Genomic DNA, 64,547 nt, shown 5'->3' with positions numbered 1-64,547 from the left:
TTCTGTATCAGGTTGCCTTTAGGGGTCTTTTGGTCCTGGTATATCAAAAGAAAACGCAGCACAAAGGTGTTTCTGTCATCAAAATCTGAAGATGTTTGATTTTTAGGGTCTGCTTCTGATCATTGGAAATGTTATTTATTAATGATTCATTTTTAGGTTAAGCTTCTTTTTCATCTGTAGGTTTATCGTTTGGTTAAATTACTTCCTTTTATGTTTGGATCAATTCAGTTATTTTCTAATCTCGACCTCCATGTAATCGAGCTCATGTTGCTCACCTGTTGCAGACTCATGTCATCCACCTGTTAGCCTCCTGTGTAATCTTGCAATTTCTCTATGCTAACCACCAAAATACTCTTTTTGTTCATGCCAAACCAGCCTTATTCCATTCTTGCCCTGACAGCCTCTATTCTGGCCTGTATTTTTCTGTCCCTCCAGTATTTTTTAGCTTTAATTTAAACAATTTTTTACTCCCTACTCATCCTCTCCCTGTGTGTCACGCTTTCCTTTGATCCTGCTTGTGGGGGTTTATGCTGTCATAGGATAATCACTGAGAGAAGATCATTTGGTTCAGGAATCTTAGAGTTTCATCTCTATCTTTTGAAGATGATTTAATTATTTTTTTGCATTCACAGCTTTCATGCATCAGTGAGAAGAGGCTTGGTGAGATTCAATTCCTCCATTTCTGAGACGATCCTTCTCAGCTGGAAAATGGACTGCTTCCTTCAGGGGAGGAGCCTCTTTAAGTCCAGTTCTTGGGTGACAGCTGGTAGGAAGAAGCAGTAAATGGGTAGACAATATAGGATTTTTGTCTGCAGTGAAACATGCTTCCTCCATAGGATGGTTGGACTAAAGGGAGAAAGTTAGAGCTCAGATTCTAGAGCTGCTCTTTATTTTATTCAATAACATTCAGTCATGTAAACAAGATGCATCATCAGATTCCTTTATTTTTGAGTTTTTCTTTTTTTTTTTTTTTCTCCCAGACATAAGTTTCCTAAGCTGTAGCCTTGCAGAGGGATGTCACCCATCCCCTGGTGGACTTCCAGTCTTAGATGGCCGATGCCGAGTTTTTGTGTCCAGACCTCTGTGACTTGGAAAAAAAAAGGCCCTCAGTGATGAAAAAAAAAAAACAGTTGGAAACTGTTAGTTTTGCTTTCTCTTCACAAATTCTTATTGCATTTGTTTTTTTTAGAGATGATGTTTCTGTTGGTTACCATGGCAAACAGAGAAGCTTAAGTTTCCCTGCTTTTTGATCCGAGGATAGAATGAAGGATGAGTAAAGGGAGCAGAGCTCGGTCCACAATAATGAGGAATCTGCTCTGGGTCACTGGAGTTGAAAGTTGAAGAAGGAGTCGTCCCGAGTATTAAAGCTTATGATTTATAGCTCTGTTTCCATTCCAACCCAGCTGAAGGTCGTGCAATATAGACCCAGACTGAAGGAATGAGATCACTGATGGAGGAAGCTGTATCCTCCAGTAGTAAATAGGTTTCTCTGCAATGATAGTATAGCAAGGTTGCTACAGCGCTGTAACTTCTTTACATAAAAAAACTGCTGAGTTATTTAAGGATTCTCTGATAATGGTGTCCAAATCAATTCTAATGGACGGTTGGATGCTGGTTTTAGTCTTTGATGTTAAGCTCAGCTTTGCCCTCCATACTAAGTAGCTCCATGGTGCCTCCCTCAGCTCTCCTTTAAGCCCAGCTATGCTCATCAATTGGAGCTGACGTGCAGCAGCTTCATTCAATGGTGCATGGAGATGCACCTGCATCAGCATCTGAGTCTGTTCTTCTGAAAAGGAGACACTAGTGCAAAAGTGCTTTAAAATAGGAAAGGTTACTAAAGGTAAGGAAAGAGGGATAATACCACTAAAGGGAACTGGGGATTAAAAAAGGAAAGAACATTGGGGGGGGAAAGGGTGAGACTGAGAGAAATAAACGAGGTCGAAGCTTTGAACAGACGCTGCAGGGCTCTGAGTCACGGAGCTACCATCCCCCCATCCTCCCTCCGTAATCCTCCGTGCTTTAACTGGGAACAAACTGTAACACTGACCTGGAACACCGGGCCTTAGAGTGTGTTAATGTCTGCACATGTTAATAAAACATGTAATAACATCTCCGTACCCTTCCCCCACTCCCACTGACAGAAAAACGAAGCTTCAGAGTGAGAGTGGGAATCACACAGAGAGAATCGGTGTAAATAATTTAATCAGCTTCCATGTGAACATGAATCAGCCTCTGTGTCTCCCAGTAAATAACCCTGGTTAGGAACAAACAGGGGAACCAGGTGGCTTCACAAAGCTTTAGCACCTGTTCAGTCTGCAAATCAAACATGTAACTCTATTCATGAAATTATAACCAAACCAATCCTCTGGTTTCTAGGAGTAGGAGATACTGTTGCATCACTGGTTCGTCACAGCTAACGAAGTTCATGGTTTACAGGGAGGGGTGTGGCACTTTTAAGGGTATAATCTCTAACTCGGACTCCATAGATTCTGTATAAGAGAACCAGAAATTTTTGTTGTTGTTGCAAAAACCTAATTCAAACTGAACACCAATCAAAATCCAAACCATGTGCCCTTTAAAAAGTTTGAAGAGTCTTTTAAATTTCAGCATGTTATTGCATCAAAATAACAAACATCAATGTTTTTTTATTAGATATAGAAATGAAATAAATTAACAACTTTGCAAGGAAAAATTATTTATGTCTGTTATTTTAAAAGACTGACAATATCTACTCGGTTTTAGATTGTTGTTTGTGAAAGTCATCTACGATGAAAAGTTTGAAGCAAAGTTAATTATAAAACAATTTTCCAGATATTTTGCTGTGTGATGGAGCTATAAACCAACCAAGACATGGCAGGAGTTCCATAGCAGCTCTGGGGGAGCTGCAGACTGTTCGGATTCCAGTTTGTGTGGGTTGTTTTTTGTGTTTTCCTCTCTCCTCCACCAGGCGGTGCCCTGTCCTCGTTGGGCCTCCCTGCACACCTGCGGCTCATTGGGTAATTACCAGAGGAGTACTTGAGCAGCGGGCTGTCACCACCTCGATTCCAGAGTGTTTGCCAGTATAGGGTACTCTAGCCAAACTGAGATTAGCAGAGTCTAACCTTAGCATTTGTTTCTCTGAGTCTGAACTTGTTTTTGTCTTTGTTTTTCGGCAGGAAGACTTCCTGTGTTACTGGATTAGCTTGGACCTTCTACCCCTGGAAGGATTTACTGAGTCTCACTGAGCAAGGGGAAAACCTCCACGATACGTTCACTCCTGGAAAATCAAGTGACAGTCTGCTCCTTTACTCCTCTGGGTCCAACGTATGTCTGCCTGTCCGCTCCCCAACGAGTTCCCTCATTTCTGGATTAAATCCCCCCACACTGGATCCAAGGATAAACCAAGAGTCCCCCAAAAGTGATTGCCTCTCCAGCAACGTTCAAGCCTCAGTCTATTTTCCCATTGTCCCTGAACTGAGTTTCTGGTTCTGGTTCACTAGTCCGCTGAGTTCCAGCATTGTTTCCCCACAGAGTTTCAATCTCCGTCAGTGTTTGCTAACCTACAATATACCTGTTTTACTTTTACCCTTGGTCTCTCAGTGGTTCTCTGCATGTGGGTCAGATCTTTATAGCCCATTATGACACAGACAATCACAGCTCGGGTGCCATAATCTGTCCAAAGGGAAAGTTTTATTCATGCGATTTATAATCCTTAAGAGGTTTTGTTTTCAATTTACCTGTAGGTAAAACACTGAGCCAACATTTGGAAGAAAGTGAAGCAAATGGCTGACTTAACTTCTCAGTATGCAGCCAGTTCCTCCAAAGACACAACCAAAGGCACATCTAAAAGTTGCAGGATACCGACCCTCATAAACTGGAATTACCCATGCCTGCTCTAAATCCAAAGGCTTAAAGAAAACAACACCAACACCATTTAAAAAGTATGCATCCCTTTGCTTCCACTTCCCAACGGTGCCCTTTATTGTCTAAATAAATCACAGAAAATCCCTCCAAGACACTAAAGCAGAGTTTCTACTTTAGTACTGCTCTGCAGACTCTGTAATAATTTCTCAGTTAATCTTTGTTTCCATTAGCCCTTAGATCAAAATCCTAATAAAGGATAAACTCAAATCATATTGTCTACTTTTAAAGTTTCCTCATTCTGCACAGAGCTCTATAAAAAGTTGAAAGCCATTATAAATATTTATAACCTCTGAGAGCTTTATGTACCCTGGTAACTGCAGCTTGTTGGCACGCTAGAGAAGGATAAATGGCAAACCAGTCTATATACTTTGGGCAGGCTCCTCACATGGGAGCAAAATGGCTTTAGCAAGCAGACGAAGTCTTGGTGTGTTTGCAGGGGTATCAGGTTGATAATCTCAGTCTCTGTTTTCGTGATTTTTGAGTTGCTCCTAGTGTCCTTCAAGAAGCAGCTATTGAAGGGGGTCCTGTTTGCGCAACTGTTATTGATTTTCAGGATCGATTCGGTGCCTACCTACCACTACCTACCTCTAAAAGAACCAGCTATGTGAATGTCAGGTCAAACATCCTTCTTGAAGAAAAAAAAAAAAATTTCCTCTAATATCATTTAAATATGATCTGAAAAGTAAAAGCAGGCTTTAATTAATGGGAGAGACCCTCTTGCTGCTGCAGAACTGTGTTAAATCCCCATGAAGTGCTGTGAATCTGCTTAAAAAGCTCACTAAGCACTTTATTCACAGTTCATTGATCCTGTAAAATGTTGTCCCATGCAGATGAGCAGTGGCACAGAGAAGGAGGATGTTTCCTGAGAGCTGGCAGACTGTTTCTTTAAGGTGGGTCTGCTTTTCTTGTTCTCTGTGTTTCCTGCGGCGACACACAAGTACGGCACGCATAATGGAAGCAGATTAGTCATCAAGAAATGCTCACACATGCATACATGATCAACCCCTCTCACACACACACTGATGCATCAGAGGGGAGCGTTGTTGTGTGTTGTAGATCGAGGTGAATCTGCGTAATGGAGCGTTGCTCTTTGTCCTGCCCTACATCTGCTCATCTCTTCAGCAAAACCATTCTGGGTCTCGCTGTGAGCGTTTGTGTTGATGACGAGAAGTCATATAATGAGGATTCAACAAGCTAATGGGTACAGAAAGTTCCCAAAAAAGATGACTTTTTAAAAAAAAAGCACTATCAGTGTTTTTTTTTTTTTATGCTAAACTTTTCTTTTGCAATTAGTTACCCTTAAGCTTTGAAATAATTATTAAAATCTGATTCCAGGTGTTGGTAACCTTGGTTGCATGCTGTGTCTGCACACATGACATGCTTTAATGCTTTTCAGTTACTAATTGTTTGGGTTGTAGAGAAATAATGTTCTGCATGTATCGTGTATGTTTGGATTAGCATCTCTGTATTTTCTTGTAGTTGAGCTGCAGTAAGATTTATTAAGCAACAATACCAAAGACTTTTAACACAAATTTGGGTTTCCTTGCTGCAGGAAGTTGCTCATTTGCAGAATCGTGTCTTTGCTGCGACTTTATGACACCATCTGGAGTTAAATTATGTGATAATGAGGAGAGAATAGCGCCTTTCATCAGGGTTTTTGCCGTGTCGTGCTATCAGTGCATGCCTGTGAAGCACATAAAGTGATTCTTCCTGCATCTGCCATCCATTGTTAATGTCTTATATGATTTGTTATGTTGTTGTTTTTTTTTATCAAGCAAATACGGAAGAAAGAAATAACAATATTGGCTTTAAAAACTGGCCTAAAAAAATCAGCAGCACATATCAGGGATCTGACTGGTATTGGTCCATCCCTACCTAACCTCACTGCTCATTGCTAAAGGGTCAGATGTTGAAAATGAATCTTTGCATTCAATTAGAATTAGATATTTGGGAATGTGAAAACATCCTTGGTCATAATCATGTGGACATTTTTGGCACTTAGAGCTTTATAATAATCAAAATAGATGTTTCAGAACAAAATACAGAAAACCAAGTCCATTAATTAGTGAATCAATCTAAATTGTCCTTAGGTACGATCAGGTGTGTATTTGACCCCATATCCTTAAATGATAGGTGTATAAAACATATACTTAAATGTAATACAACTTCTTTTTAACACAATAAAAACATAACATGACTTTTCAAAGTCTGGAGTTAAATTTGACACAATTTAAATAAATGTCAGTCTTTTTTTTTTATTTCATTCAGCAACTTCTGTAGCCTTTGGGGATCGGGATTTGTGTAAATGAATACAAATTAATGGGAAGATACACACTTACACCAACATCCACATCTAGTATCAGTCTAATGTCTTTTATCCAAAAAAATAAAAATAAAAATCATCTGATAAGGTGAGACATATCAACTTGCTTTGAGTCTCCAGCAGTTAAGCTTATTAGCATTTGCATTAAATGTGGGTTGCAGTATGGAAGACCTAGAGAGTCACTGAAAAAGAAAACCAGCCATTTCAAATTTAATATTTAGATCATGTAGTTTGATCCATTATTGAATACTGCAATTTGAAATGTATTTTCAAACCCAATTTCCAAAAGGCATTCGAACTGAGCCATCAGTTCCGGTGCTGGTCCGGAGCCAGGCTCCCTCCCCCTGTCCGCCGGGGTTCCCGGACCAGCCCCGGAGCTGACAACTCGGTTCTACTTCACTGTAGTCGACCAAAATCCCGGACAATTTTGGTCGACATGTCTGGGAAAAAGAGGACGTCTGGCCACCCAGTGCTTGAGTGAGTGCTTGTTGCTATGATGCATCTTTGCTCAGCAGCTTCTCTTGTTGTAAACCAACCAATCAGCGCACAGCTCATCTAAATATTCATGAGCATACCATAAAAGGAAGACAACCTGTCGTTTTATTCTAGGGCTTTTAATCAGGCTTGCTTTTGGGCTCATAGAAAAGCAAATATGCCATTTTCAGCCCAACCAATGTGACCCACATGCAGACCTTAAGGACCAAATACCCTATAGAATCATTCTATGTCCCCTTTATTTTTAGTTTTTAAATCTCTATTTAGAAATAGTATTTGAAAAAAACATGTATAAACTCTTTAATAATTTAATTTAAACTGTTCAATTAGAAAACTCTTGATATTGGATTTCAAATTGCATGTTTTAAATAATATTTGAAATGGCTGGTTTTATTTTTTTTAGTGACTCTTTAGTTCCTCCATATTGTAAAGGATTCACATAGAAAACCTGCAGTGTTTTGTTTTGGTTTCCCCAACGATGCACAAAAAAAACAACAACAATACATCTAAAGTCAAGTAAAGTCAGCAAACAAAATGCAATAACTCATAATTTTTACAGAAACGGTTATCACAGCATTGGATTCTGACTAGAAATGCTTTTTTTTTTTCAAAATGTGCTTAAACAGATAGATCATTTACAAATTAATATATTTGCATCACATCCTCTCGACATTATCACTCACAGTACAAACAAACCATAATGTGATTTAGCTCTGTCAGCGCCGGTGCTCTTATTCATGCTCTCAGTATTTATGACAAATGTGCAAAAACCCACAAACTGGAGAGTAAAAACTTATCAAACATTGCAACACTGGCAAACTAAAATAAGAAAGTTTATATTACAAAATGTGACTTTTTACAAAGGTATTAAACCTTAACAGAACATTAGCAGCTCTCAACATCCTTTATGTCCCCACAGTGAAAACTGACATTTTCAAGTACTAAATATGTAAGTAATGGTAAATAGTTGTATTCTCTGCTTCTGGTGAAATCCCTTTAGCCTATAAGCTGAATATGAAGCAGTTCTTTTTATACTTTTGGGTCTGTGAGATGCACTTTAAAGCAATATTTTTCAGAAACAGATTAAAATATGAAGCATCTGAGATCTTCTATGGATTATAACAAAGATATAACTAATGTAGTTTTGTTTATTATGATGTCATAGCCGTACTTTTAGCCTCAGGGCTACGTCTTCTCTGTTTTGGGGGGTTCCTGTGGCGTATCACAGCTCCCCACGCAGGCCTGGAGTAGCTACTACAGTATTTTTGGTTCTATTAAGAGTTTTCATGTAGATTTAAAAAAAAAAAGATTAAAAAAAGCAGTATGGACCAAAGATTTTTCAGAAAAAAACTGAAATATAATTATAATTATCAAATTGCAAAGGCCTCTATTTCTTTAAAAGTTTATAAAAATTGCACAAAATGAACGTAATTGGGTCTTTAAATGCAATAGAAATATTTAGACAAAAGGTGAAAACCATCACCACAGTTTTACCTCTGATGCAAAAAAAAAGTACTCGAAGATCCACTGTGAAACATTTAAAAAACCTTTCAAGCCCATATGCAAAATAATAGCTAAGAATAGTTTGTTTTTGTAGTTTAGAATTGCATAATCAGAGGATCCTGATACAGTTTAATGTGTCTATATGTATATGGTAAAGCTTAGCATCTTGTTAGCATTTTAATGCTATTTAACAGCTCAGTAGGAACCAAATAGGTGTTGCATATGTTGCAATAACCCGTTATAGCCAATAGATGGCACTATGTCTAACTTAAGGGACCTTTATGGGTTATTATTCTTTCTTTGTCAAACAAGAACAAGCAAGCTACAATGTTAGTACGTCTTACAAGAGTGATGAAAACATTAGCTGTTAAAAGGCAAATACAATCATAGTTTAGAGCACAAGAAATAAATTAAAAAATCTATTTAAAACATGAATGAATTGCATCATTTTTTAAAACAGGATTTTAAATGAGTGTTTTTAATCACACCCACTTAAGCAGGAAGCACCTCATTATATGGATGATATCAGTGCCGATAAAAGAAAAAACAGGATGAGTTTTATTAGAAGCTTATCTTTGTATATTTCAACTTTCTGTTAATTCGGTAATTTAATAGGTCATATGTGAAGCACGTTTATCCAGCCATGAATGTCAGATTTGTCCCAGCCCTCCTCAGCTGCAACACCGTTCATTTTGTCATACGTTTCAATGAAGGATGTATCTCACCAGCTGCAACAAATTACCGCTGTCTAAGATGTAATCATGCATGTTTAAACACAGTATCCATCATACTTGGAACACAGCAATGCTTTGAATGTTTTGTGTATTTAAATCAGTAGGGTCAGATGTATGGTGATGTGAAAATGCCGCTTTTTTCTGTCTTTGTTTCACTTAATTTTTTCAGATCCTTAAACAAATTTCGAAAGGATTATTTCTATATATTAAGGGGAAAATGTTAGCCAAAGCTACCTAGGACTGTTAGGACAATGTACCTTCTCCTTTGTTAAGTTCAGTTACAAGATACATAAAGACGTCTGTACAATCAAGACTGATCGAACAGAACCAGTGTGATGACATGAAGAAGGCTGAAAGATATATGATGAGAGAAAAAAGTTGCAGACATTAGCTTGGAATGGGATCTACAGAGCCTGTCTGAGGGTCTGGGATTGCAGTGAACCACAGGAAAACTGGCCCCTAAACACTAACCAGAGGGTCTGCCGCGTTAAGGATGGTCCCAAACCACGTAGTGGGTAGCGCAAGTGGGCAGTTCAGTCCTTAAATAGCGAGTACATCAGTGCAGGCTCGCAGGAATTTGGCAGTGGGCGAAATGGCGAACTAGTGGCGGAGGAAAAACGTGAATTCAAATGTAAGATTCACTCATTTGCTGCATCTTCACATTGTTTTACTGGACAGATTTATTCTTAAAAAACCGGCAAATCTCTGATGTTACAGTATGTTAACCTGCGCCACAGAGCTACAGCCACGCACATGCGGCATCACTGTGTTGCCATAGGAACGACTGCTTACCCTTTCCATTGGAGGGAAGAGGCCGACCCATTCATGTTTATACCCCCCACGTACAATCCATGCGCCTTCCACAGCTGTGTGATTTTATTGCGAGTGACACTAATAATTAATAGTTAAGGGGTAGTGCTTAGGGGGTGGTTTGGGATTCAGCCTATTCAAGTATTCAAAAATAACAATAGTGAACATCCCCCAGGGTGACAGGCAAAATGACACCAAAAGGTCATTGATGACTCCTCCAGGATGTAACGGCTAAAGCGTTCCAGATCTAACTCGTTTCAGATCATTTTATAGTTTAATAAAAAACTAGAACCACTGCTAACCAAACAGAACACAAGGGCCTACCCCATATTTACCATGAAACATCTCTGTCATCCGAGATTATAGAAACAATTAATGTTGATGTATAAACAAAAGCAACATAAACTGCCTCATCATAAAAAAAAATAATAAACTGTCTATGATGGTGTGGGGCTTTTTTTTAGTTCTTAGGGACCAATTTGCTGTAATTAATGGAAGCTCTAAACCAGTGAATCCTTAAGGAAAAAGTCCAGCCATTAGTTTGTGACCTCAAACAGTGAGAAACACCAGAAAGCCTGCCTCTGAACGGCACGAGGGTTCCAAAATTAGTTTAAGCCTAAATCTGACTAAGATTTTGTGAAATGAAACAAAAACAGTCATTTATGCTGGACTGTCTTTCAATGGGCCTGAATTAAAGCAATTTATCAAAATAGAAATGTCAAGATTTCCACCGCAATGGTGGAGCAGATACGTTTTCACACACAGCCAGATTAGCTTGGATATTTTGTCCCCTTAATAAATTAAATCAGTGTTTAAAAAAAAAAACATTTTGACTCAATTAGTTTATCTTTCATATTCAAATCTGATGATCTTTTATATGATGGATCATATCTTTGAAGCATATTTTGATGGGTTTAAAGATACAAATCAATCCTTTAGAATATATAAAAGTTTCTATGAGGTCTTTGATGAAAACTTGACCTTAAAGTATTCAGCATCTGTGTAAAAAAACAAATCTGATTTCAGTTTTTAACCAAACAAATAAACAGCTTTAACCAAACAAATTGGATGCAGTGATGTTGTTGTAAAAAGTTCAGTTCATAGTGCAGAGTTTGTCATATCTGAGCTGGTGTGAGGCTTTGTTTCCGCCTACAATTACATACAACAAAATAATAAATTATTGCTTCCATTTTTATTTATTTTTTGCTCATCTTTTTAACTTAAACTCCCTGATTTTGGCGTTAGCTTGAAAAGACTGCGATTGTATAAAAAAAACTGATACAAATTTGGAAGGAAAGTGAAGCAGATTAATTCTTCATGAAGCTACAAACTAAACCGTGTCCAGCAGTTTACCAGACATGCTACAAGCTAAACTCAGAGATGTTTCAGCAAACAAGCTGGTTAATTCAGTGCAGAAATCTGAAGTCAATATTTTGTTTCTTTTTAAAAAAAAAATGTCATTTTGTGCTCTTCATTGACTTTTTCACAAAAAGTTTTGACATCTTGGTTGGAAGATTTTTCCTTGTTTTCTGCACAAAGAATCAAAGGAAAAGCGTACAGCATCGCTAGAGAAGGTGAAGGGGAGCTCCTCTCCATTAAAGCTGCGTTGATTGAAGTTAAATGTGAAGCTCCTGCCACAGACGGTGAACCCCTGACAGCAGAGTGGGTTTCTGCCTGGTGGCAGCGTGGAGCGCTCAGCAATATGGAAGTCCTGAAATCTCCGGGAATTAAATATATCCCTGGTTTTTGAAGTTATCCAAATGTGTCATCACATGTATCCCATTGCCCTGATTAATAAAAATTAGCAAATCTTACCAGAAATAGGATCAAAAATGTAGAAATTGTGTAAACGTTGGTTTTTGTGCATAAGCATGCAGAGTAACGCTGCCTTGAAAAAAGAAGAAAATATATGCCAGCGTGAGGACCTGTTCGTGCTCTTCAGGGTGTCTCAGATTCATCGTCGTCCTCCGGTGATGTCGGGGAGGCAGGAGTATCGTCCTCGTCCGCAGCTGCGGTTGCTGCAGGCTGTGAAGCTGCTGCACCTGATGTTGTCATCTTCTCATAGGTCCTCCTTCTCTGCCGCCTCAGCGTCTGGCTCTGCAGCTCCTTCACTTCCTGCAGGACCTCCTGCGCCTCCTTCCAGGACGACACAGCTTCCTCCAGGAGCCGCTCGGCCTCAGCGCGCCGTCGCTCCACCTCCATGTCCTCCTCGAGAGGTACGAGAGGAGGAGGAGGAGACAGGCGATGCTTGTCTGGGGTTTTGGGCAGCGAGGAATCGAAGGATCTGGACAGAGCTGGGGAGTTTTGAGTTTGGCGAGTCTCCTTGATGCTGTCTAGGGGGGAGTCAGTTTCGCTGCCCTGCAGCGAATCGCTTCCTTTCACCTGACAGGAGTTGGATCTATTCAAGCACGGAGGAGTTTCAGGAGTCTTCTGTGGAGGAGAACCGTCTTTTCTGGTGGAGCTGGCCCCCAATGGACCTTTGAGCTTTGTTGTGTCAGAGCTCTTTGTTTGAGGAGAGCGGCTCAGATGAGGAGAATCTTTCAGGCGAGGAGAGTCGCCAGCTTTAGCTGCAGGAGACTGAGATCCTCTGGAGCGAGGCGAGTCAGTGGCTTTGGAGCGGTTCTTCTTAGCTTTGGATCGGGGAGACTCTCTTCCCCTCAGACGAGGTGAATCTTTTCCCCGGAGACGAGGCGAGTCGCTGCTCCTGCTCCTCGGAGACCCCGATGACCTGCTGTGGACGAGAAAGAGACATCAAACACTGATCTTTGCAGAGCATTCTCCTTCCACCCTGTCAGAGATCTCAAAGCTCCTGCAAAAACTTCAACTTTATGTTAATAAAATCTGATGAAACCAACCTGGAATGGGGGGAATCTGAACCCCTGAGGTGGTGAAGTCGAGGGGAGTTGATGCCCTTCATGTGAGTTGAGCTGCTTCCTCGTTCTCGCTCAGCTTTGGCCTTCTGTAGCTCCTATAAGCAGCAACATTCCCAGTCACCATTTCACAATTTACAATCCGAGTTATCTAGTTTACAGATGTTTCTGAGGACGTCAGACCTGCAGCCTCATTTCCTCCAGCAGCTCCTGGGCTCTCTGCATCCTCTGAGCGATGAGGCTCTGCAGCTGGCCGACGGGCTGGATGGAGGTCCCGCTGCCTGCCTCCTCTTCGGTTGGACAGCGACGAAGAGCCGAACGAAACTCTGACCGAATCATCGCCGGTCTGGAAAGAAAGTTTACCGGAGTATTAGTGTGTTTCTTTCATTTTCAAAGCTCTGAGAGCTCAATAGTATCAGTGAAAATTTATTAAATCAAAAACATATCAGAGGCTGTGAGCTCAGAGGTCAATCAGTTTCCTTTTTTGTTTATTTTATCAGAATTTTATTCGATGATAATGCAGAGGTATGAAGAAAGAAAAAAAGGGTCTATTTCTATGTTTCACATTTAGGCTGATAAAGAAAGGCAGCATTACTCAGATAGAGGAGCTACAGCTAAAAGGGGGAAGAATCTTCTCAAAAATAAATCTGAACTTTAAGCCACAATCAAAAAAAGTCAGGATGTTTTTTCCACAAGGAGCAAGGACAGAAAATATGTGAAACACCAAATATTGTTTCGATCAATGCTCATCCACGCTTCAAAATGGACAAATCCAAAATCCATTTTTGAGAAGCTCTTTGAACCAATCAGACTGAGTCTGAGCTATTTAGCAAGAAAATGGACAGAAATGTAGGCGTCTACATGTATAAAGAAGGTAGAAACATGACAAAAGACTTACAACTTAAAGCAGAAAATGCTACAAAAGTTGCTTCTTGAATGTTTTAATATTTTATCAAGGATTAATATATTTTTGTACTATTTTTCTCCTGTGTTCTTATTTTGCCAGAGATTTCTCCAGTAATCTGAAGAATAACAGACTTAAATCAATAGTAAGTATAATGTATAATATGCATCTTTATCTGGAAGAGAAAAAAGAAAACATGCAGGGTAAGCCAAAGCACAAGCTCACCTACAAAGACTTTATAGTCTCTAACTAATCAAACGTTTGGTGCTGGACTCTCAAAAGTAAACTGGAATAACTGCTGACAATCCTAACAAATGCAAACTATAATATGCAAACTCCAAACAGAAGGGACTCAGTTAGGATTCAAATAAGGAAGGAGGGGAAAGCAGTTCCCTTTCTATTTACAAACAAAACGAGGCCAAAGTCAACAGCAGGAACAAGGATCGTATTAGAAATCAATGGCAGGCTTTGATGCTCCATGATGTAAAGCTTTCTACTCTGGTGAACTACCAGTTCCAGATTAGATTCTCATATTTTCTCATATATTTGCTTCAAATTTTGAAAATCTGAAAAACTCTTAAATTGTGCTTGTTTAAAAATCCTTAAATTTGATTTACAATCACTAATTTCCTCTATGACAGATTAAATATTCATCATTAGTGCAGATAAGGCTGATTTAGAAAACCTCCAGACCAGGGGTTCCCAGAGTGGGGGATGCGGACGCTCCCCAGGGGGTCCGGAGACACCAGGTGGGGAATTGATGCTTTTTTTTTTTTTTAGGAATCATTGTGATGTGACCCCAAAGGGGTATCGAGGGTAAAAAGGGACAAAATTAAATTAATAACATGCTATAAATAATAAAATGTACCGTTTACTTATTTAATAGGTTAGTAAATAATTAAGTTTCCTATTAAATTATTAAATATACCTTTTAAACGATGAAATAAAATAAATAAATGTTTCTGAAATAAATTAAATTGAATATAACTTTAAGTTTCACTTTATGCTGATTTAAAGTAAAATGATTATATGTATTTTAAAGGGGTTATGAGTCACTCAAGCCGTTATCATAGGCTAAAACGTTTGGGAAGTTCTGCTCTGGAGGACCATAAAGGTGGACCAAATGGAAATGCAAGGATGGGTGTTCCAGTACACTTCCACATTCAGATAGCAGAGTAAAGATGATAAATCATCATTTTCCAGTCAGATTATATGGATTTCTCGTCTGTGTCGATGCACCTGGAGGAGAGGACTTCATCCATGGAGGCGCAACGACTCCGACCCTGCATGCTGAACCTTTTCCCTGGCTGGGGCGTTCGAGACTGCGCCTGAAGGACCTAAAAGGGGGGAAATGACAAACGTTTCTGTTTAAAGATGCTACAGTGTCTGGTTTAGAAGATGAATGAAACACAGTTTTAATGTTGCACACGAGGATTGGAGAAGGACATGAATTTTGGTTACAGAGAAAATGACATAAAAGCACAATATTACTTTTTACACTTTATAAACCAACAAATGGAGCAACTCAGGATGAATCAGCTCTGGTTCTGATTCAGAATTAGAAAAAAGTTTCCAGGTTGCCTAAAAGGCTTTCCAACATTCAGTGCACAAAGCCCTAAAACAAATCTCTAATTTACTGCAGCTGCATCATAAACGTACTGAACAGCTATTTCTAACCGTTGAGGAAATCAATTCATAGAGAAAATGCTAAAATACTGTTTTTAACAGAACCATCGAAGGCACAGTTATTGGTCCCCCTAACCTCTCGTAATGAATAAATCAATTTAGTTTATTTAGGTCAATCAAATTTCTTTTACTCATCCTTTCAAAATGGGACAGACAAGAGAACAAGATATCTAAGCCAACCAGAGAAGGAAATATCTATTAGCTACTGATTTAAACTACTCTACATTCCAACTGTTTGTTCATAAGGCACAGAGGAAAAAAACAAAAAACAAATAAAAGAATGAACATAATAAATTTGAAGATGTTAATTTTGTTAAATCCTACTGGGATTTTAGCTGGATGCTTTAGTCACTGATCTAGATAGCAGCAACCTCTGCAGGTGAATTTGACAAGAAACAAAGGATGAATATTTGGAAAAGACTCTCCAGCCCACTGTTAGGCACGTTGGAGGATCTGTGATGTTGGAAGCCTCATTGATTTTTATAAATGCTGTGATTCAGTAACTTTTTTTATTTAAAAGAAGATTAAGAGAAAAAAAATCTGTTGGCTAGAAACTGACCAGAGCAGGTTTTTTTAATTATTTTTTTTAAAGTCAATGAATATTTTGGCATTAACCACCCTGGACAGGTCACTTCAAGGCACAAAACATTAACAATGGATAGAAAAAGGATGTTGTCAAATCATGTCATCTCAAGAATATTAGATAAAATCTAATAGAAGCTAACAGAAACTAGGGCTGGGTATTTTGGCCAAAGTCCTGAATCAATTCGATTTTGATTAATACATTTCCAAATCGATTAATTTCGATTTGATCCGTTTTTACAATAATGAAATTGTTTCAAATGTGTTTTAAAATACTCATGTATTTTATTTTTTCCTGTCACAATAAACACAAAGTGCAAACTTGTAAATCAGATAGTTTAAACCTGAGATGTGAACAAAACTGTCTCAAAAATGCAAACTTGTTTGTGAAAAGTGAAAAAGTTAAACCTCACTCGCATGAGCTGCATAATCTTCGCTACACAAACCATATTTGCAGTGTTTTCTGTACAACTACAGGGTGTTTGCTGGTCAGCCCCCATTCGTTAATGTCTTCAGTCCACCTATTGGCTATAGTTGCAGCTGTCTAGCTAGAAGTCATCTTGGTGGTCTGTAGCACGAGATGTGAGGTGCCACTCATTATCAATGCAGTGGGAAGTCACTATAATGTCACATATCCAGCACATTATCTTTAGTTGTTTTAAATCCAAAATGGTTCCAGACATCAGAATTCAGTTGGGACAGCTTGCTGAGCGGTGTGTTACTAGGGTCGGCATTTGCACACGTCTGCTTATGTCACTATAAAACGAATCGATCTCATTCCCTACACATCGATTTTGCAAAAATGTAAAGGAATCGATCCAAAATCGATTAAATCCATTTTTTTACCCAGCCCTAATAGAAACTGTTTCTGTTAAAGGTTGATTTGTCCCATTAGTTAATAATACATGGGTCACTTGTTCTCAGATCTTTTGTTTATAAAGCCTTTTTAATAGTCCACACTAAGTGATAAAGGTGCGTATGATTCGTGCTGATATGGTATCAGGTCAATACAGCGACGGTATTGAAAATGGACATCCCTAGCATATCTATGTATCTGTATCTACTGGTGGCTTTATTTATAATTACAAAATTTGGTCATCAGATGGTAACTTTACAGGAAAACAATCTAAAACATACGGCCGGATGTGGAGGCTGCTGCAAACAGAAAAGTATCAGGAAATATTATTTGTTTTTTATATCAGATTTCAAGCAACACTATCTTAGAAGTGTCTCACCTGGAGTTGCTGGTTCTTGTGGACTTTGGAGGCCTCCATGTGGGCGTGTTTACCCCAGGAGCGCTCGCTGCCTCTAGGTAGGCTTCCTGTTTTCACCTTGGGCTCTTTGGAAGTCACCCGCAGCTTTGAAACATCAGTCCCCGCCCGTTGACGGCCCCCCAGCCCTCCTCCAGAGCCCTCTTTCTGCAGGTCGACCCGGAAGCTGTCCTCCCAGGATTCGTCGTCGTCGTAGTCGAGACAGAACCCGTCCTCCTCTGCGACGAGGTCGAGGGTCAGCATGCCGTGGGAGGAGGTGGAGGCCTGCGGTGAAGTATGAGAGAAAACCCCATGAAGCCAGCTCTTAATTCAGAAGAACAGGAAGGAGGAAAACAGGATCCTTTATACCACGGCCATGAGGTGTCCTCTGGTGGGCAGACGGCGGCTGTGAGGAATCTTCGCTCGGTCTCTGGTGAGATGATCCAGAGCGCTGTCCTCCTCAATCGTCACCTGAAGGCACATTAGAAATGACTTACATTTTTCTCAAACCTCAAACCTTTATTAACCTGCAAACGAACCAAATCACACCTCATCTAAAACTCTGTTCTTGGCCTTGATTATGGCCACATTGAAGGTGTTGATCCAGGACTCCTTCTCCTCCGGACTCACAGCCAAAAACACCAGATTAGGAACCTGCAAAAAGAAAACAAGCCATTAAATTGGATCTGAAATACATTTACAGGCTGTATTCACAATTGTTTTTCCCAATTAAATATAAGAGAAATATGGTTGTTTAACTAAAAGTGAATTCAGAATGATCTGAGTGGTACAAAAGTTTAAATACATTCAAAATATGGATTTTCTTAAACATCTGGACACTAAAAATCATAGAAGACACATTCAGGGTTAATTACGTGGATATCGCTATTTGTAGAAAACTGCACTAGCAGATGTTTGCTATCGTCTTTCAAAGCAATTTACATTTCCCACCACTGAGGTCAACACAATGATGCTTAGACGTAATGATTGAGTTGGTAGATGTAATCTGGATATAAAAAAAGAAATAAATCACAGAGGGGTAATACTGTTTTTTTGTTGTTTTAGTTTTTCTAAGATCTTGGTTTTGATTCTGTTAATATTTGACGCATGCCTTATCCTAAATAAAAATCATTATTTTGCACTTATTTTTTTTTTCTGGAAACTAAAAGAATGAGTAAAAGTTGGCTTTATATTATTCTATGTTCAGCTTGAAAGCATACGCATAATTCTATCTTGGGTAAACACATGTTTATTATTTAAGTTTAAAAAAAGACGACATGCCTTGAAAAAGTTGTATAACAAGACAAATGTTAAGCCTGTAAAGTATAGTTTTGTCAAAAGGAATTTCAAAACCATTTCCCATTGAATACATTGTTTTTCTTAATCGGTACAAAAATCGAAATATTAATTTTATTTAATATGCTTCCATTCATGTCATAATTTAGAGGTAATCTCTAAGATTTTTCACCAAAACCAACTTCAGAATCCAAACAAACAATTGTCCTAATTTCTGAGAGCATTATTAAATCAGCAGTACAAACTACAGCGTTCGACTGCAATATTTAAAGAAGAATCTGTTGTTCTTGTCTTATACTGCCTGTATAAGTTAGATTTAAATTAAGCACAAATATAAGCAGATCACACAGCTGATTTAAAGTGTTGAAGGACTGGCGTTTAAATAGCTGCCTAAACAGAAAGGTGGACACTTCATCTGCTTTATGTGGAGCCCCTAAACACCTGTAGTTTTTTCTTTGTTCATCATTAATCCCAATAATCTGTTTCTAAACATTTACAACTCTATATGTTCATGTTATTTCTGTTATGATAAACAATCTAAAACTGGATATTTTACATTTTTTGTCATTGTGACAAAAAACTTGCCCCACATCAGATAGAAAACCTACGAAAATAATCATCTGTGAGGCGAAGTGGATATAATCCACATGAGAAAGCCGTTTCAGTCACGTTTTCTCTGCTTCAGTTCAGATTTGCTCGACTGTAAGAAAGAGTAAGCAGGAAGACTGGCATGGGAAAGTGTTTCAGGGATTATTCTGCCGTAACTCTAATGGGATTCTGCAGATTAAATCCTTATAGAGGGTAAAGAAAACACCAGAGCTTGGCCAATCAGAGCTGTTCAGGCCATGTGGGAGGGCTCTTTTCATTCAGAGCCACCAATCCTAACTCGGAAGTCAGGGGGAAATCCACCAATGATCAGGCCACGTTGGACAGCAGGGGCGGAATAATCTCCAGGAGCAGCGGACAGAGGGACATGAACAAGGACACACGGAAAGGACGCACTGTAGGAAGAGTTCAGAGTATTCACATCTGGACCAACGACTTAGAAAAGATAAATGGGCTCTCGCCAGAAGGCAACAACCATGGTTCCCTTTTACTGTAAAGCAAACATGTTGGAGAAACAAGCTATTTTTTCTTCTAAATAGTTGATTTAATTTTATAAAATATGTCTCTATGTGCAGAGGGCTGTTCTGTTTAGAATAGATAATATGAAACTCTAGTGAAAATAGTAGACAGAGATAGAAAAAATATATTTACAGCAACAAGATCAGCCTTAAAATACAAAAAAAAAAAAATTGAGAAGGCAAACCTGAAAACATTTAGTTTAACAACATCAATATTCAAGCAGGATATTGGGAATCCTTGTAAACAGTAAAATACTATTTGTTTGCTTATTTATATTATTATATTATTTGCTTATTTAAGACATGTATATACAGAATTTCCTGTAACAGTTTCAGATTTCCCAGTTCTTCTTGTAAGTAGGTTGTATGGATGGATGGATGGATGGATGGATGGATGGATGGATGGATGGATGGATGGATGGATAAAAAATAATCCCCATCCATCCTGAGTCAGAAAGGATCCTCTGCTCACTAAATAACACTAAAATCAGAAGCACTGATGTGTTTTATTTATTCATCAGCTGGAACTTTAAAAAATCGTGACAGTGTCTCCTCAGGGGGTAGAAGCCAAAGACCAAGTAAACCCTTGGATTTCTCTCATAAGCCTTTTCAATAGATAATCTGAGCGGAAGAAACGGCTCAGCTAAAACAGATTGATTAAAGCACTGCTGCTTGTACATGGCGACCAGTAAGCCTCCTCCCCGGTCTGAATCACGCTCGGCTGGATTTGGGTTTTACCTAACTCTTAGAGCATCATCAAGCTGGGAAAAGGAAAAAGCTTCTTTAATCAGTTTAAAACCTGTAAATGCTGTAACTTTTAATAACTAATGTCAGAACATTCAAAGATTTGATGTAAAAATGGAAACCATAAAAACCTAAAGAATAAGAGTCCAACATATTTAGCATAACAAACATCTTAAAGGTTCCTTGAAAAAAACTTAATTATTTTAGTAGATTCAGTCAAACTCATAGATTCACACACCAGTATAACATGAAGTCTCAAACCATCAATATCCCACTAAACATCAACTATCCTTTCTTTTCACAGACCTTTGATTTTCAAATATTATTCAAAAGTTACGGTAATAAAATTTAAAAACTGGATTTTAAACCACAGCACTTTCTCTCTGTAGCCTCAATAAGAGGCTTCTGACAATTCAGTTAGGAGTGAATTAATGCAGCATCAAGGACTGCAGCATTTTTAGCTCATATATTGAACACAGCTGTGTGTGCTGGTTTCTGATGCCATGATAATTAATGATAATTCATAATTAGTTATAGTCAGTCTAGTAGCATAAGTGACTCTCATCCAAAAATTAGTAATGGAGAGGAGAGCAGGGATCTGTTCGACACGCTGAATCCAAGGAGGACATAAAGCTTTACGGCAGTTAGGGATGTTTATTGTACCCTTTTTCTGGGAAGCACTGTACAAGACAGACTTGCAGATTTAATAGTAGTGATGTTATGAGATGAGCAGAGGCTTAGAGATGTGTAAAACTAAGTAGTGGAGGGGGCGTTTCCGCGAGGCGCGTGACATGTTCACATGAAGCTTCAAGCACTGTGGGGATCGTTGAAGCAATTAGCCCAAACGGTTCAATGCCTCATGAGGCTTCATCGCACCATCACTTAGGCTTGTCCCGATCCGATCCACGTATCGGATCGGGACGCCGATATTGGCAAAAAAATGCGTATCGGCAAAGCATGTCATGCCAATCCAGTTTTTAAAAAAAAATCCGGCCCGTATTTTCCAGTTTCGCCGATTGAAACGATCCATTCCACTATTTTTCGCCAGTGTTCCCCTGTTTTGCATTTTTATTAAAACTTACAGTAATACTTGCACCTTTAACTGTTTACGGTTTTACTGTTCACTGTGCAATTTCAGATTGCTATTCGTAATTTTGTCCAGTTTGTGTTTATCTCTTAATAAACAGGTAAGTTTGTTGTTACCAAGCATTGTGTTTTATTCAATCTCACCTAATTTAGCTGGCTAGATGTTATCAAGAGTACTAAAACCCTTTTCATCATGAGTCTTACAACTAAGGCTAAATACTTTAACTTGAACTTAAATACATGCTCGGATAGGCTGGTATCGGCCAGTATCGGTATCGGATCGGAAGTCCAAAAACAATATCGGTATCGGATCGGAAGTGCAAAAACCTGGATCGGGACATCTCTACCATCACTACTTAATTGGCTTTAAACTCTATCAAACAAAGGAAAATTACCCCGAGCAGATCCAGGTGAGATTCACTAGACAATCATTCAGCTTCAGACACATGCCAACACCCACTTACAGCTCCACCAACAAACATCCATGCATACCTCTACTGGGCTGGTTATACTCCCCGCATCAGCGTGTCGCAGTGAGCTTGTCGCAGATATTTTTGATTAATGCCCAATATCGGAGCGTGGTCTGCGCTATGCTATTCCACGCCACAACACAAGAGGGACAATCAGGAACTAGCTGTGGGTCTAGATACAGCTGAGGCGATGAGGAAGTGGGGGCAAATTTTATGCGACAACGCAGGGACATGAGGGTGAAAAAGAGCGGGGATCCAGGTGGAAAAAGGGTTCCAGCTTTTTCGTCCACCTCGCTCTTCTAGCTGTTCCATCTTCACGAGTTGTTTTCCACAATGGCGGTCATACAAACAAGCCGGTAAAGTAACAAACAGGAAATACGCATAGTGTAGAGCGGATGTAGATTTGACCAATCAGAGCCACCCTGTCAGCGGCACTGTGTGTCATGATAAAACATGCAGACGACCTGGTTTTTTGAGTTTAACTCAGCCTAACACATGCACCCTACCCCGAGTGAAAAGAGAAAAAAATGCATCATTGCCTCTACAAGTATTTTTTTTTTCCTTCCACTCAACTTCCCCTTATTGTTCTTGGAGACAGCGCCCATTTAAGTTAAAACTTCTTTTTGAGGCTACCAGTGATGGTCTGAGCAGTATTTCCAATTATTGTTTAGGCAATAATAATAATAATTTTTTAATGGTCATATGAGCTCGCTTTAGTTTCATAAAAACTTAAATATCTGTAATCCTTACAATTAATAATCAAACTGAAAAGAAATATCAGTTTTGCTTTTAAAATGAGTCCCATACATTTCTTAATTATACAGCTGACTGACTTTTCTCATTAACAACTGCAGTAGAGGAAGTGCCACGTTACACTGTACAGCAAATAAATGTCATATTTCACTGGTCTCTTCTGGGGGCAAAGGTGGCTTTAAACTGGCAACAGGCGGGGGTGGGGGAGGCAGGGGGACTCACTGTATTTCCTCGCTGCTTGCAGCGCAGCAATGTGAAGCGACTGTGGTTTTTCTTGCTCCGACTCTTCGCCTTCCTCAGCTCCTCTGAGCGTTCGTAATCAGCCAGGTCAAACACTTCCTGGGCTTTGCGCTCATCTTTAACCTGCAAAAAAATTTAAAATGATTAGGATACATTACAACTACATAAAATTCAATGGTTTAGTCAAGGCTCTCTGCTTGCATATGAGAAACACAGCATCAATAAAGCACAGTGTGGAAAACAGACAAATATTAAAAATATAAATAAATCCACCGGAACTCGCAACAATGCCCATGTTCAAAAAGATCAAAGTGTGAGATATACTATGAAGGAGTGATAACTGCAGAACAGGAAGAAGACATAAATGGTTTCAGAATAAAACAAGCAAAATTATGTTATACATCCGAGAAAAAAACAGAAATAAAACAAGAAATTTATTATAGCTTAAACAAAACACTCTTTGCATAAATGGAGGTAAATCCAGATAAGAAAAAAAGTCTGATTTGGACACAATAAGCACATTATGTCTAATCATATTAAAATCTCAACTTTTAATACGTGTCTCAATAAAACCTAATAAGTCAGACCAGCACAAGGTAGTTAATGATTTTAAAGTGAAAATGATGAGTAGAGAAGCTGATGAGAGGCAGATAGTAACTCTGGAGGAGCTGCAGCTCAGGTGGGAGAATTTATTGACAGCTAATATTAATTGTGCCCTCCTCTAATCTAAACTGAATAGAAAACTGTAAAGAAATGTTTTTGAAACAAATTAACCAGAAGTTTACCTTGTATTTAGCCGCAAGTCAGAAAAAAACACAGAAAAAGGTGTTTGGATCAGAAAAGGCTAAAATAGAACAACTTTTTTTTCAAATATCAGATACATTTTCTTTACTGTTCCTCATTCACTTTGTAACAGGGTAGAAGAATTAAAAGAGCAGTGAAAAATAGTAAAACCCACTAACTAAATAAAGAAAAATATAAGTCTAAAATAATCATAAATAAAAAAACTAACATTACAGAGTATTATGCAACATTTAGCTATATGCTCAACTCCCCTATCCCCAGAAATTCAACCAGCTGCTTTGTTTCCTGTCTGTCATTACTTGACAGATTAATTAATCCAGGAGCGTCTGACCTCAGTAACCTGACGACTACGGCCAGACACACCTGGATCAGTCTGCCCGGTAATCAAAGACCGGAAATAAAGGAACTGGCTGAAATCCAGGTGGAGTTGGGCATGAAGCCTATTTGCTTGCCCTAGTATTCAAGTGTAATTTATAGGACAGAAGCGCCAAAAAGCCATAGGCAGGAACTATCTGCTGTGTTGCTGTCGTGCTGCGTGGAAATCATAGCCTGTAGCTGAAACAACTGCTGAGACTGTGCAGCACATTATGGAAAGGATGCTAAAAAAAATCCAGAACAGCTTTTATTTTGGAGAACATCTTTCTTTCTCACACCACTGTCAGAGAGTCCAGCAGTTCTCCAAGGATGTGACTCAACTAGGGCTGCACCTATAGATTATTTTAGTAAACTATTAATCTATGAATTACTTTTTTAATTAATCTAAAAAGAAACACTTTTAGTAAATCCATTCATCCATGGATAGAGAGACTGGTGCCTGTCTACAGGTGAGAGGCAGTGACACCCTGGACAGGTCACCAGTCCATCGCAGGGCAGCACAGAGAGACAAACAACTATTCACACCTAAGGATAATTTAGAGAAGCCAATTAACCTAACAGTCATGTTTTTGGACTGTGGGAGGAAACTGGAGTACCCAGAGAGAACCCACACATGCACAGGGAGAACATGCAAAAGCCATGCAGAAAGACCCCAGGCCGGGAATCGAACCTATAAACATCTTGCTGCAAGGCAGCAATGCTACCCACTTCTAAATATGCTAACATTTGGAATAAAGACAAAAAAAAATCTTTAATAGAAACAAAATTATCCCATCTTCATAAATGTTTAGAGTTTCTATCAGAGTTCTGTCTTAATTATAGTTGTAAGTAATTTATTCTTTTAGCAAATGTTTTAGAGTCTGTGTACCATGACTCTAGGTAAAAATTTGATTTGATCACCAGATTAGTTGAGGATTATTTCAGTAATCAAATAATTTGGTTAAATGTTTTAGCCCTAGACTCGACTTCCTAATGATCCATAAAGTCTATGCGTGTGCTGAACTGTCTGGCTGCTGCCTAACAGAGCAGATAAAAGGGAACATGTCTGCTCACCTCTCATTATCATCCTACAGTCTATTTTCTACAATAAATAGAGACATATTTAACCCTTTTTATAGACTGCCTCAACATCTTTAGTCCAGTTCAGCTTGTGTTTAAGGTATAATCCCAACCACCAGCTTTTAGGACTTCATCTCATTTTGCTTCTCTCTCTATTTGAAACAGTTGTAGACCATTGTCCTTTACTCCTTATATCTTGTCCCGTAGCTACAACCACTGCAGAGTCATCAGAGTATTTCTGCATGTGGCAGGTCTCTGTGCAGCATTTAAAATATAAAATGAAAGTAAGGGGGAGAGGACATTCCCCTGAGGCGCTCCAGTGCTTCTGACCACTCTTTCCAACATACAGGACTGCAGATGCACACACTAAGGTCTGCCTCAGCTGCAGCTGATCTAAAACGCTGCTGCTCATGTTCTCACTAGAACTAAGAAAGAAGAGAACATCAGCCTGGTTCTGAAGTCCTTCCACTGGCTCCATGTAGCTCAGATAATAGACTTTAAGTCTTCTAGTTCACGCATACTCTAGAACCAAACATAGAGAAGAAGCATTTAGTTCCTATGCTCCACTTATCTGGAAGAAACTCCCAGAAGGTTTTAAAATGCTGAAAGCCTGATTATTCTTTTAAGTAAAAGTTAAAAACCCATTTGTTTACAGCTGCCTTTGACTGTTGACGTTAAACTGTTAACTGAGGCATTAAGTTATATGAGGATATTTAAGGTTATGGTCCAATTGTTATACTTGTTTTACATTTTTTTTAATCTTTATGTGCTTTTATTTTTCTTCTATTTTGTTATTTAATTAATGTAAAGCACTTTGAATTGTCCATGTACTGAATATTGCTTTACAAATAAACTTGCCTTGCCTTGCCTTAGTAGATGCCTCACCTTTCCAAGACAGAGCTTAGAAGAAGTTTGAAGGTCTGGCAAAGTCAGATAAAGCTTTAAAAGCCAAACATTATTTAATTAGTTTGAAGCACACTAACAATAACAATAACAAGAACTAAAAAAAAAAAAAACAACTTTATTTCAGTAAGGGTTTAAACAATGGTATGGCTGTTAATATTTATGTTTACCCGATACTACATTTGATTGCCAGAATATGACCAAAAGAGACCCTTTAACCAAGTTTGCTAGCTACCAGATCCCCTGTTTTATAAGCCAAGTTTAAAGAAACTAGGTGAACCTTAACTTTTAAATATTCCCTAAGAAATAAGCATTGAAGGTTAAGAATCGTTTAACTAAGAGGTTATTGATTTCTGATTAAGCAAACATCCATCAATCCATTTTCTGTCTTGCTTATCCCTGCTGGGGTCGTGAGGGGTGCTGGTGCCCATCACCAGCTGCCAATGGGCAAGAGGCGGGGTCTATCGCAGTGCAACACATACTGTAGAAAAACAGGACAAACAATCATTCACACACACACTCACACCTAAAGAGCATTTTAGAGAAGCCAATTAACCTAACAGTTTTTTTTGGACTGTGGGAGGAAGCCGGAGTACCCGGAGAGAACCCATGCATGCTCAGGGAGAACATGCAAGCTCCATGCAGAACGACCCCGAACCTTCTTGCTGCACGGCAGCAGTGGAGCCCCAATTAAGCAAATATTATAATAAAATATTAATTTACCACATGTTGTTTTTACCTCTTGGATTTGCATTATGAATGGTTTGAACACATTAAAATGGCTCTAAATAGGATAAAAATTAATGTGACCACATTTTAAATTCTTCAAGAAAAACTTTGCTTCTCAAACATTAAATCAATGCTGAACCGTGATATCGCTGCAGCATTTTAACGATTATGGTTTTCAACCATGTTTCATTCTTTCATAATAGCTGAGTTAAGTTGGCCATTTTTAACTGAAATATATGTTCTACTTGCAGTTAAATAATTTTTGTTCGGAAATTCTGATATTTTCAGTGGAAGGTTTTGTGAATTTATTCATATATGTGCAGACTTTACCGTTTGATCAGGATTTAAACTCGATTCACAATTTAATCTGTTGTCCTGCAGCCATTTGGGCGAGTGTTCAGAGAACAATATTTTATGAAAGTCAGAAAGTTACTTGAATAAATAACATATTTGCAATCCTCAGTGTTATAAAATAAGGTATTACAGTCTTCTGCAGAGGCATTAAATATAACAGTGGAACTGCTCAAACTCAAACAAATCCTCCATCTTTACGTTATCTCTTTTCCATATATTTAAACAAAAAACGAAAAGCAAAGATCAGCTATAAGTACTGTTTTAAAGCTTTTCCCCTTGCTTTAAGCAAACTTGTCCACATCTGTCTGTGCTGCGCTGAGTCAATGACACAGAAATAAGCATGTGTTTGTAACACAGATTGTACCATCTGGTTCGATCCAGATGCTCACTCATCTAATGAAGAAACCTGAACCTAAAAGTCCAATTCCAGCTTTAATGTTTATGAGATAATTTAGCTGCTGAGTTAAGGTCTAATATTCTTATCTAATTCCTCCAGCAGAATATTGGGTGGCTGCATTGTCTATAAATCCAACAAATATTTATAGACATTTAATCTTATTAATGAGCATTGGAAACAGCTTTTTTTTTCAGAATCGTTTACAGTTTTATACAAATAAACCACAGCATTTAGATTTCTACTACCAGCTTTTTTTCATTTCAGTACACAATTCCCACATTCAGGTCAAACATCTGGCTCATTAGTTGGAAGGTTTTGATTTGCCTGATTCAGATAAATAAACATGATGTAAACTATTCATAAGGTCCAGATGTGAAACATTTGGAAAGAAAAACCTTGAATGCATTCAGTCAATGTTAGATTTCAGTCTTTACTGGAATAAATACAAATATGCTGTGGCATTATTTTTATCAGTTTGAATGTGTTTCATGTGCGCAGGGATAAAGCTGTCCCTTTAAAGAGCAACGAGGAGGGAGGCGCAGTGAGGAGAGGATTCAGTGTGGGTTAAATAAGTCGATTTGCTCTCTGTCTGATTACCATGTTTCATTCATCACGGACATTTTCACTTCCTTCAGCTTTAAAAAGTTCATTTGACGAAAGCTTTTCAGCAAAAAGGGGAAAGCAGCTCTAACCAATGGAGCGATTCAGGAGGGGTTTAACTGAGATGAAGAGACATTTATTCATTTTTAACAAAACCTAACTCACTCAGAACAGAACTTTTAAATAAATTAAATCAGAGGAAGTAGCTCACTTTATATAACCAAACCGCAGTCCTGGATAAAAATACTTTTTTTCTTTTATACGTTTTAAAAGCTGCTCAGAGACAACTAAATTGGGAAATTTGTGTGTTTTTTTTTATTTTTTATTTTTTTTATTATCCTTGTTATATATATATATATATATATATATATATATATATATATATATATATATATATATATAATGCTGGATCCAGACCAGATTAATATGAAATAAAAAAATCCAAAAGAAATTCTAAATAAAAAAGAAGACATATAAAGTAAGTTCTAGAGATGAATACTTTTCATATTTAACTTTGTCATTCTTTTAAAATATGAAGTGAAGCCTATTTCGACTTGTTGAGGCTCTTAGCTGAGAAACATAAAAATGCTCTCCTACTGAGGCATCCTTTTTAGACATTTAAATCTACAGAGCAATATTTGTGCATTTCTCTTATAATGCAGCAGTAATGTTTGTTATATCTGCAAGAACCAGTGTTACTCTTTAACAAAGATGCTTGATATTAATTTAGATTTGATTTAGTGACTTTGCAAGTTTTGGATTAACTTAAACATTGTTTTTGACCTGGATTCTATTAAATTAAATACTTAAATAATGTGACCAAAGGAACATGCTAAATCTAGATGTGTCCACTAATTAGCATCACAGGTTTCTAAAATCAGGTAATAGCTCAGTGGGACAATATATAGGGCTACAGGTAGTCACTGTGCTGTTTGGTGTCATGGTGTGTACCACACTACAAGAATGCTAAATGTAAAGGCTGTGAGACCATCTCCAAACAGTTTGATGTTCCTGTGCCTACAGTTGCACATATAATTCAGAAATATAAGATCCATTGGACTATAGCCAATAGATGCAATACCTGGATCGGATATTGGGGATTAGATATCAGAAATTGGGGATCCAATCCATTTTACGTAGAACTGTTATTTCTTTCTTTTAGGTGCTTATTTGTTAATAAATAATATGAAGTACATTTATATCTGTAAATGTGTTACCCTTGTCTAACAATGCTTATATTAAGGCTAAATCCTTCATTACATGGCAAGATATATGGTTAATACATTCAACAGTCAGATTGGCAATGGATGTCGGGCCGATATGCTCAGCCCTTGTATTGGTATCAGATTAGATCAGAAAAAACAGGATTGGTGCATCTCCAGTAGCCAACCTACCTGGACGTGGCCGCAGGAGAAAAATTGATAACAAAGAGATGGATAATAGGAACTGTAGGTGAATGGCATGTACTTATATAGCACCTTTTTTCAAGTCAGGAGATTTGACCAAAGCGCTTTACACTACATTCATTCACCCATTCACGCAAACACTCACAAACTACATTGTAGCCACAGCTGCCCTGGGTCTGACTGACAGATGACTGGCTGCCGTACACTGGTGCCACCAGGCCCTCTGACCACCATAAGAAGACAATGCAGGTGAAGTGTCTTGCCCAAGGACACAACGACAATGAAAGTCAGAGCCGGGGCTTGAACCGTCAAGCCTTCGATTTCAGGGCAAACTCCAACATCCAACGCCACTGTCGCCCCAGGGAATTCACTGAGCTTGGAATCCAGAGATTCTGAGTTCAAGCCCTACTCCCACGGACTGACACTCTGGGTCCCTGAGTAAGACCCTTAACCCCCACACTGCTCCCTGGGCACCGCACAACAGCAGAGACTTTAATTCATTGCTCTGTACTTGTGACAGTTTAATGGAACAAAAAGAGTCCGGACAAACTAGAGATTAAAGGTAGATCAGTGTAAAATCGCACCAACTGTTGTTATATGAGCCAAAGTTAACTTAATGGGAGACGACTGAGGATTTTGAACTACATGTTGACAAACAACAATGTTCTGGGAGAATGTCATATGGAGATATGAGACAAAAATGTAACCTTTTTCCAAGGTACATCGGCTCTATGTTTGCAGATAGAAAAATGAGGCATATCAAGAAAAGAGCACTGTCCCTGCTTGGAAACATGGAGGAGGCTCTGTTATGTTCTGGATGCTGTTCTGTTTCATCTGACACAGGGTGTCTTGAATCTCTGTAGGGTCCATGAAATCTCAAGATTCTAGAGAGAAATGACCCGCTCTGGTTCAGAAAGCTTGGTCTCAGTCACAAGTCAGACAATGACCCTAAACAAACAGCTAAATGCACCCAAAGATGACTAAGAGGAAAACTTTGGACCTTTCCGATTGGGCCTTCTGTAAGCCCTGTCCTAAATTCTATCGAGGATCTTTGGAAGGAAACATGCCATCTGGAAAAGGCTTCCTTCAATCCTGAGACGAAAGGAGCAGTTTGCTCATGACCTGCTAAGAGAAGCATGTCTCATTTACTGTTAGGAATAGCAATGATTGTCTAAAAAGGCGGTGCAACAAAATATAAAGTTAATGGTACCTTTATTTTTATGAAGGTGTGTGTCATAAGTCCATTTTTTTTTTATTCTGTTGAAGCGGGGTTAAAATGTCGGACATTTGTTCATTTTTATAAAATCTTTATTTATAATTACCCTTTTTCCAATTCAAGTTATTTCTGTGACCTCTTATAAATATCTATTTTCTGAACTCTTAGAAACCTTTACATGCATAAAACAGTTAATCTTTTTATGGATACTAATCATAGTTTAACATATGGGTTTCCTCTGGGTGCATTTAAAATCAAATGGTGTATTCACTGCTGCAGGGTCCATGAAAGACCGGCGGTCACATGTTGGTGGAGCTGAACAGCCATCGATACCATCATCAATACCTGCCTTTGCTATTTATATGAAGCCTGGGCTCCATTACTGCCCACATGAAGACATTTTAAATATGTATCTGCACCATATCTTCACCACAGAGCGTTTCCAAATGAGAACCATATAATGGGGGAATGTTACTTCTGCTTAGTTTCGAAGCAAATCTGCAGTCTTTAAAAATAGAAATCTCCCCACAGCCTCTGGCTGCAGCAGTTAGACGTCCTGGGTCATTTTAAGCCACAGAAACAAATCAGTGAGACTCACGATGAATGAGCTATAGAATCACAGGAAGAGCACACAAACAGGCTTTTTTTTTTATAACTTCAGAGCGCATTACAGCGATTTACAACGATTCACTCCAGGCTCCAACTTAACTTGTTCTCTTCCTTCCTTCAAGCACGACTTTACTCAAAAATGTAATAGTTTATGATATAAATAATAAAATCCAACTCCCTGCAGCAGGAGTTAACCAAACTAATTGGGTTACAATGAGTCAGTATGACGCTGCTCGGTTCATTCGGTCGAGCTCTGCAGGAATAACAATAACAGGAACACGAGTTTCTGCAACTAAAATAGAACCCAGCACACACAACCTGTGAGGAGAAACCTACAGGACAGGTTACTGGTGAATCTGCATCCTCATTTTAACTGGAACTTAACTGGAGAAGACTGTTAGTGTAACACAGCTAAACCTTTTCTAGGAGTGATGCAGTAACATTTGATGCTTGAAGAGAGCAAAACAAACATATCTTATAAGTAGCTTCATTATCTTATAACCTACTGCATTGTCATTTTTGCCTGAATTTACAACCCTTTTGGTATTTATTTTTAGATTTTCCATCTTAATTTTATTCTCTGTAATTTTACTCTGAATTGCACTATTTATGCTTTTGGTATACAATACTGATTTCCCATTTTATTTCAGCTCTGAATGGCTTCACTTGAACAAACAAGAAAATTATGACATCCTTTTTTGACATAGGTGATCATTTTTAATAAAGGTTATCCACATTTATGCATGAAAGCATGTGGGCTTGAACTGTTATCTGTTTTTTTAATAAACTCTAACAAAGTTAATCAAAGTACATGCCTTTGGGTGATAGAACTGTAGATTAAAAATAGTGAGAATTTGCTGTTTTTTAACATTTAATGACAAAAATACATATTTTTTTAAAGGGCCCTCAGTATTTGATCTAGGTGATCACTGTTGGAGCTAAACTATTTTTTAAAGGAAGAATCAAAGATCACTTAGGAGAGTCATTGTGAATGTGATTTGAATTTGTTTCCAGGTATTTTTCTGTGAAATATGTTGCATAAAATATTTTGGGTCTATTTTATTTCATCCTAGTGCTGTTTGTGTAGTGTAATTGTTTGTGTAGCTTATTGCATTTTAGTGTAATATATATATATATATATATTCTAATGTGTTTTATTGTATTTTGATGTGATTTACAGTCTAATTTTAATTGTTTCCTGTTTCCCTGGAAGACTAACTTTGTGTGAGCTAATGGGGATCCGAATAAAGAATAAATACAGAAAATAAAGACAATTTTTTTATTCATTGGGTTATGTGTCGTCTTTTTCAGATCATTTTAAGTCCATCTGTTTTTATTTTGTTGCTTTTTATTTAAGGTTTTTTACTTAAGATTAGTTCAGATAATGAGGATATGATAATTTTAACATTCACACTGTAGAAAATGATCTAAATCCTTATTTGTTAAAGCAAGTATGAAAAATCCTCATCTAAACCTAAACCAATGAAAGGTCGATGCAAACATCTCTCTTGTAAAAAAATTTTAAAAACTGTAAGAGAACAAAATAGCAAAGAAGTCAAATTCTAATATTGAATAAACAGGGACTATTTATAAAAACAGTGCAGGCACCTCCTCATCCTCCAACTTCATATCTCTCTGTCTGCAGATCTAAAATCAGGCAGCTGAGATGAAAAACTGAGGAAAAGGTGTTTGAGAAAGTCTGACTCAGCGTCCTTCAGCTTTTATGAGGAGTTGCATAATGTTGGAGAAAAACCAGAATCAGCGCCAACACTCAGCACTTTGGATCCAAACTAATTCCCCAACTGTGAGGCACAGAACACCTGCCCTCTGCAAACCTCACCATTGCCAGCAGAGCCTGCTGATTCACCTGCTTGTTCCTAATTAATCCACACAAACCATTTGTTTGAGTAGAGAAGTGAATTTAAAAACAATCCAACTGATGTATTATGTGAAGTGGCCTTCACATAATACATCAGGAAACAGGAACTAGATAAGGTCTGAGCATCATCTGAGCTGGAAGTAAACACAGATTACAGCACATGGTTCCTCCTTTCACTCAATTAGATATCCATTACAGGTCGACTTCATAAAACAGCCAAATAAATGAAGCCACACCCCAGTTTTTTACTGTAAATCTGGAGATTTCTGCATCTCGTCGTGATTTAATTCACCACAAATACAATGTTTAATGTATTCACCACGAATATATTGAAAATTAACTGCTTATATATATATATATTTTTGGACTGATTTATTAGTGGTTTTGACATAATTCAAACTGTTTATCACATCTGTGCTTCTGATTTTAGTTTTTTTGGTCATTTTTCCTGTCTTAAAGGTGGCTTTTGTTCATATTTGAAGTCATTTTTTCATTTTTCTATTTCTGTTGTGGAAATTTGTTAAGGATAACTTTACTTCTCTTTGTGATTGTGTTCATTTTAAGTTCTTTATTTCATTTCTTTTTTTCTTCTTCTTTTTTTAATCCCGATGACTGTATTCTGGCTCAGGCTTTGATATTTTCAGTAAAAGATCAAAGTGACTCAGATAAAAGTGATGAACTAGAGTTCCTCTGAATGAACGGTATAAAAAACCTGCCTGACTAGTTTTCATTTCTCACACAACAGGAAAACAGAATAAGCTGTTTAAATTAAACGATCCAGTTAATTTTCGCATCATTTTGAATGATAGCATCCTTATTTGAAGTCTTTTTAAGGCACCTTTGTGCCACATTTTACTCGTTAGCTGTCTGCTTTCTTCAGTTTCTGTATTTTGTTCCTATTGTGAATCTTCTTCTTGGAGTCTCTGAGCTGGTTTGAGTCAAGCAGTTTTCCAGCATTTTGGATTTTAAAGGGTGTAATGAAACTCTGATTGTTTTGCAGTTGTTTTGAATCTTTTGCACCTTTTATTTGCTATTTTTTTGGCCATTTTCAGTCCAGTTTAGCTGTTTTAAGTCAGAACAGACTTCCTTACAGATCAAAGTTTAGTCAAACTTAATCTTTTATCAGTCTCTTTGCAAGTATCTTAAATATCTTTATATTTGAGTGTATTTTCTGGTGTGTTAAACCCTACAGGGATTAATTGTTTAGTCTCTCTGTGTTTTAAATCTCCTTATTGTCAACATGATTTTCTTTAAGTTCAGGATAAGTACTTGTAGGGACTTTTTCTTCTACTGGTGTTTTGAAATTGTTTTCTGTCTCTTTAAGCCACTTTCCCACTGAAAACCCCTGTTTTTTAAAAACTGGGTTGACCCGCTAACAATCGACTTTTGGCTCTTTTCCCATTTTAACAAAAAGCAGAGTGTGAACCCCTGCTGGCACGCTGCATGGCCACTGCCCACACCACTGCGTCTCTGATGGCGGCATCACGCTGGGTGAGCGTTAATGATGTCAACAGTGTGACGGAAATCAGGGAAGTAAATAATGGATAACAACATGGATCGGAGCCAGAAGGTAGTCAGTATTCTTTATTAATTCGCTCTTATATCCGTCCGAATCCCTCTTACCAGTGCTGCGCCATGTTTAACAAATGTAAACAGAGTTGTTTCAGCTTCTTAGATCAGAAGCGGCTGCTGTGTGTTGATATCGGTACGTTGAATTTGAGTTGAATTTAGCGGGACAACCCCGGTCTGGTGTTCACACTGCATGCAGATCAGAACCGAGGGGATTTTGATGCGGGTCGCTCGCCAAGTCGTTTGACCCGGGTAGACACGGCCAGTGTGAAAGGGGTAGAGTGTGTCTGGTGGATCTGAATCTGATTTAGGCATTCTAAGCATGTTTCTAGGGGTTTGTGGTTGTTTTCAGGATTTAATCATTGTACTGTTTGTGTTTTGTATATGTTTTCTCATTCTTTTAACATTTCTTATCTGATTCTTTTGCTGGTTGTTGGTAGTCTTATTTCTGGTGAACTGTGGTTGGATGCAGACAATCTTTTTTGACCGTCTTCTTTTTCAATCACTCACTGATCGTTTAGTGTTTTTTTTTAGTGTTTGTACATGTTTTCTTTCGTGACTGATTTTCCTTTCTTATAATCACTTTGAGTTTGTTGGTTTTTAATTTTCTCTTTCTAATTTGCCAGCATGTCTTTACCACTTTATTAGTAAGAAGCTCTCTGACTCTTTAAGTGACTTTTTTGCAAAATTATTTCAAATTGCACAGGTAAAATAGCATCTTTATTGACTCTAAGTTTAGTGCAGAAACATGCATTAAAGGGAAGATAAACTCTGAGGGGGAGGATTTCATTTTCACTCTCCAACATCACAAGTCTGATTCATGAATCAGTTGCTGCTCTTAATCTCTGTTGCAGCTTTAGGACATAAACTGTCTCTGTCTGTTTCTAACACTGAACTAAAGTGATGTTTCTGACGCATAACAGCTGCTGAAGCTCTCAGCTCTTGCTCGATCTGGCAAAACAACTCCAAATCTTCCCCAAAACCGCACACGTTCAAGCTGCTTAGCCCTCACCTCCTTGTCTGAGATGTAGAGGTGATCTCCCTTCAGCACCACATACCGGCTCCGCCAGAGCTCCCTGAAAATCCCCCGGCCACAGAACTTCCGGATCCAACCCGCCTTCTCTGGCTGCTGCACAGCGAGCGGACCGCAGTCCTGGATGCCCTGAAAATTGAACAAAAAGAAAAGTCAAGGCATTGTTCCACGATGGGGAAACTCGTTCTCTGCATTTCAACCCATCCCCTTGGGGAGCAGTGGGCTGCCATTGTGTGGCGTCTGGGGAGCAATCAGGGGTTAAGGGTTTTGCTCAGGGACCCAGAGTGCAGGCTGTGAGAATCAAGCCGGTTACTTGCAACCTTCTCAGAGCACAAGTGCACTGCTCTAACCACTAGACCAACACTCCCCTAGTGTGAGTGTCTGGAAAGACATAAAGTTGCTGCAAAATCAGTGAGGAGCAGGAAAAAACAAAAAAAGAAAATAAGGATGGAAACTTTAATTGATTTTTTGAGGGTAAGAATGAGGGATGAATAAAACCAAAAACAGAAGAACTGATATAGATAAATATTTGGTCAAACATAAAAAGAAAGGCTTAGGAGGAGTGAGGAGGAGGAGAAATAACGTGTTAGTGATGGAGGAGTGCAAATCTTCACGATGATCATGTTTGTCATTATCTCACTGCTCTCCGTCAGTTTGACCTACTTTAATTACATAACAGCCCGACTCTGACAGAAGTAAGAGGAAGGAGAAAACTGGGAGAAGTGTCGGCGAGTGAAACAGATGCAATAAAATCAACTAGCAGCAAAGAGATGGGAAGCAACAAGGAGTAACTTCAGAGAAAAGAAATCCAAAGGAGGCTCAGTCAAATTTCAAAGAGACATAAAAAAAAAGACATGAAAGTTGACCTCGAAGGGGTTTGGGATGTTACTTTATGCTGTGATCTGACAATAACAGGTTTCAGTAAGAAAAGTTATTTATCTGAGTTCTGGAGGGGAAAGCATTCATTCAAAGAATGAATAAAACATATTTCTACAAAGATGTGTGCCCTTTTCCTTATAATGGTGATTACTTCAATAAGAAAACATATTTTCTGCTCAGAAAATGGAGAAGATGGAAGGTGTAAATCATTAATCTGGTTCTGGGGTCCCAGAACAGCAGGAGCTTCTGAGAAGAGAGACTGGGAAACTTAATAATAGTGAAAGGAGATAAAATATTAAATCTTTGCCAGTTACTGTGAGTTAGATTTAAATGTTTAACCATCTAATAAACACAAATAAACAGAAAAAAACTATATTTATTTATTTAGACACAGGATGAGTAATACTTATGTTATTAAAGCCTGTTTTTTTCAACTAATTAGACATATTGATTAAGGCATTAATTGGAAATGCGTTACTGAAGAAGAATTTCAGCTTTTTTTCCTCTACATGGAGCAGCATGAATATTAATGAATAATGATCCTTAAATCAGAAATGTGTGGGCTTTTTGTTTCAGTTATAACACTAATTAACTCAGCGTTCTCTATCAAATTAAAGATGTGAGTTATAACCAAACGAATGTTATAAATGGACCTCTTTGTTTAAAAGAAAAAATAAGGAAAAAGGGTGTCTGACTGACCCGCCTGCTTTGGTTGCTTTTCTTCATCCTCCCTCCTCTCTACTCCCGGGGATAACCGCTCAGCTGGAGCGCTGGGGAAGGAGGAGGTTCCACCCGACCCGGTGAGACACCGGTAGCTCTGGTCCCTGGAAGATGCTGGTGTCGCCGTGTCCGCTCGGGTCCACGCCGGTTGTGTCTCCTCCTCAGAGCTGCTGCTGTTGTCTGAACACAGCCTGCATCCTTACCCTGCGCGTGCGCGCTGCGCTTTGGAGCAGATGCGCACTGGCTTCGATACGCGCGCTCCCCTCACAAGGACGCGCTCTGGGGGCTTTATTTCCAGCAATTAAGCTCAAAAGCGACACCTAGCGGCAAAGAATATAAAAAAGAAAAGAAAAAGAAAATACACGTTTGAAACGTTGGAGTCACCAGCAGTTGAGGCATTAAAAAATAAAAAATAAAAATTTTAAATGACCCAACCGCCCCCTCCCCGCCCCCACCACAAAAAAATAATAATAATAATTTCCCTTAACTTCAAGCTTGCTTGACTTTACTTGACTTCACCTGTATTCACAGAATATTGCAAAAAACAAAAAACATAATAATAATTCCTGAATGCAGATGGATGATCCAGATCATCACCTAATTTTAATGGATTGCCCATTGGACTGAAGCGCCCCTTTCTTTAACATTTCATTAAGATCCATTCATAACTTTTCAGGTTATCCTGTGCACAGACAGACAGACACTCACAAACTCTTAAAACCATAGCCTCCTTTGCCGAGGTGACTATATTTATAGACATGTTATGACACTTTGTCTTAATTAATTGCCCTGTAATGGCTAACAAAAGTTGATTTTTTTTTTTAAGATTTAGTTACTTTGGGCATCATCAATTTAGTTAAGATCTTATGTCATTGACAAAGGTTAGTTCAAAATTGCAGGTTAAAAGCATAAAAAGTTTTTTAAAGTTTGTTCTCTTAAACCGTCTTGATACTCTGATTGTCATTGAGTGCAGAACACGTTTGAAATGTTGGATTCACCAGCAGATGAAGCATTATGGCTGGAAAAAAATAATTTTAGATGACCCCCCCCAAACAAGTTTCTAACTATAGACAACAAACTCAGAGAACACAGACCTCCTCCAAGTAGACAAACTCATTTCCCCTAACTTCAAGCTTACTTGACTTCACCTGTATTTAAAGAATACTGCAAAACTAAAAAATAAATCCTGGAAGCAGATAGCTGATCCAGATCATCACCTAATTTTAATGGATGGTCCATTGGACTGAAGTGCCCCTTTCTTTAAAATTTCATTAAAATCAATTCATAACTTTTCAGGTTATCTTGTGCACAGACAGACAGACACTCACAAACTTTTAAAACCATAGCCTCCTTTGCCGAGGTAACTATATTTATAGAAATATTATGACACTTTGTCTTAATTAATTGCCCTGTAATGGCTAACAAAAGTTGATTTTTTTTAAAGATTTAGTTACTTTGGGCATCATCAATTTAGTTAAGATCTTATATCATTGACAAAGGTTAGTTCAAAATTGCAGGTTAAAAGCATAAAAAGTTTTTTAAAGTTTGTTCTCTTAAACCGTCTTAATACTCTGATTGACATTGAGTGCAGAACTACTTGTCCTGTGAAAGAAACTCTCCACCTATTGAGCTCTGCAGGGACTCCATAATCAGACTGCTGGAGATAGGCATGATCATGAATGGGCAGGTGGACTCTAGCAACTTGATGCTAATTTTAGGCAATTGTTTCACTAAATTTTGTTTAGAAATATCAGTGTAATGGGGACTGAAAATAAATGCAAAAAACTTTCCATATTTTCATTTTAAATAAAGAAAGGGAAACCATGAGGACCATTATTTTATTTTCCCTTCTGAACAATGCTTTATTTTGTGTAGATCTTATAAATGTTTCAAGGGGTGTTAATACTTTTCAATTAAATTTTGATTCAGTTTATTTCTATAGGGCCAATTCACAACACATGTCATTTCAAGGCACTTTACAGTTCACCAGATCATACAGTCAATTGATTCAAAGTTTTCTATCTAAGGAAAACAAGTTGATTGCATTGACTCATTGACTCGGATGCAATCCCGCACACAAAGCATGCTTTTGAACACCTAAGTCAGGAAAAGGAACTTTCTTTCATGTTCCAAAGTGACAGCTTTTAGGTTTTGTCTGACCTTGACTTAGTATATCTTTTAAAATAAATGTGGTATCATTGTGGTATTTTTAAGAAGTTTTGACAGAATTATGGCCGTTTAAAAAAATTGATTTTATTTTAAAAGCCGATTTTTTTATTGGAAAACTGCAGCTCATTTAAAATGTTGCTGCTAGAGTCCTGACTGACACCAGAAGAAAGAATCATATCAATATAGATCTTAAAGCATTGTGTGCTTCTTTGTTAAAAGACATATATTAGAATCTGAATTTGGTCCACAAACCATTAAATGAAAAAAACAATACGAGTAGAAAGTACTGACACTCCTCTGCTCTTTGTAACTTCAATTTTTGTTTTATATTCTGTATTTTATATGTTTTTCCTGTACGGGGCTGCCTGCTGGATGTTTCTTCCTCTTAAAAGGGAGTTTTTTCTCTCCACTGTCGCTACAAGCATGCTTGGTGTGAGGGATTGCATTCAAGTCAGTGAGTCATGCAATCAGCTGGTTTTTCTTAGAAAACTTTAAACCATGTATGATTTGGTTGCATAGTCTCTGTAAAGTGCCTTTAGATTACATTTGTTGTGAATTGGCTCAAAATATGAATAAACTGAACTGAATTTCTAATTTACTAAATTTGTTAAAAAATACATGTTTTCATAACCTATGTTTCAATACTTTGTCCAGGCTTCCGTGTGTCTGTAAAATATATAAATCTTTGTAAAAATGAGCAATTGATTTAAACAGAAATAACATTTTACAAAAATAAATACTTTAATCTTTTTAAGTTTCTTGATTACGTAAAGAAAAATAAAATCATTCTATCATAAACTCTAGCAATATGCTATTTTGAATGTAAATTAAGAGTTTAATTTACAGCCGTATCTTTCAGTCCTAAAATAAGGGTAACCTTTGGGTGATTTTCAACAGCAGAAATCAAGACAAGTGAGTCTGAGAGAAAGAAATGTAATCATATAGTTATTGATTAATATAGATTTATTTGCATTAACTCTACATGTTGTATCAAGCTTCGTTTTCTTCCTTCTTTTCCAGGCAAAAATCTGCAGGGAGACAAAAAACAAATAAACATTAAACTTGGCAGGTTATTCAATTTTTTTTTAAGATCATCCACTTCCTGATACTAATAATGTCTGAAATTTAGGTTAATTTTATAATGAGGTTCTTGAAGCATTTATATTCTGTTTGTCATACAGGCTCAAAACGTTGCTGGAAAAAACAGCTGACTTTACATTAACCTGTTTTTTTTTGTGTTTAGAGTTTATATATATATATATATATATATATATATATATATATATATACATCATATTTGGGTTTTATCATGTCTCTGACCTGCCTTCCCGTCATAGTGGAAACCACCGTCAAAATTGAATTTCAGACACTCCGCGATCCTTCTTTGTTCACTCTCAGCAGCTTTTAGCTCTTCAGCATCCAGGTGTTTCCCCTCACTTCCTGTGTCAGAGAAAAGGACAGGAAGTCAGCGACCACAGAGACAGAAACCAGTGAGGCCATTACAGCTCTAATAAACACTTTGAAAACTGAACAAAAAAACAACACTTCATACCTTGTAGGACAAGTCTTCCTATTCTATGCAGATTTATTTTTACATCAGATTAACTGGGACTTAAATTGACATCAGAATGGGCTCTATGCACAACTCCAAGACACAAACCGGCCCCTAACGTGTTTCCTGCCGAGGTCTGAGCAGTAATTGTATCAATAAATTTCTCCTAATTGTCTTTTCTCTTCATGTGAGTTTTTCAGATTGAACAGGCTTTTTTTTATGGTCTTCTGATGACATTTGTGCTAAAATGTTAGAATAATTTAAGGATAATGATAATCACAAAATGACTCATTGATTAGTATCCCGTTCCCCAAAAGAACATCTGAAAGTGTGATGAAAGAGACAAATCTCTTTTTCCATTTTCACTCCGTGGTAGATGAAAAATGATGGACATTGCAGGTACATAACTTCGATTTGGTGTCATGTCTGTAGCAGGGGAAGCATCATTGAGTTCAAGGAGTGGAACAGCATCATGGCTTCATTACCACAGATAACATCCCCTTGGTTTATTCTCCAATGGAGGCTTTTGGAGATCATAAAACGATCTTAATCCTCTGCCAATGTGTTACAAATTCTTATTAACATGTTCGCCATTATTAAAGTGCTTTCCTTACTGTAGAAAAGCAGTATCCTTCCTGGTGTTCCTTCAAACACTCCATGGTAGACAATTAGTAGGCAGTTTGGACAGCCCTGATGGATATCTACTCGACCCTTGTCATCATATGGAGTCACCGCACCACCAAACACCTGCACTCCTTGAGGGCACAAAATTAGGAACAGTAATTTATGAACATCAAAATCTATCATGCATTCACTTTTCCAAAGACTTTATCTTCTCTTTTTTTTCATTTTCCTGCTGATCACTTTAAAAACAGAATATTTCTTTGTGATGTGGGGAAGAAAAACACACTGCCTCGCCAATCCTCTGTAATTAGGACCGTAACTCATGAGCAGAATCTCTTGAGGCAAACAGCCCTGAACTCATTATGCTTCCTGCAGGCCAATTATTTTAAATGTCTTGACTGCGACAGTCCAAAGTACCAAATACAGTACCAAACAGCGAAAAAACTTATGCAGCATTAAATTCTGGAGAAAAAAACGTACTTATTTATTCTGTGAACAACGATAAAGTCTTACAAATTCATCAGTTCTTTTGTCTAACACTCAGATTTGTGCATACACCCAATTTGCTACAACCAACTAGCATCAATTTGCTAGACTTTAAATGTGTTTTATATTATATTTGTCTTTTAGATCATTACTTGTTTGGTTAAATCAGTCCTGTACTCACCTGGACCATCCAGGATGAGAGTATGGTTGGATTTCTCAGGGTCTTGAATTGTCATGTTCACATGGAAGACTAGACAATTTCCTGCTCTGAAAGGATAGAATAGAGAACAAGACTAATTATCAAACATCATTGAAATCTGGCTTTAGTTAACAGGTAACGGGCACCTAAATTATTCTCACACAATGTTTCGTTCGGTAAGTAGCAAACTCTCGTTGTCGTCTTTGATTTTGAACTGCACAATGGAGCTATTAGCGTTTCTCATAAGCTCCAAACCAGCTGGATAGTCTGCAAAAGACTTGACCACAACCCAACGCACCTCACCTAACTGTAAATAGAATAAAGAGGAGATAAATCAAGAGCACTGTTGTCCTGAAGAAACATGTGTGAGGTACCGAGCAGGTCAAGCTTGAGGACACAGCTGTGATTTCCAAGAAAAAAGAGTTTTATTTCACCAAAGTAACAAAAATCGAAACAATAATTGAAGCGCCATAAAAAGAAGTGAAAATAAGAGACTAACTCAAGGCAAAAAATATGAAGGTTAAACTAACAAAACCTCAAACTAACGGCACAAACAAACTGACCTGACACATAGATAACAAAGGGGACTTAAATACAGGTTGATCATACCAGACTGACAGGCTGAGGAAGAGGGAACAAGAACATCTACACAAAAAAAATAAAAATAACTAAACAATCAGATTAAGAATTAAACTTAAATTACTAATAACTAAAGAAAATTAATAAAATGTGCAAATCACAAAATATTAAAGTCAGGACTCCATAGTAGAACTCCAGATGGTACCACCCAATCTCTTAATCTAGGATTGAGTGTGCCAGCAAGTCCTTCACCTAGTTGAAGGTACTCTCCACAACACCAGAAAAGGAAGCACAAAACTTAAATATGCAAAAGTTAACCAAATGAGTGAGAAAACATAAAGTGAAAAAGTGGTAGTGAGTGGGGTTACCAACCGTGTGGCCATCACACCACGTAAAACATATGTTCTTCTATGTCATCTCACCTTCCGCACATCCTGTTGTTGCACCTTCGGTGGCAGGTTGCATTCTTCGGAGGCAGACTGAGCGCTGCAGCTTAGCAGCATCATAAGCAGCAGAGCTCCCGTGGCCTGAGGCTTCATCGTGGATCAGGAGAAGACAGAAGGCTGGGGAAGTGGATACAACTCAGATAGACTCAGTAAAGTCGTTCATCTGTTTATAAAGACTGACCTGACGCAACGGATTGCTGACCTCAGCAAGGCCAAAGAATCTGTTTGCTCTTTAGCTGTCCAGACAATTCCAGCTTCTAATGATACCTTGACCCTGGCCACTACAGAGCAAACTCACTCACTCCCCCTGACAACAAAAGAGATCAATATTTTTTTCCAGGGCTGATATAGGTGGAAGGATTAACTAAACATTTTGGGAAATTCAGCCAAAACTAGTAGTAAATATTAGAAAAAAGCACGCTGATTGAATAAAAATCAGGATTATAATCTGGACTCAGATCACTGATTGTGATCTGTGGAGAAAAGAAGCAGGTTGGCAACATTGCGGCAGGCGAAGAACTAGCTGCTACTGCGACATCAGGGAGGACAGGGAGCTTGATGCTCACAAGAACATCCTGATCTGATCACAACACCCAAGGACAACGTACAACGGACATAATCAACAACAATTAAGGACACTTAAAGCTATAGGGGAGGAGGTTATGTTTCTGGGTGGATCATCAATATAAGTGTTCCTCCTAATTGTCAATCATTCTCATGATATGTTTACGTAAGGCCGTCCTAAGTGCTCGTCCCTATTTTTTTACCTACCAGTGGTGAGTCTGACATAGGGGAAAAATTACACATCTTCTTTTGAAAAGTAAGCATGTATGAGCGATGCGAACAGCAACATTTAAACAGAGCGTCTGTTGCACAGGGGAAAATATCATTGTGTTTTCCTTTATTTAGACTTTTAGATTTGCTTTGCACGTTTGGATTGTTTTGGATTTGGTTTTCCCCCTGTGACAACCCAAGCGCACTTGACTGAAGTTGGTTGACTGGGGAGGTGGATGCATTAATTGCTGCACTGCAGCCAACATAAAAGGAGTCTGGATGGAAGGTTGGTTGCTCGGGGAACACATTGGAGTCAGATGTGCATGGAGCGTGTTTCTAAGTCGCTTGTGGAGAAATGTCCTGGGTCGTGCGTAGCGAGGAAATAGGAAGCTATTCTTGTGGGATGGAAGAGGGAAATAGTGAAAACGAAGAAAATTGGGAGAGAGTAGAGTCAAAAAAATGAGAAAAAGCGGAGAAAACAGAGATCAATTGAAGGAGAGTCCAGTTCAGAACAGTCAAGTGATGAACAATCTATAAATTCCACAGGAAAACAAAATTATTACAAATTCATATTCAAACTAGTTAATCAGGGAGACTCTTTTGCAACTTGGAATCCGGTGCAGTTAACAAAAACGATAAATAGACTTGTAGGAGAAGTCTGAAGCGCCAGAATACTCTATAGCTGAGACCTATTAATCAACTGCAGAGACAGCGCTCAACAAGGCAAAGACATTTGGATTAATAATATTGAGGGGAAAAGAGCAGTGTTGTATAGTAACAAAGTAAAAATACTTCACTACTGTACTTAAGTATATTTTGGAGTACTTTATACTTTCCAAGAGTATACACTTTTTTGAGAACTTTCACTTTTACTTCTCTACATTTACGAACTAAATTGCATACTTTTACTCCGATACATTTTCAATGTTTGGTTTAGTTACTAAGTAAAAAAAAAAAAAAAACGAGCGAGAGAAAGTGTTTTGACGCCACCTACTGACTACAAAGTCGGGTCTTGCCTGGGCTTGTTCATCAACACCAATAGGATACGCCTGTTTCGCAAAGCCAGTATAAATTTATTCTACACTTGGTTGTTTATATTATTTTAAGTGAATTTAACCCTTCAAAGTTTACCAATATGTAAAAATAAAATGTCATTCAAACTGCACTACTTTCTTCTTATACTTTTTACTACATTACTTGAGTACATCTATTTTTACAGTAATTCTTATACTTAAGTACAAGCCATTTCAGATACTTTAAGACTTTTACTCAAGTAGCATTTCAGTCAGTGACTTGGACTTTTACCAAAGTCATATTTTGGAGAGGTACTTATACTTTTACTTGACTCTGAGATTTCAGTACTTTATACAGCACTGGAAAAGAGTTCAGTGCAGCTTAATGGAGAACAGAAGGATTGGCAGGAGAGTCCTTGGAGGAGTTCATTTTAAAAGTAACTGACAAAGAGATTCTAGAAAACATAAGTGGTGCAAAAGTAAAAGAAGTGAAACAGTTAAAAACTACAAGAAATGGAGAAAGGTGTGACAGCTTATCTTTCTTAATCAAATTTGAAGAAAAGCATTTAAGGCTTTCATTCGTTACATGATCTACCCTGTAAAAATGTACAATCCTCCAGCTCTAAGATGCTTCAAATGCCAAAAACTTGGACATATAGCAGCAGAATGTAAAGGGAAACAGCGCTGTGGAAGGTGTAACCAGGGCTGGAGTCCTTTTGCTGTTTATTGTTCAAGGGGAGATGCTGCTTATTTACAGTAAGACTAATATTTTAATATTTGTAACACATTTTAGGAACAATCTGTTGTGGTGCATAAACCTGTAGGGAAACTGTAATCTTTCTTTATGCACTATAAGTTACGAATAACAAATCTGTTAAAAGCTCAGTAATGAGTAACTTCATTTTGACTTTTACAAATAATTGGTTACAGTGCTAGTTACTTGAAAAGGAACCTAGTTTCTGTAACACATAACTTAAAGGTATAGTGAAGGATTTTCTTTTTGTGGATGGATCCTCCAAATAAGTGGTCCTCATAACTGTCAATCATTGTAGTGATATGCGTATAAAAGGCCGTCCTACGTGCTTGTCCCTATTATCACTTACCAATGGTGATTCTGATATAGTAGAAAAATTTCAGATCTTTTGGAAAGTAAGCTTGTATGAACGATGCAAAGAGCAAGTTTTAAACAGAGCGTGCACGAGGAAAAATGGGCTTGCTATTGCATGTGTTTAATAGGTGATCCCTCTCGGGAGCGGGTACAGGGTTGTCCATGTGCAGTTTTTCTATTTTATTTTTTCTACTTCTTTTGTCTAATATTTTCATTTATGTTCTGATTTTAAAGATTAAACATCTTTCTTCACAGTTTGCTACAACCAGCCATCATAGGAGAGCATCTATTTTATCAACTTTAACAGCATTTTCTATCAAAGTCATCCCACTTATCCTTCAGATCAAGACATGTTTATGTTATCTGTGTCTGATCCTGGAAAGCTTTATCAATCACTAGTTTTTTCTCACCAAAGCCCTCCAGAATAAATGTATGATTGGATGTCCTAGCATCTGCACTTGAATAGTGTCCATTAATATGTACAGAGTAGAGAGAGAGTAGAACATGATAAATTCTACAAGAATCAGATAGTTGATACATTTAAACCATGAAATGCATTGAAGAAATCGTGGCACACAGTTCATCTCAGGATAATAGAATTATTTGATCCCTGATTCTGCATTTAAGGTGGATGTGACTTTACATCCGCCTTAAATGCAGAATTTAATAAGGTCATGAAAAAAAGAGCATCATTAAATACAGATTTTACACAGTTCATACAGTAAATTGCAATATAGAGACAGATCCCTATTAAAGTCTGCAGGTAAAAAGAAACATTTTGAGGTATATTTTAACATTTACCAATATTACATAGACAGAGTTTGTCTTTACTTTTATAAAATTGCATAATTAATGCTAAAAGATGAAAGAGAAGCTTGATTAGCTTATTTTAGAATTAAATACTTCAGAACAGACACATTAGTGCTGCTTTGTGCTCATAAACTCTGTCATACCTAATTACTTTAAAACACTTTAAAACAAATATTAGTTGCATCAAAGTTCTGCATAAAACGAAAACATCCAAGATATAGATGCATACTTATAAAAATAATCATGTGGCAGTGAAAGTTACAAATTAACTAACCTTGGAGATGCTCCAAATTAAGAATTAAACAACTATAGTTCGAAAAAATACATATATACTAGTGTATATATGTTTATTTAAATCATGTCAGCATAATACAATCCATATTTATAAACACACACAAAAACACGGTCATGTCTCTTTACTGGAGTCTTCAATAATAGTCTTTTACATTCACATTGAGTCACACATTTAAAAGGACATGTTGGAAAAATGTAATAATATAACCAGAAAATCACTCCGTTTTATTAAACAAATGAAAAAAAAAAGTCAGATTTGCATTTATAATCAAGTTAGTTGGGTTCCTAAATTCATCACTGCACAACTGTTTATTTAAAAATGTGGATAGGATGACATCAGATCATTTAATCCAAATTCACGGATTAATATTTAATTAAAGATATTTTCAGTTTACAGGTCTGTTAAGAGTACAAAAGGTCATCTTCCATCATATATGTTATCTACTTCCCTCTCTACAATGTACAAATAGTACTTTGTACCTGACATACTTTACATCATATATCTCAACAAAAACCTTTGCCCCAAAAAGCCCAACCAAAAATGTACATTTTAATTTACCGCTGATAAAGTGGCTGCCAGGCTGCTGCTGCTTCTTTTGAAATGTTGGTTTGCTTGTGTGTTTTTTTTCTTTCTTTGTATGTGATGTTGGATGTTTGTATATTTTCACGTTCTGAAGACCTCGAACCTGGTGTTTAAAAAAGAACAAAAAAAAATGCTGATCCATGTCCAGTCTTTTCCTGTTTTTAAAAATTGTGATAAAATAAACTTCTGATGTAACAAAATGCTTATTTTTAAGCTGTAGCTCTATTATAGTGTGGCTCCACAGTATAACAAAAATCCTCAATTTATATTAAAACTCTGGCATCTGTTTTTTACTGCCGAAAATTTGGTCACAATGTTTTAGCATTTATGGTATAATTTGTAGGCTGTAACAATGAAGTGTTATTTGTTTACAGCAAATTAAGTTATGTGTAAAAATCAGTGTTTTTTTAAAGAACCACTACTTTCTGCTCCCAAACACTTCAGCAAATGCATCGTAGTTCATATTAACTTATATTTAATTTCCATTTCGAGTTGTAAAATAGAAATAGGGTTTTTATAGTACTTTTACAACAACTTTATTAACAATGATCAGGAGCCTGAACAATGGCTTTAAACAGGACCTATTAATAATAACAGCAACCTCACTCATTACCAAATAGTCAGCCAATGGAATGCATCGTTATAATGATCGATTATGTAACCCTCAGAGATAGAGAGCAAAAAAAGTTATTTAACTATAAAACATTATGGAACTTTTCTAAATTTTACATTTACTCAAGATTTGGAATTACAGCTCTGTATTTTATATCATAACTATACAATACTTAAAATGTTTTTTTTTTGGGGGGGGGATTCAAAGCAATTTATTTACTATGGTGAGACAGTTTTGGTTTTAAAAATAATATACTGTATTTTCCGGGCTACGAACGGCTACTTTTTCCCCACGCTTTGAACCATGCAGGTTTTAAGAAAGTTAAGCTTTTCTGTTTTTTTTCATAATTAATTGAAATAAGGGGCTAATTTATATTTAGCACAAGAACATGCTAGTTGACGACACGACGGAGAACAAACGTCCCAAATTCACACATTTTGACATTTATTTGCCTCATTAAAGCTGGTGAACCGATGAAGAGACTGTGCTTAACTCCTGCAGAGCGGAAATAAAGAGCTGATATTAAAACTGATGATTTAAAGGAAAAAATAAACAAGAAGATGTTTGTTAGTCTTAGAAATAAAGCTACAGGAAGCTAGAAAAACAGCTTCATAAAATTAAAGTAACTCATTTCTGCAGATTCTAGATATATTTGCAAAATAATTCACAGCTTTGGCTCCATTAGAGTACGGAAAGAGAAATGAAGAAAAAAACAAACCTGCCAAATGCTGTTAAAGCAAAAATTGCTACACAAAATGAGAAAAGTAACATTTTTTACAGAGGAAAATTTTTGTATCTGTGGAAATTTTGTCATGATTTTCATTATCGTGTCAATTTTTTGAAATGTTGGATTGACATAAAAAATTAAACTAGTGCAAAAAAAGAAAGACTCCACCAATAAAAATTTGTTTTCCATCGGCATTGTGACTCTGAAAAGTTCAATATTTTCATTTTCCATAAAAGCAGCTAGAATTAGGGGGTCTTTCGTCATCCTTCCTGAACTCTGAAACATTTCTTTCTAATGTTGCATGTTTATAATAAGAAGTAATAATTGACCATTTCATGTGATGTAATTATTCATGAAAATTTAATAAGATAAAATCAAGGAGATGGATACCAACTATGGGTTTAGTGTACTGATAAAGACAGAGCTACCTGAAAACAACACGGAGCCTAAATGCTGTTTAATGTTAAACTTCTCTGACTGACCTTAGAAGAAGATGATATTAAATAAAAGCCTGTTGGGATCTAAAAAAAAAAAAAAGAATATCCAGAAAACTCTACAGATGTGTGAAAGTTCACTTAAATACAGAAATAAACAACTGGAGGGAATGATGCAGTTTATTCAACAAGAGGTTGTTGAGCCGATGTTCATCGCCTGGTGGAATGGCGAGCACTTCCCTGCGCTCTATCGCCACTGTGACCCGTCGCCAACATCACCTCTTCTAGGAAACTGTTGAAAACAGAAAAAGTATGATTAGATTACAGTTTTTACATCAAATTAAACAAAAAAAAATTTTAATGTTTCATTTTAAATGTACTTTCTTTTCTGTATATCGAAATATATAAAAATCAGTGTTTTTATTATATTAGGTCATTTTTCAAGCAAAAACAAGAAAATCTAATTCCGATCATATGATAATGCACTTTTAGCCAATCTTCCTGAGTGTTTTCACAACTAGTGGAGAGAGCTGATTAATCCAACTTTTTCCATATCCTGTCAAAAGAAAAGCACAGACATCTTTTCCATTTACAAATGCACAAAATGCTTCTCTTTGCTCCTTTTTTAAACAAGAAATTTTCGCTATTTTAGCTAAAACCAAGTCAATTGTGGCATCGACAGGTGAGTCCTCCAAATTTTTAATGCACCGGCAAGTCCCTTCTGACTGTCATCATTCCTACATGTCCCGCCCCAAAAAATACTGCCGGCATGTCATTGGTCCGACTCGCTGGTTGTTAGGAGATGGACGTATTAGGGGGAGTCTTTCAAGATGGATTTGTTGTGAGACTGAAAAAAAAAATATTTCACAACAAATCCATTACTTCTAGAACTAAAACTGTTTCTTTCATAGAGTTCCTGGTTCACAAATAAAATAACTAAGATAGGAAAATCTGAAGTCGTTCTGCTTTTGATTGATTATTAAGTTAATAACTGAAGTACTTCAATGAGCTTTTACTCGCTCAACTCTCTTTTAGGTCACCCGGTCAGCTGCTCCTGTGAGAGCCCTAAACTAAGTGGAAGCTCAGAGGGGACCGCGCTTTCACCGTTGCAGCTCCAAAGCTCTGAAATGACCTGCCTCAGTACATCAGACAGGCCTCTTCTCTGACTGTCTTGTAAAAAGCCACCTTTTGACACCTAGCAAGACAGTGGGCTTTATTTTATTTCATCGTTGTATTCATCGGATTTTATTGCTTTGATTGTGTGACTGTTATTCTTTGAGCTGTTTTGTCTTATTTGTGATGTCTTACTACAGCACTTTGGTCAGCTGTAGTTGTTTTATAAGTGCTTAACAGATAACATTGGATTGGAACTAAATTGATTTCTGGAGTTCCACAAGGATGAGTGTTCGAGTCTTCGGTTTTTTACTTGCAGAAGTGAATCTATCGAACTAAAAGCAAACATCACATAAACATCCGACACCTCTTAGTGTTGTGGATTGCACTTCCTCCCAGGACGATCCGAACCCCGGGGGTATTACGGTTCAGGTTGTAAACAGTCAAAGCTTCTTCATATGTGGCTCCACCGATCAGGAACACCATAATGTCTTGAGGCCTGGAAAATATTTTCATAACGTGACTTTCCAGAGAGAGATATCTTATAATCTGCATTAACTTTAATTATTAAAGCCCTGAATTATATAACCCACAATGTGACGAGTATATCAGAGAAAGTGATTTATCTAAGGAATGCAGTTTTTCAGTGTGTTACCTGTCTCTGAGGCTGCTGGCCCCCAGGTATGGGAACTGACTGTCTTTGAGTCGACCTTTAATCAGCTGATCCAGAGTTTCATGCAGCAGAGGCTGATGTTGTGTATACACGTTTTCTACACCCTGAGAAAACAGATTAATAAATGCATGTTTTTCGCTAATCACTGTATTATGGTATAATAAAAATTTATGCTTCTTCAGGTTAATTTCAAAAAGTTAGAAACATAAAATATATTGCTTTAATGTGCTTTTATACCTTAAGTCCTTTGAAGAACTGTTTGGTGATAGCAACAGCATCTGTGGGTGTGATGAGGTCACTTCCTCTGATTCTCTTCCCACCGTACTCCACAACCGACTGAACCATCTGCGACAAAGATCAGCAATGACATTTTTAGCTCCCTTAGACTTTTGCTGCCACCCAGCGACAAAAGGAAAGCATGAACGTATGCTTAGTTTAACATCAGGTGCTTTGATTACCCTGCGGTAACGTTCAGACACTCCCCTCCTGCTCAGCTCCTCTATTAAAGATGTCAGGATGCTGCTGCTGTGGCGCTCATATCTCAAAGCATAGAGCATGACGAGACGGACCGCGTCCAGCTCTGAGACACGAGGATTCTGCAGTAGCCTTCGCACATTCTGAGAGAAAACATGTCTGAACTTCATGTAGTTTTTGGGAAATGGTTTAGATTTAGAGATGGTAAAGAAAGTGAGTAATCAGCAGCGTTACCTGCTGAGCGCTAGAGTGATCATTCTGACAGGCCAGCTCCTGCTCCACCTCTGACACCTCCATCAGCTGCCGCTCTGCCACCAGCCGGGACAGCTCCCCTACCACCGTCACATGCTTGGAAACGGTTCCTGACATCTTCTTAAATTGGGGGTAGTTATCCACAAACGCCTGCGGGAGACGAAGAAATCAAACGTCTACATTCATTCTTAAAATAATGATTGATCCACTGACCAACCTTCATGTCAGCAATGGACTCCAGCTTCTGCTGTCCTTTAGGTTTCTTCTTCTGGAAATCTTCCATCAAGTTTTTAATGTTGGTTCCAATTTCCCCAAAATTCAGGTAGAGGTTCTAAAGTTGGAAGGAGGAAAAATGTAACTGAAAACACCAGCAAGAGCAACACAACAAAAACAGTTTGTTTAGACACGTTATAAAATGTTAAATCATAATTTCAGATAATTAGCTTCAGAATTGCTCAAACCAAATTCTTTATTTGTACCCTACAAGCAGAAAAACCTTTATAACTTGGCTGAAATTTCCTACTGTTCTTCAGACTATGGAGGGAATTTTGTTCCATTATTGTTGCAGGAGAGAACATAGTTTGTGAATAAACATAGAAAAGTAAATAATAATAATAATAATAATAATAATAATAATAATAATAAAAACATTTTGTAAACCGAAAATTGTAAAAAAAATAAAAATAAATAAATAAATGAATAAATAAAATTTCATCAAAATACGGCTTTGTTTTCTCTGATTTATTTTTCCGATTTAGTCTTAGAATTTAATTTTTTTCCCCAAGTTTTATTTATGTCATTTTTTTCACAGATGTAATATTTTCAATTTTCTCCAACCTTCTAAAACTCTCGAGGTGAAGAGAATATGATCTGTGAAACGGAAAGGAAGAATGGAAACAAACAGAAAATGGATAAGAACTGAAATCACAAATATTAATCGGATAAACAAAAAATCTGTAGAAAGAATAAAAATATATAGTAAAGTAAAAAAAATATATATAATCAGTAAGAAAATAATACAATGAAATTGTAACTAAATGTAATAAAAATGTAAAAATAAATTTGAAAAAAAAAATTTGAGAAAATAGCAAAATTAGTGTCAAAACCCTTTTTCTATTTAAACAGTTTTAAAGGCTTTTATTGCTGGATTGTATTATTTCAAATTTTAATTTCAATCTTCAACTTTTTTTTTTTCAAATTTCCAACTGGTAAAACATGTTCTTTGCTTGCAACAATAGTAACATAAAATTCACACAATTCAATACTTAAATACACATGAAAGAGAAGAAAGAGGTGCATTACATGCAGCTTTTTAAAAACCAAAACAAGAGGATAAAGAACAACCGTCTGATTTTTGTTCACAATCAAACCCTGGTCTAAGTCGCCAAGACCTAGGAATATCTTGATTAAATACTAATATCAGAAATCCGTCCGACATAAGACTAAAAAAAAAATATCAGAATATATAGACCTGCATATAAAATGTCCTATATAAGCAAGCTGACAGAAAAACTCTTTATGCTTTTATCAGTTTCTGTTTGAAGCTTTGATAACCTATTGGATCCTTCCTAGAAACATCATGGCAAAGGTTCCTAACAAACCCAAACAGGCACAAAGCATTAAGGCATTGGTTCTTATTTGTAAAAGCTTACAAGTAAGAATCAATCAATCAATTTATAATGTTGTTTGTCCTAAAACTGTAGAGACAAAGAGCATTGCTGTGACTATTATAATTGACAATAATGACATTTACTCTGACATCCATCAACTTTGCAGCCATAACTGAATGCCTGCACAGTTTTAGCCCCTGCTTCATTTAACACCAGCTTTCATATTGAATTTAAGCACAGGCTTTCAGCTAGCAATGCGTACAGCCGTACATTGTAAGCCCTTTACCAAAAAAAACAAAGACACATTTTTACGACATGTTTTTCCAATGGAAACCACGCTCAAATGTTCAAAATTCACAAGCAGCAGAGCTGGAAAAATTACATTTTATAGGCTTGACGTGCCACATCAACCAATCAGAGAAGCTGATCTGGAGCTGGCAGGGAGTCAGACAGTGTTCCTGATGCGGAGCGTTTATTAACGCCTAAATTAACTTAAAATGTCGAAACCTAATGGAGAAATGTTCGCTTTTATTATTCTGGTGCTTGCAGTTTGTGCCGTATACCTCAAAAAACGCTAACATCTACTTCCAGCCGCGACAAAGAGTAGGAAAAATTCCCTTAGGGGGCGACCCGGCCTGAGGCAGCTGAACAGCGAAATAACATTTTAAAGCAGGATCGTAATCTTGAGAACTGACAGCACAGTTAATGTTTGAGGTGGATTTTCTCACAATAAAAATATAATAAAACTACTTTTTACCAGCATAGCAGAGCAAATATAGCAAAGCCGCTCTCTGCCACTGAAAACAGGAGCAGCACAAGCTGTAGACGCATCTGTACACATCGGACCTGTGTAAAAACATCAAAAATAAAGCAGCAGATGCTTTTTTGATGCGGAATGCACGTACGATTCTAACATAGCATTACACTTTCCGATTGTTTGAATTAACCTATAAAACATAATATTTTTGGTAAAGATTCTCAGTCAACCAGGTCATAGGCATTCCAAAAAAGTTAAGAAACTATCCAGAGCACTTTGGCGTTTCGCTTCAAATCCAGGAAGCTTTTTCAATTTAAAAAAAACTTCCGGCATGGGAAGCGAAACTTGTTCAAACTTGGAAACAAATTCAAGTGGATGGTTTTTAACTTTTTTGGAGAAACATAATGTTGTACCTCAAAATGATCTCATGTCTTCCTTAGGAAGTTTCCACCTCTAGTACAGCACACATACTTCCCATAATGAGGACAAACATAGTGTTGTAACAAAGACAAAAAAAAATTAGCTGCATTCCAGCTCATAATGCAGGAAATAGTCTATCAGAGAGTCTAAATTACACATTTTTCAGGGGAAGGATACCCAAGGACCGCTAAAGATGTGATACACCAAGGTGTACACCCTATGAAGAAATCCTAGTTAAAAGCCTGTTTGAGCGCCATTCATGCTAAATGTTTTTGGTGTTTTTCTTCCACTGGATGTTGGACTTTTCTTCTGGACTTTGCTGGGATGTGCTAACTAGCTTAGCTACATTACTTCCTTGTTTACCCCGTGCACATTTTTTTTTGTAAATATACACTAAGGGCTTTATTTATCAACAAACTGAGCAAAAACAAAACAGTAAAACACAAAAATATAAAGTAACGCGACAGCAGATGCGTTAGTCTGACAGAAAAGCTTTGTTTGCAACCAGAGAGATCTGCTGGTGTATGAATTTCAAAAATGTCAAATAATGTTCCCATCCAGCTTTATGTTGTAAACCAGACCTAAATCAATCAGCCTGGGTGTGTTATTAGTCAGAAGCAACCAGTCACAGAGTAAATTCGTCCCATCTGAAGTCAGTTAGGATACATTTATGGTTGAAAGCCATTCTTTGCTGTTTGTTTCTAGTACTCACATTAGCATAAAACTCATCATTTTCCGCTGACAGCACCACCTCCCTCAGGTCTTTGCTGATTCCTGGGACTCTGGAAAGGTCGATCCGGTTGTTGTTCAGACCGAGCATCTCGTGGACCATCGCCTGATACGTCCACTGAGAGACACAACAACATCTCATGAGCAGAACATCCTTCACACATACAAACCTCCATCCAACACGGCTCATTTCATCTTCAGTTTTTACATTTTAAACAAAGCAAATTGGGATTTTTTTATTTTTTTTTACTAACTAGCATAATTACATTAATACATTTCACTTTAAAGAACAAAGACCTGTAAAAAAAATCTGAACATTTCAATCCTCATTCCAATATTATAGTTAACATCGTTTTAAAATTGCAAGAAAGTATTAAGAAGCTGTGGGACTAAACAACATTTTTTTCAGATATGCAATTCAAATCAACAAGCTGCTTTTTTGTAGATTTTAATATTGAAATATTGGTTTAAAAAAAATGAAAAAGTCGTAGATTCCTCTCAGAGCTTATGTATCAAAATATCTCTTCATGAACAAATTATCTTGATATAATGATGAAGAAAAGGCTGCTTTTAGAGTTGCTAAGTATAAAAATAAACAAAATAAATGTTGGGATGTGACTTTAAAGGTAAATAGTTAACATAAAAGTAGATCAACCAGCAGCAGATGCTTTATCATAACAAATTTAAGGTTCAAACTGATCAGCTTTATCATTTATGCACAAATATTCACTCACAACAACCTCTAACCTCCAAAAACTGCTGTTTCATCACCTTAACCAGTTAACTGATGAACCCGTGCAGGCAGACCTCTTTCTCATTTTTGCTTAAAACAGGAAATTGTTTCATTAAATCTCTGGTTGTATTCTGTTCTTAATTGTGCAACACAGATTTAGAGTGGGAGACGGGTTGGGCCTGAATGGCCAACCAACGTGCAGAGAGCAGCTTGGCATGATCCTGCTGTAACAAACACTGGTTAGTCCTTTTATTCTCCTTAGCTTGGATCACATAATGTCTATGATATCACTCAGACCATAGAGCCCAGTCGGGTCGATCTATTTCAGGAGTTTGGGAGCAGAGTCAGTGTTTCTGGGAGTTTACCATGTATGGCCATTCACTGAGCATGGTAGTTTATAAATTCACAGTTAAAGACAAAGGAACAAATCGTGTTATTTGACAGTAGTGTGCTGAAATACGGAAAGATGACTGTCATTAAATCATAGGTGTAGATGAACGGGACAACAGATCTGTGGGAATACAAGTTATGAATAAGAGTTAGGCGTTTACAGCTTTGCAAAAAAATAAAAGGACAAATCATAAATGTACGAATTTATGAATATGAATCCCAACTTTCTGAGTAAAAATCAGACGGTTATGAGCACAGTTGGCAGATTTACAGGTCAGAATCGTACATTTCCGAAGATGGAAGAAATAAAAATTAAAAACTTACAAGTAAGAATCATAAATTTATGAGTAAACATCACAAATTAGTGATATCTGTCACAGACTGATGTTATTTAATGCAAAGCATCCTGAGGGTTCAAAGGTCACAGCCTTTTAATGCCAGTTTTTTTACAGTTACTTCTCACCTATAATGATTTCTCCACCTTCTCTGAATCTATTGCCGATATTATGAACAACAAATTATGAAATTACTTAAATTTATATGTAGAGAAAAGCTGTTTAACCTGTTGGACTATTTTATTACGCAGAGCATAAAGTGGTGAACCTCCCTCTTTCCTTTTGCGTCAATAACTTTTTTGTGATTTTCCTGTTGAAGCAGTCAATGGTTTTAATATTTTCTCTTAAACTTTCCCATTCTTTTGGCGACACCATTCCAGCTATTTAGCATCATGTTGTGAGCATCCATTTCCAAATGAGTGAATCTTTGTTCAAAGTTTATCAGTTTGAACATTAAATACCTGAACTTTTCAGTATGTTAAATTGCTTATAGGTTGAAAAAGATTTGCAAAGCATCCTATTCTCATTTTATTTATATTCTACTTACTTACAAACTTCATTGAAACTGGAATTGTATTTGAAAAACAACTAATCATCACAAGAAAATGAAAAAAAAAACCCTAAGGTATCATATTGGAGGTGATTGTGGCTCTGTGATTGGTCACCTGGTTGAGCAGAGGCGTGATGGCGTCGTCGCTGCGGTCAAGGATCAACAGCAGAGGAGGAACTTCAGTCTTCCTGAAGTCAAACAGCTCGTACTCCTTAGTGATGATTTGCTAAGAGCAGAAAGATATTTTAGAGAATTAAGAATTGTCAGAATCTCATTTTTAAAGAAGCAACATGTTAATATGAGCCTTTATGATATTATTCATGTTATTTATTAGGATAAAACCTGAATCTTTTCTGTGTTTATCATAAAATATATATATCAGGTAAGGGTCAGAAAAAAATGATTGGATCATTCTTGCTTCCTTGAAGTATTTCACCTAAATAAATAATATGATTATTACAAAAAATAAGGGTTTCATATTTATTAATTTTATTTCAGATTAGCTTTTTCAATATATTTTCACTGACTAATATAGGTAATAAGGCAGTTTGACTTGTATTGGTCTTATTTGTTTGCTTGTTTGTTAATATCCCAGTTAATAATTTATAAAAAAAAAAATAAATAAATCAGAAAAAAAATAAACTTTTTTATTTCTAGGTGCATTTATCTTTTAAATCTCTATTAGTAATGTAGAAAATGAAATGAATAAGTTGCACAAACCTGTATTAGGAGTAAAGAACATATTTCAAAACCAAATTAACAGAATCCTTTATTTGATGAATATTTAAGACTTTTTCAGCAGGTATTATTTTTCCACACTTTTCAGATTTTTAAGCTGTAAATAAATCTAACTTTGTGCTTTTTAAGTGAGTGTTAATTTTAGGTATGCAGGACATCTCTGCATAGGCTGTGCAACTTATTTTGCTTGTTTCGAGGGTTTAGTTTTTAGTCTGTGGTTGTTTTTGGATGTGCACAAAAATTGTGTAGAAACTCCTAGACCTAGTGTTGCTAACTTTGGGCTCCAGGAAAGACTGAGGAACATTAACGGTAATAGGTGGGGGTGGAAACCTTGACACTTTCTGCAAGACGTCTGGCCATGTCAGAGGACAGCTGGTAGCGGATCATTGGACATTTCTTCAGGGCGAGCAGGACGGAGGTCAAACCCTGAGTGCAGCGGGACAACATGGAGGGTTCCCAGCTCCGACCCTAAATACAAAAAAACACCGTTCCTTAGAGAGGCATCAATCAGACAGTACCCCCACCACCACCACCAGCCCAGGGTTTAGTAGGTCATCCACCAATCAAGCACTGATCAGAGTCCATCGTTTTACCGAATTTGTTAAATAAATCAAAAGGAAGAACTCCAACCATTTTCCATCTTTAAGCAGATCACCAGCAGATGTTATGATGCACTTCATCCAGAGTTTTGCATAAATGGTTTGATTCAAACATCTATCTCTACCAAAGAACTGGCAGAGAAGTTTAATCCATTTAAGGTATTATTTTCCTAAAAGAAGTAAATCAGAGTCACCAGGTCACACCTACCGGAGAACGGTTTCGGCCGGAAATAACCTGATCTGTGCGTCTCTAGTCGAGACACAAAGGCGATGAAAGTAAACATGAGGAACAAACAAAAAACCTTCAAATGAAGAGATGGCCCAACGTATCCAACCATTGTTAGACGTATAACTCTCTAATAGCAGTCTGTCTTTGTATATATTGTGGCTGAGACAGACCCGCCTTTTATCCAGCTGGAATTCTCAAAGACAAACTGCAGGCACTTATGATGAAAAAGAAGGGTCTGTTCTGAAGCCAAACAGCGATGATGCAGCAAACTGAACTTTAATAGTTGTTCTGTCAGCCGTCTATCTGAATTAGCTCTGATTTTTAAGGTCAACAGAACATCTTTTCTGACATTTATCCATTTTTCCCCACACAGAACAGAAACAGCATCTCTTTATCACTGCACCAGTGTTATCGTCTTATTTTAGAATTAGTCATTTACCTTTTTTTGTCATCCTTTTACTGTATCTATTAATGTTTTTATGATAAATATTTAGAGGTTCAGGTTTTCCGTATTGTTAGAAACCAAAGAGCTTCCATCTTTCTTACCCGAGAGACACCCTGCAGGTTTAGGGAAAACAGGTGAGGATTCACAGCGATGAAGTCTCCATAAAACTCCTGGAGAAAAACATAAAATAAAAAATACTTTTACATTTTTTTCTTTATTCAAACACAGCTTTTCCCAAAATCCTTGGATTATTTGGAATCTAACAACCATATGTTTCAGATATAGTCATAATTATTACACACAGGAAGAGCTTACTTCTATTTGTAGGATAAAGTTTTCATCTCTAAAGTTAATTTAATTTCAAGCAATATCCTCATTGGTTACGACACTAAGTGACGAACCCCACGGGTAATGATGAAGGGGTGAGTAAGGAGCTTAAAAACCAAGAAAACACACAATGGGAACTGAACTGCTAAGTATTACAGAGAGATTATGAGAAAAAGAAGCCAAATACTAAATTTACTCTGATTTATAAGGACAGCAGCAATCCAGAGTCAAAATAGAACAAAAAAAGTATTAAACTATGCAATCCAGTTAAATAAAGGAGATAGATGCTAAGATGCTAAATGCTCCTCCTTTGCAAAGAGAGAGCGAGACAATGGTAGCTGCCCTTCCAGATCGATGTTCTGCCCCGTTCTGGTTAGACAAAAGTTCCTCCCACTAACTTAAACCCTGCAGAAAGGCAGTGAAGGTTATCAGAGCACAGTTAATCAAAACAATTACAGACAGTTGGAGAAAATAGTAAAATGTTAAGCATAAACCCTGAGAAAAGTCTAATGTAAAGACAATATTTTTCCAATGATTAGAAAAATTTTCCTGGTAATGGTTATCAAAATGTTTTTAAACAGAGCAACGGTCTTAAAACACAAAGGCTGCCCATCCAAAGCCCATACTGATCATCAGGAAAAAGCTAATGTTAGATTTCCTTTCATAAAAACACCAGTAACAGCTGTAATTCATGCAGGGTTTCAACACACTACGATCATAAAGGATGCTGAAAATGTTGAATGTTTTGCCACTTAGGGTGGTGCATATAAAAAAATGAAATGCTATAAGGTGCAGGGCTGCAAAAAAAAGCATAGCTAAAAGAATAAAATTGTAAAAATTTCCGGTATATTTTTGTTAAATCCGATCTGAATTAGAAGAGGCACAGATTAAGGACACATTTTTCAAAGAGGATGGAAAAGGAACTGAGGAACACAAAATCCCAAGAATGATCTCTCCAGATCTCACCTGGACTTCAGCCACCACCTCCTGTTCGTCTGCCTCAGCCAGAGCTTTGATCTCACTCTTACTGATCACATTACTGAAGTCTGAAACAGACAAGCATTTACAGATAAGAGGTTACAGAAAATACAAATAAATGTTCCTACATCTTTGACTCCATTATACTAATCTTAAAGTAACGTACATATGAAGTAGACACTGTACTTTGGTCTTCTCAGTTCCTGAATTAGATGCTGCACATTTTCCTATGGGAAACAGAGAAACAAATGTTTCTATCCCCTTTTTAATAACTTAAGGCTCCTCTTCACAGATTCATAGACGAGCCTCGTTTGGGTACCTTAGTTGGACGAAGGAAGCAGATGGCCTTCAGGTGCTTCATGCTGTCTCTGTTCTGAGAGTCAATACGTTCGAACAGGTAAACTTCCTTCTGCAGGATCTCAGACTGGGTGTACACCACGCTGACTATGCTGGTCTGAAAAAACAAAAACATGTTCAGCTTTATGCTCCCATGCTGAGCTTCATCAACGCAGCAAATATTCATAAAACTATCCTGTGTGTCAAGACGGAAGAAATCAACCCTTAAAACCTCTAATATTTGATTATTTTTCCTCATGCCATTTTTCTCAACAGGGTTAAAGTGGTTGAATCTTTTTCTTGAGGATTAGACCCGTCTGCAGTAAAAATAGAGGTTCTGTGGTCAATTTATTGGTGCAGTAATGCTTCACTATATCAATTTTAATTAAATATATTCCATAAGAAACAGTGAGCTCCCAGAAAGTAGAGGCTGAAATGAGTTAGACAGGGGGATGGGGAGGGGGAAATCTGCCAGGAGATTATATTTTGGGGGCTTAAGAATCCATAGACATCACAATGATACATAGTGACCAACATTTGTTTTCAGACTTTTATATAATACCTCAAACCGAATAAGAGCCTCCATAGGTCAATAAATGAATGAATAGATTCCACCTGTGTGGAGCTTAACCCTAGTGCGGATACATGTGAAGGCCTCAGAGGAAAGAGATTATTTAAAAAAAAACAACTAAATTGGAAAACTATCCGGAAAACTAGTGCATTCCTTAAATCAGTTCACAATACAAGAACAGAAAATGAAACAGTAAGAAGCTATTTCTCCAATTTGCCACAATTCACCCTGGGAACACAGAAAACAGGTGGAAAAATGAACTCCAGTTTGAAGTGACTAAATAAAATAAACGTGCAGCCAGTACGTATGGGTTGGAATAGCTGTATAGCTGTGTAATAAAATTGTATCTGCAGACGTCTGAATTTGTAAAAGAAAGCCAATCATAAATGTAGGATTTGTATTTGTTCCTTTTTGTCAACTCATAGATACATGGGACATCAAAGCTGTGGGAAAACAAGTTTAAAAGTTATGAATACGTGTTAGAAAGTTACAACAACGGAAGTAAGAATCTCAAATTTACAAAGAAAAATTATAAATTTTCAAGTACGATTTACAAATCTGAGCTTTCATACCTCTAACCGTGCGATTCTTACTCATACATTTGCGAGCTGTACTTATAAAACTGTGATTTGTACTTGTATTGTTGCAATTTTGTGACTTCCTTATTTGTATTAAAAAAAATCTTAAACTTGTATTCCCACAGATCTAATGTCACATCTATCTTTTTTAATCCAGCTTTTTATTGTCACTACACTGTCACAAGTACAACGGAAATTAATCTGCGTTGAATTCATCCCCTTAGGGAGCAGTGGGCTGCCGTTGTGCTGCGCCCGGGGAGCAGTGTGGGTTTAAGGGTCTTTACTCAGGGTAACGGTCTTCGGAAGCAGGACTGGAACTCAGAACCTCTGGATCCCAAGCACAATACCCTAACCACTAAGCAACCACTCCCCTTTTATTAAATTTATTGTCTTTTTTTAGTTAAAAAAAAAATCTAAGAATTGACAACAAAAAATTAAACCCTACATTTAATATTGACTTTTTAATTCAATTCAACTCAGTTTATTTCTATAGCGCCAATTAACAACACAAGTCATCTCAAGGCACTTTACAGTTCACCAGATCATACAAGTCAAATTGATTCAAAGTAAGGTTTTTAAGGAAACCCGTTGATTGCATCAACTCATTGACTCAAATGCAATCCCTCACACTAAGCATGCTTGTAGCGACAGTGGAGAGGAAAAACTCCCTTTTAACAGGAAGAAACCTCCAGCAGAACCAGGCTCAGTGTGAGCGGCCATCTGGCGATTGGGGTTCAAGGAGACATTTTGTTACATACTTGACTTTTATTTACAAATTCAGACACATACTGTTATATTACTCCATAGTATGCATGCTTAAAAAACTAACAATGCACCTGATAATAACGGTGAAACAAAGTGGTAGCTTAACTAGTATAGAATAAGATTTAGACCACCATCAGAGGAAAGCTGAAGAGGGGAGAAAGGGGGATGCAGGTAAGGAGCATATGAATCACAACATCTTTAACATCTTCAAATACCAAAACAAATCAGCAGAAACACCACATCCAACCAGATTAGTGCTTATTGTCGCTTGCTAATGCTATTGAGTGATAGCACCGTACTGCTACAAACATAAATAAAAACGGCGTTTTAATAGCAAAATGATAAAACGGCAGCACACATGTACCGAACCAGCTTCTCACCGTCTCTTTGTCCATGAGCAGAACCTTCATTCCGGGCCCACTGCTCTCGATCATCTTGGAGATGTACTGCTTCACCGCGAGCGTCACGTTCATGATGGCGACGCTGTGACACGAAACAGACACAGACCAACAAACAACGACTAAATCCGCTGTTAGATAGCAGGAGCACAAGTTCTGGAAGCTTATTGTGCTCGCTTTTTGATATGAAGAAGTATCAGCTGGGCTCTTGTGACACCAGTACAGTCTTCTTCCGGGTCTCTGACGTAATGACGTTCTACGTATTTTGTTTTTTTTTCTTCAGATAGACGCACTGGTGGAATAAACATATTGAATGCTGGATGCATAACCAGAGGTTTATTGTCTCAATCGTTACATCTTTCTTTACATATCTGCTACCTATCTCTATCTCTAACTAAATAAATAGATGGTTGATGCCTATTTAAAAGAAATTGTTCAATGTTTATGCTGTTGCCCTTTTACAAATGTATGTATTTGCACACATATAACTTATATTTCAGATCATCACACACATTTAATTGTTAAAACCCTATCTATTCCTATAAATTACATACTTTTAAATTATTATGTAGCTACTGAGAAAAAGCTTGAAACCAACCTTCCCCTAAGTGAACATAATTGACTCACATAACTTAAGTTTTGGTTGGGACAACATCTGTTATGACTAACAGTAAGCCTTTTACATCCCTGGGGAGGAACGGTGACCCCTCCCATGGACGAAAGGTTCAATTTAGCCACTCTGGAGTGTTTTCAAGCATGAACTTGGTGGTAAAGGTCACCTCATGGGATATTAATTGGATTTAAATATGGACAATGAAGAGGCCACTCCTA

At 37.3% G+C, this 64,547-nt stretch overlaps 3 protein-coding genes across 6 annotated transcripts; all 3 read right to left on the bottom strand.

Annotated features, from left to right (window-relative positions):
• Positions 1 to 6,721: 6,721 nt before the first annotated feature.
• Positions 6,722 to 37,475, bottom strand: plekho1 (pleckstrin homology domain containing O1). Of its 3 annotated transcripts, none has more exons than XM_015375002.1 (10): positions 37,285 to 37,475; positions 35,686 to 35,835; positions 22,756 to 22,896; positions 17,610 to 17,714; positions 17,430 to 17,531; positions 17,046 to 17,345; positions 14,782 to 14,879; positions 12,822 to 12,984; positions 12,624 to 12,736; positions 6,722 to 12,499 (listed from the first exon to the last, which is right to left on the bottom strand). In XM_015375002.1, exons 1-10 carry the CDS (start codon positions 37,309 to 37,311, stop codon positions 11,707 to 11,709), a joined length of 1,992 nt encoding a protein of 663 aa, XP_015230488.1. In that variant the 5' UTR covers positions 37,312 to 37,475; the 3' UTR covers positions 6,722 to 11,706. The 3 variants fall into 3 exon arrangements, with proteins under 3 accessions (XP_015230488.1, XP_015230490.1, XP_015230489.1); XM_015375004.1 differs by having other exon boundaries at positions 6,722 to 12,496; XM_015375003.1 differs by having other exon boundaries at positions 17,433 to 17,531.
• Positions 37,476 to 40,278: 2,803 nt separating this feature from the next.
• Positions 40,279 to 43,514, bottom strand: LOC107084955 (saxitoxin and tetrodotoxin-binding protein 1-like). Its single transcript, XM_015375029.1, has 6 exons — positions 43,337 to 43,514; positions 42,497 to 42,642; positions 42,318 to 42,403; positions 41,641 to 41,781; positions 40,795 to 40,914; positions 40,279 to 40,502 (listed from the first exon to the last, which is right to left on the bottom strand). Exons 1-6 carry the CDS (start codon positions 43,451 to 43,453, stop codon positions 40,465 to 40,467), a joined length of 648 nt encoding a protein of 215 aa, XP_015230515.1. The 5' UTR covers positions 43,454 to 43,514; the 3' UTR covers positions 40,279 to 40,464.
• Positions 43,515 to 49,422: 5,908 nt separating this feature from the next.
• On the bottom strand, positions 49,423 to 63,947 carry vps45 (vacuolar protein sorting 45 homolog (S. cerevisiae)). 2 transcript variants are annotated; one of them, XM_015375005.1, is made up of 16 exons: positions 63,699 to 63,947; positions 61,388 to 61,522; positions 61,235 to 61,295; positions 61,057 to 61,136; positions 59,865 to 59,933; positions 59,298 to 59,339; positions 58,821 to 58,958; positions 57,868 to 57,978; positions 55,728 to 55,862; positions 52,446 to 52,559; positions 52,211 to 52,378; positions 51,961 to 52,119; positions 51,740 to 51,847; positions 51,485 to 51,606; positions 51,197 to 51,328; positions 49,423 to 50,008 (listed from the first exon to the last, which is right to left on the bottom strand). In XM_015375005.1, exons 1-16 carry the CDS (start codon positions 63,789 to 63,791, stop codon positions 49,927 to 49,929), a joined length of 1,749 nt encoding a protein of 582 aa, XP_015230491.1. In that variant the 5' UTR covers positions 63,792 to 63,947; the 3' UTR covers positions 49,423 to 49,926. The 2 variants fall into 2 exon arrangements, with proteins under 2 accessions (XP_015230491.1, XP_015230492.1); XM_015375006.1 differs by lacking the exon at positions 59,298 to 59,339 and having other exon boundaries at positions 49,424 to 50,008.
• Positions 63,948 to 64,547: the final 600 nt, after the last annotated feature.

Source organism: Cyprinodon variegatus, unplaced genomic scaffold, assembly GCF_000732505.1.
Source record: "Cyprinodon variegatus isolate N-32 unplaced genomic scaffold, C_variegatus-1.0 Scaffold112, whole genome shotgun sequence".
In the NCBI taxonomy this organism is placed as follows: Eukaryota; Metazoa; Chordata; class Actinopteri; order Cyprinodontiformes; family Cyprinodontidae; genus Cyprinodon; species Cyprinodon variegatus.
Note: the sequence above shows the minus strand (reverse complement) of the source record. Positions and strands in the feature narration are given on the sequence as shown.

Bases quoted from the DNA above. Each gene is read 5' to 3' on its own strand.
- plekho1 (XM_015375002.1), bottom strand. From the start codon at position 37,311: ATGAAGAAAAGCAACCAAAGCAGGCGG. The intron at 35,836-37,284 runs GTCAGTCAGACA...TTCAATTTTCAG, and splicing joins AAAGCAACCAAAGCAGGCGG to GGCATCCAGGACTGCGGTCC. The intron at 12,985-14,781 runs GTGCATCGACAC...CTTTCTTTCCAG, and splicing joins GATGAAGTCCTCTCCTCCAG to ACCGGCGATGATTCGGTCAG.
- vps45 (XM_015375005.1), bottom strand. From the start codon at position 63,791: ATGAACGTGACGCTCGCGGTGAAGCAGTACATCTCCAAGATGATCGAG. The intron at 61,523-63,698 runs GTGAGAAGCTGG...TTGTTTTTTCAG, and splicing joins TGCTCATGGACAAAGAGACG to ACCAGCATAGTCAGCGTGGT. The intron at 50,009-51,196 runs GTGTCGGATGTT...TGTTTTCAACAG, and splicing joins GCAATCCACAACACTAAGAG to TTTCCTAGAAGAGGTGATGT.
- LOC107084955 (XM_015375029.1), bottom strand. From the start codon at position 43,453: ATGAAGCCTCAGGCCACGGGAGCTCTGCTGCTTATGATGCTGCTAAGC. The intron at 40,915-41,640 runs GTAAGGAAAGCA...TCTCTGACACAG, and splicing joins AAGGATACTGCTTTTCTACA to GAAGTGAGGGGAAACACCTG. The intron at 40,503-40,794 runs GTCAGAGACATG...GTCTCCCTGCAG, and splicing joins CCACTATGACGGGAAGGCAG to ATTTTTGCCTGGAAAAGAAG.